This window comes from Scyliorhinus torazame, chromosome 24, assembly GCF_047496885.1.
Source record: "Scyliorhinus torazame isolate Kashiwa2021f chromosome 24, sScyTor2.1, whole genome shotgun sequence".
NCBI classification, from domain to species: domain Eukaryota; kingdom Metazoa; phylum Chordata; class Chondrichthyes; order Carcharhiniformes; family Scyliorhinidae; genus Scyliorhinus; species Scyliorhinus torazame.
The window spans coordinates 38,751,579-38,823,667 of record NC_092730.1 but is presented as its reverse complement, the minus strand read 5'-3'; the positions used below and the strand labels follow the sequence as shown (position 1 = coordinate 38,823,667).

At 45.0% G+C, this 72,089-nt stretch overlaps 5 non-coding genes across 5 annotated transcripts; 1 reads left to right on the top strand and 4 right to left on the bottom strand.

The window, feature by feature from the left end:
• Positions 1 to 21,008: 21,008 nt before the first annotated feature.
• Positions 21,009 to 21,090, bottom strand: trnas-gcu (transfer RNA serine (anticodon GCU)). Its single transcript has one exon. It is a non-coding gene; the product is annotated as a tRNA-Ser (tRNA).
• Positions 21,091 to 29,881: 8,791 nt separating this feature from the next.
• On the bottom strand, positions 29,882 to 29,963 carry trnas-uga (transfer RNA serine (anticodon UGA)). Its single transcript has one exon. It is a non-coding gene; the product is annotated as a tRNA-Ser (tRNA).
• A 698-nt stretch (positions 29,964 to 30,661) lies between these two features.
• Positions 30,662 to 30,734, top strand: trnak-cuu (transfer RNA lysine (anticodon CUU)). The gene has a single exon. It is a non-coding gene; the product is annotated as a tRNA-Lys (tRNA).
• A 27,540-nt stretch (positions 30,735 to 58,274) lies between these two features.
• trnas-uga (transfer RNA serine (anticodon UGA)) lies at positions 58,275 to 58,356 on the bottom strand. Its single transcript has one exon. It is a non-coding gene; the product is annotated as a tRNA-Ser (tRNA).
• Positions 58,357 to 65,799: 7,443 nt separating this feature from the next.
• trnas-uga (transfer RNA serine (anticodon UGA)) lies at positions 65,800 to 65,881 on the bottom strand. Its single transcript has one exon. It is a non-coding gene; the product is annotated as a tRNA-Ser (tRNA).
• Positions 65,882 to 72,089: the final 6,208 nt, after the last annotated feature.

The following is a 72,089-nucleotide window of genomic DNA, read 5'->3' as shown; positions in this document are numbered from 1 at the left end:
GAAAGGGTTGGCCCACTGAAGGATAGGGAAGGGAATCTATGTGTGGAGCCAGAGGAAATGGGCGAGGTACTAAATGAATACTTTGCATCAGTATTCACCAAAGAGAAGAAATTGGTAGGTGTTGAGTCTGGAGAAGGGTGTGTAGATAGCCTGGGTCACATTCAGATTCAAGAAGACGAGGTGTTGGGTGTCTTAAAAAATATTAAGGTAGATAAGTCCCCAGAGCCTGATGGGATCTACCCCAGAATACTGAAGGAGGCTGGAGAGGAAATTGCTGAGGCCTTGACAGAAATCTTTGGATCCTCACTGTCTTCAGGGGATGTCTCGGAGGACTGGAGAATAGCCAATGTTGTTCCTCTGTTTAAGAAGGGTAGCAAGGATAATCCAGGGAACTACAGGCCGGTGAGCCTTACTGCAGTGGTAGGGAAATTACTGGAGAGACTTCTTCGAGACAGGATCTCCTCCTGTTTGGAAGCAAATGGACGTATTAGTGAGAGGCAGCATGGTTTTGTGAAGGGGAGGTCGTGTCTCACTAACTTGATAGAGTTTTTCGAGGAGGTCACTAAGATGATTGATGCAGGTAGGGCAGTGGATGTTGTCTATATGGACTTCAGTAAGGCCTTTGACAAGGTCCCTCATGGTAGACTGGTACAAAAGGTGAAGTCACACGGGATCAGGGGTGAGCTGGCAAGGTGGATACAGAACTGGCTGGGTCATAGCAGGCAGAGAGTAGCAATGGAAGGATGCTTTTCTAATTGGAGGGCTGTGACCAGTGGTGTTCCACAGGGATCAGTGCTGGGACCTTTTGCTCTTTGTAGTATATATAAATGATTTGGAGGAAAATGTAACTGGTCTGATTAGTAAGTTTGCAGACGACACAAAGGTTGGTGGAATTGCGAATAGCGATGAGGACTGTCGGAGGATACAGCAGGATTTAGATTGTTTGGAGACTTGGGCGGAGAGATGGCAGGTGAAGTTTAATCCGGACAAATGTGAGGTAATGCATTTTGGAAGGTCTAATGCAGGTAGGGAATATACAGTGAATGGTAGAACCCTCAAGAGTATTGAAAGTCAAAGAGATCTAGGAGTACAGGCCCACAGGTCATTGAAAGGGGCAACACAGGTGGAGAAGGTACTCAAGAAGGCATACGGCATGCTTGCCTTCATTGGCCGGGGCATTAAGTATAAGTATTGGCAAGTCATGTTGCAGCTGTATAGAACCTTAGTTAGGCCACACTTGGGGTATAGTGTTCAATTCTGGTCGCCGCACTACCAGAAGGATGTGGAGGCTGTAGAGAGGGTGCAGAAGAGATTGACCAGAATGTTGCCTGGTATGGAGGGCATTAGCTATGAGGAGCGGTTGAATAAACTCGGATCGTTCTCACTGGAACGAAGGAGGTTGAGGGGAGACCTGATAGAGGTCTACAAAATTATGAGGGGCATAGACAGAGTGGATAGTCAGAGGCTTTTCCCCAGGGTAGAGGGGTCAATTACTAGGGGGCATAGGTTTAAGGTGAGAGGGGCAAGGTTTAGAGTAGATGTACGAGGCAAGTTTTTTACGCAGAGTGTAGTGGGTGCCTGGAACTCACTACCGGAGGAGGTGGTGGAAGCAGGGACGATAGTGACATTTAAGGGGCATCTTGACACATACATGAATAGGATGGGAATAGAGGGATACGGAACCAGGAATTGTAGAAGATTGTAGTTTGGTCGGGCAGCATGGTCGGCACGGGCTTGGAGGGCCGAAGGGCCTGTTCCTGTGCTGTACAATTCTTTGTTCTTTGTTCACGTGCGCTGTAGTGAGATAATCTCTGAAAGAATTTCTCTGGAGCTCCAAACGCCTCCCAATTTAAGTCAATGTCTCCATCTCGATCGCACAGATTTGTTAAATGGTGCTTTGCGAAGCTTGCCCGGGATTTGAATCCGGGACATCTCGCTCTTTAGATAAATGAAATCTTCGACGCGAGAGTCACACCCCGAGACCAACGATCTACTCGGTGGTTGAATTTCACTCCATGCAAATTATCATTGCCTCCCAAAGGCTGACGCCCATATGTTCCCCACACAATTATAAATCAGAAATGTGAATGAACAATGTGACATTTATCTCTTTGTTCTGGAGCTGATCAGAAGCAGTGATGTCAGTTTGCACAACTCGACAAGTCGGCCTGTGGTTGTGCGTCGGCAATATCGTGTTTATGTAATTCTGCCAGTCAGTGGGTTCAGTTGTCATTTTAGGAGAAATTCGAAGTCATCATGACTTCACCAGTGGCCTCATGGTTAAGGTGTGAGTGATATTAATAATGATGTGATCAAATGAGAGTCTGTTTCAGTCTTTCCGCGGGGAGTTTTCATGCTGAGAAGAAACATGTTGGACATGGTCTGGGAATGTTTCACACCGGTCCATTCCCAACATTCCCTCACCTGATGGGATGGGGTTTTCCTTCCAAACGTTGCGGCTCACCTTATTAATATTGATTAAATATCAGTTATCAATAATTCTTTTAGATATTTAATTTAGTTTATTTAAAAAATGATAATTCTAATACAGGAGAAATGATTTCTTTCATTCCCCAAACAGCCAAATTGGGTGAAAACTATCAATGAGAGGCAAAAGGAGAACCGTGGTCAGTGGTTTGTTTATGGAACCGAGTTCATATTCTGGAACAGAGCCGCTGCGAGGGGGGTTCGAAGCTGCACAGGGAAACCCGGTGCGACCTTGAGTGGAACACCTTACCCACTCGGCCGTCACCGTCTTTGTACCTCCTCCCTTCTCAATATCCAAGGCCCCAAACACTCTTCCCTAGTGAAACAGTAACACACTAGTTCTTTTTCAGTTTAATCCACTGTATTTGCTCCTACATTTTGGTCTCATCTACTTCAGCACACCAAATCGCAGACTGGCTGCCCGCTTGGAGACATCTTAGTTTAGTCCGTCAGCCTGACTCCGAACTTCCTCCCACTTGTCATTTCAAATCTCCATTGCTCCTACTCTGACCTTTCTGTCCTTGATCTGTTACAGTGTTCCAATAGAGATCAACGTAACCTCGAGGAAGGTTACGTCGTCTGTAACTCAGTACGCCAGAGAATTCGGGACACAACATCGAGTTCAATAGTTTATTGAATCATATTGCATTCCTTCCCTTTTCAGTTGGACGGCGGAGAGGTATTTGGAGATGTTTCGAAAATGAATTGAAGATCTATATGCTGAGACAACTTGAATCGTGGCCGCCATTGGCGGAGAAATGAAAGTGTAACTGAGCAAGAGGAGAGGGATGGATTCAGAAAGAGAAAGAGAAATGTCTGGGAATGGAACCGGAACTCCAGTCTGGGAAGTGAGAAATTTCCCCCTGAACTACTGACGTTCACACAGCCGCTCATTCCATGTGTCCAGTCGGAAACCTGTCTGAAGCAACATGCAGTTTAACATAGCGCCTGTGATAAACCTCCACTGTCATGAGCTGCTCATTACAGCTGTGATAAACGTGTTGGTGTGAGCATTGAATGGTGAAGATTCACATCCTTGTTTGCAGCTGTCCATCAGAAACAGTCTGGAAACCTGACTGAACTGATGTGTGTGCCCAGTTTGCAATCTGTCAGGTCATCAGCTTTCAAAGATTTTATTTTGGTCCTGACTCTGCTTGTTCTGTGAAGGTGATGAGTTTTCTTCTGTGACGTCATTCTGATGGGAAAGTGAAAAGTGAATGGCGTCACGGTTGTGGAATGAATTTCGGGCGGCAGTTCCACTTTTCTGCGAACATTGATAAACGTTTTACTAATTGATTCATACTTTACTTAACACCCGACTCTGACGAGATTCGAACCCACAACCTTCGAATGTCTCACCATGACGAGAAGGACAAAGCGCTCTCCGTTGCGCCACAGAGCCACGCCTGCAGCAAAATCCCCATCCCTATTTGGGAATGTCTGAAGTTGTCCAACAGGCAGTTCAAAAGTTCAGTAATTTGGTCAGTGACTGCACCTGAGGAAGGAGCAGTGCTCAGAAAGCTGGTGATTTGAAACAAACCTATTGGACTTTAACCTGGTGTTGTAAAACTTTTTACTGTGCATTGTAAACGTACTTTATTGTCTATAAATGTTTGGGCCGTCCTGTGGTGAAAAGAGCGACAGACTTTCCAGTCGAACCCCTTCTGTAAATGTGGCTCCAGTCACTTTTCACTATCCCATCAGAATGACGTCACAGAAGAAAACTCATCACCTTCGCGGAACACCCATTCAGGACAAAAATAAAATCTTTGAAAGCTGCTGACCAGAGTCAGGCTGCTCACTCCTAAAGCAGATTGCCAACTGGACATATACATCAGCGGGCAACTGTTCAGTCAACGTTCCAGACTGTTTCTGACAGACAGTTCCCCGCATGGGAATGTCTGAAGTTGTCCAACAGGCAGTTCAAAAGTTCAGTAATTTTGACAGTGATTACATTTTAAAAGTACTTTATTGTCTGTAAAAGTTTGGGCCGTATTGCCGTTGTGCAAAGATCGACAGAAATTCCAGTAGAACTCTGAAAGCACGCAGACAGGTTGGTGCAATGGGAGGACACGTGCATCAGGAGCACATCCGGCCTATTGAGTCTGCACCGGCCCTTGGAAAGAGAACCCCACCAAAGCTAACACCGCCGCTGTATACCTGGAACCCAGCAACCCCACCCAACCTGCAGGTATTTGCACTGTGGGAGGCAACCCACGCAGACAGGAGGAGAATGTGCAGACAATGGCCCAAGCACGGAATCGTACCTGGGACTCTGGACCTGTGACGCGACAGTGCTAACTACCGTGCTATCAATGAGATTGAGTGATCTGATGATAACATCTCAACTCCACTTTGCTGCTTTACCCCCTAACCCTTGATTCCCTTCCTGACGGAGCACTACAGCTCGGCCCTATCCATGCCCTACCCCCAAAGCTCGAACTAATGTTTGGAAAATAAGAGTCAATTAAACATGGCCCATCCACCAAACCTGCAGATAGTTGGACTGTGGGAGGAATGCGGTGCAGTACCGAGGTCCCACTGCCTGATCGCTTCCCATTCTATTCATCCTTCAGCCTCTGATTTGAGCAATAAGGTATTTTACTCATTAATTGTCTGCAGGACACACTCCAGGCACAGCTTTTCTGTGGTCTTCTCACAGACAAGTCCACTCTTCACTTTCTGACTCACATCTTGCTGCAGTTTCTTCAAACCAGCCCCTCCAACTGCCCACCAGAGTCTCAGGTAGTTTCAGTATTTCTCTGAAATTCGCAAGAAGAAGATCACAGTGTCTGTGAGGGCATATAAGGGTTTAATCCACACTCACATACAGACTGATAATGAGGGACTGACACACAAACACACACACACATCCCGCCACGGCAGATGGTGAAATATGAAATCAATAAAAACATCTGGAATTAAAAGTCTGATGACCATGAACCGATTGTCCGAAAGCCCAACTGGTTAACTTTAGGCAGAGAAATCTTACCTGGTCTGGCTGTACATGTGCCTCCCGACCCACAGCAATGTGGTTTTCCCTTACCTGCCTCCGGATGACTTACCAAGCCGCTCATTTCACGGCAGTTTGTGATGGGCAGTAATTTCTGGCCAAGCCAGCGGCGCCCACATCCCATGAATGAATTTAAAAGATCGGAAATTCAAAACGAGAGATTGATAAATACAAAATTAATCCCAAACTAATTTACAGTCCGGAATCTGGCAGTCAGAACAAATCGCTTGGACATGCACGGTTTCAACGACACAATTAGCAAGTGATCCAACCTTCACACAGCAGCGGGGAATGCAAAAACAGTCTGAATATTACACAGATATATTGAACCAGAGAATGACTGATACAGAGTGAATCATTTACACTCACACGAAGTATAATCCAGTCGTGCTTTCACTAGAGTTTCACATGGGTGCCACTGCTTCGGCAACAGGTATGTCTTGTCAATGAGAACAGTCTTTGCTGCCTGGCTACCGTAAAGCAGTAACGACAATAGTAACTTGCCCCTGAGCAGAAGAGCGCAGCGGAGCGGACTGATCACATGATCCAAAAGTCAATGGATCGAAACTATCTTCTGCTATGCAACAGATCACCTGGATTTTCCTTGTGGTAAATGTTTCTTAGTCTGCCCTCAATCGACAAGCAATCTCCAGAGTCGTTTTTATTCGCAAATTGACACGAGCAGTAAGTGCTTCAAAAGCACACCCGCCGAGGATTTCGCCTTGCTCTCAGCCCATTTCAGGCCATATTCAGAATTACATGGAACATAGAGTGCCGCAGGAGGCCACTCGGCTGATCGAGTCTGCACCCACCCAATCCCCGGAACCCAATAACCCGTCCTAACCTTTTTGGACACGAAGGGCAATTTATCATGGACAATCTATCTCACCTGCATGTCTTTGGACTGTGGGTGTAAACCGGAGCACCTGGACGAAACCAACGCAGACAGGGGGGGGGGGGACCTGCAGACTCCGCACAGACAGTGACCCAGCGGGGAATCGAACCTGGGACCCTGGCGCTGTGAAGCCACAGTGCAAGACACTTGTGTTACCGTGCACCCTTTTTTCTCAGCCCATTTCAGGCCATGCTGCGAATTACCTTCCCTTGTTCCCTCATACACCTTGATCATCAGAACAGCAAAGAGAAAAAAATCCAATTACCCTCCATAAAAACAAGACAGAGAAGTGCATACATATTACTACAGTCTGTCTGATCTACAGGACACACTGCAGTAATTCTCCATGCTTATTTGGACAGCAGCCCTCCCTTTGTCATGCACTGGAATGCATTGCTTGGGAGTGTGACAGAGGCAGGTTGTAAATGTATCCGGATAAGCACTTGGCACGTCATAACCTTCAAGGCTATTGGCCAAGTGCTGGGAAATTGGATTCGGTCGCCAGGTCACGTGTTTTTCATGCGTCGGTGTAGATTCGATGTGCCAAAGAGCCTCTTCTGCATGTATAATTCTGTGATTCAGTGACATAGAGGAGAAGAGGGTCAGCACAGCGGAAGCAGCATCACTTTAAATACACAGTTAATAAGTATTTGACAGATCTGATCGTTATCTCAATCACTGATTTAAATTTGGAAATAAATCTCCAAGTTCACCATGAGCTGTTCAGGTGAATTTTCGTATCTTGAGGTTTACATGAGAAACATACTGTATTAAATCATTCTGTGAGTGTTTCTGGTTGATGAACTGATGATGCTCGGAGTTCCCAGCGTTTACTCATTGGTCTTTATAACAGTTAATCCAGTTTTAATTTTGACTTGTTCTCGGGCAGAGGATAGTAACACATGTCAGTGAGCATCCACATTTATGGATGATGCCTCAAAACCCTTCACGGCTCACGGAGTGAAGAATATTATCGACATGGAAAATGACCAAGTTTGGCAGCTGGAGCTCTCCCTTGTATTTTCTGCGATCTGGGTGACAGCGGATCATGAAAACTGAAAAAGCGTTGCAGCCGTTGGCCGCACGGCCGAATGGATAAGGCGTCTGACTTCGATGATGTCAGAAGTTTGCAAATTCAAGTCTTGCCGCGGTTGCTTTGTACCGAAATCGAGTCCACCTTGCTGAAGTTTTCCCTCGTCAGCTCAAAGTTCCGCCTTTCCTTCCAAACATTGCAGGGCTTTTCTCAGAATGTATTTCCTTGTTATTTTGTGCATTCAATTCTCTTTACTCGTTGTACTTTGTTTGGCTCCGAACTAATCCACAATATATGTTTCACCCGGATAAAGTATTGATGCTGCCAACTAGAACAAAATGCTTTGTCTCAATCGATGTAATAAAATCCTGTGGAGGGAATTCCTTTCTCCTCAGGAATGAGCTGAATTACCTGTTTATTTGTTCACGGGGGTGAAAGCTTATGTCACCGCTTATCATCGTTGTTGCTTTTTGATTGTTATTTCACATGCAGCTGTTATTTTTTTAATAGTTTTAAATCCTGCTCTCGTGGCAGCGGCCTGTGGAGCAGGTGGCTGTGGCCCCAGCAGAATATTCAATCCCCAACTCATTGGTAAAGGTTTCACATGCACATTTCTCCCTAAAATTTTCGAAATTGCCAAACATGATTGTATTTTTTCATCTGTTCTTTGGTTTGTCAAGTGAAACACGTGTCTGTTGAGTTTTATATTCTTCACCGGAAGGCAAATATTTTCTTGCTTTATTTCAATTACTTCTGGGGTCCACTTCCTCCGCCTCCATTTGAAAAACAAACCACCCAAACTTCTGGCTGCCATCAGAACCCGCTATGTTTAGTAATGTGACAACTTGTATCTTTATTGACTTGTCAGAGACACCACAGTAAATACGCCACTCCTGCACGAACTGCACCCAACTATACCCAATGTGGTGGTCAGACACAAGTGAGTCATGTGGGGAAGTCCTTGTGCCGTACATCCCACTCCTGACACCATGTAGATCAGCTAATTTCACAAAGACTGGCGACCAAGGACTTGTAAGAAACAACAATGCGCGGCAGGAGCACAGTGGTTAGCCCTGTTGCTTCACAGCGCCAGGGTCCCGGATTTGATTCGCCGCTGGGTCACTGTCTGTGCGGAGTCTGCACGTTCTCTCCGTGTTTGCGTGGGTTTCCTCCGGGTGCTCAGGTTCCCTCCCACAAGTCCAGAAAGATGTGCTTTTAGGTGAATTGGACATTCAGAATCGTCCTTTAGTGAACCCGAACAGGCGCCGGAGTGTGGCGGAGTGTTGGACTTTAACCTGGTGTTGTAAGACTTCGTACTAAAGAAGACGGCAGCCCAGTAGCAGTGGGCTAGCTCTATTGCCTCACGGCGTTTGAGATGCCAGGTTCGGTCCCGGCTCTTGGATCCCGTCTGCGTGGAATTTGCACAGTCTCCCCGTCTTTGCGTGGGTTTAGTCCCCACAACCTAAAGTGCTGCAGGGTAGGTGGATTGGACACGCTGAATTGCCCCTTAATATATATATATTTTTAAATTGGGTACTCTAAATTTAAAAAAAGGAAAAGTGGCTGAAAGCGAGTTGTGCGAAAAGGCAACGATGTATTCATTACCCGTTTGAATTGCAGCGAAAAAACATCAACATAATAATCATCTTTATCAGTGTCGTAATCCCGATTACGTGATGATGCTGTGAAAATCCCCTAGTCGTCACACTCCGGCGCCTGTTCGGGATAACTGAGAGGAATTCAGAATGTCCAATTCGCCTAACAAGTACATCTTTTGGGAGGAAACCGAAGCAGCCAGAGGAACCCAACGCAGACACGGGGAGAACGTGCAGACCCGGCACAGTCAGGGGCCCAAGCCAGGAATCGAGCCCAGGTCCCTGGCACTGTGCAGGGACAATGCAAATCAATGTGGTACAGTGACGCCCAACATGGCTTTTAGCGGTTAACGTTATTGTAAAACACCAATTAGTCACTATTAAAGCCCCAGACATCTGCTTTCTGACTGAGCGAACCTGCTCATCCCGATCTATCGGAAAATGTAAGACTCCCATTCCAGCCATATTGTTGCAAAACAATCGAATCTCTGATTTAATCCATTATCCCGGTTCATTGCTTGTGTATTCGTTCGATAAATACAGAGGGGGCAGCACGGTAGCACAGTGGTTAGCACAATTGCTTCACAGCTCCAGGGTCCCTGTTTTGATTCCGGCTTGGGTCACTGTCTGTGCGGCGTCTGCACATTCTCCCCTTGGGTGCGTGGGTTTCCTCGGAGTGCTCCGGTTTCCTCCCACAGTCCAAAGATGTGCAGGTTAGGTGGATTGACCATGCTAAATTGCCCTTAGTGTCCAAAATTGCCCATAGTGTTGGGTGGGGTTTGTGGGTTGTGGGGATAGGGTGGAGGTGTGGACCTTGGGTAGGTTGCTCTTTCCAAGAGCCGGTGCAGACTCGATGGGCCGAATGGCCTCCTTCTGCTCTGTAAATTCTATGAATCTGTGTGACCGAGCCCGGTAAGAGATGGTCGTAGAGTTACATCTGTCTGAACAATTGACACAGATTCAGCTCCTGGCCATCACAGTGGTGAATTATTTAATTAGATATCGCAGGTCAGGACAGAAAATGAGGGGACAGTCCTCAAATAAAATTCACAAAATATTCTCATCATCTAACTTCATCTCTCCCGTTTCAATTTGTTTTCCGTGGAAGGTTTAGGCAACAATACTAAATAGTAAATAGAAACATTGGTAAAAAGGTGGGTTAATCGGGTCAAAAAAACGACACAATCAAAGTTCAATTTACAAACTGTGTTATGGATACTCCTGGGGCCAGATGAATTAGCAACTAAATTATTTACATAATAAACAATCATAAAAAATATATGATTGGTGGCTCGATGGAGCAAGTGATACAGTGTAGGACTTGTATTTCGTGTTCTGCTGAGACGTTCTGACGTTATTGGTTCGAAATCAGCCAGAGTCGCCTTTTTAAAATAAATTTAGAGTACTCAATTCATTTTTTCCAATTAAGGGGCAAATTAGCGTCGACAATCCACCTAGCTTACACATTTATTTTGGGTTGTGGGGGCGAAACACACGCAGTCACGGGGAGAATGTGCAAACTTCACACGGACAGTCACATAGAGCCACGATCGAACCTGGGACCGCGGCGCATGATACCACAGTGCTAACCACTGCGCCAGCGTGCTGCCCAGTGGAGTCGGCTTTTGGGTGGGACCAAGGCACAGTGGTTAGCACTGCTGCATCACAGAGCCAGGGATCCGGGTTCAATTCCAGCATTGGGTGACTGTGTGCGGAGTTTGCACGTTCTCCCCATGTCTGAACAAAGAACAAAAAACAAAGAAATGTACAGCACAGGAACAGGCCCTTCGGCCCTCCAAGCCCGTGCCGACCATGCTGCCCGACTAAACTACAATCTTCTACACTTCCTGGGTTCGTATCCCTCCATTCCCATCCTATTCATGTATTTGTCAAGATGCCCCTTAAATGTCACTATCGTCCCTGCTTCCACCACCTCCTCCGGTAGCGAGTTTCAGGCACCCACTACCCTCTGCGTAAAAAACTTGCCTCGTCCATCTACTCTAAACCTTGCCCCTCTCAACTTAAACCTATGCGCCCTAGTAATTGGCCCCTCTACCCTGGGGAAAAGCCTCTGACTATCCACTCTGTCTGTGCCACTCATAATTTTGTATACCTCTATCAGGTCTCCCCTCAACCTCCTTCGTTCCAGTGAGAACAAACCGAGTTTATTCAACCGCTCCTCGTAGCTAATGCCCTCCATACCAGGCAACATTCTGGTAAATCTCTTCTGCACCCTCTCTAAAGCCTCCACATCCTTCTGGTAGTGTGGCGACCAGAATTGAACACTATACTCCAAGTGTGGCCTAACTAAGGTTCTATACAGCTGCAACATGACTTGCCAATTCTTATACTCAATACCCGGCCAATGAAGGCAAGCATGCCGTATGCCTTCTTGACTACCTTCTCCACCTGTGTTGCCCCTTTCAATGACTTGTGGACCTGTACTCCTAGGTCTCTTTGACTTTCAATACTCTTGAGGGTTCTACCATTCACTGTATATTCCCTACCTGCATTAGACCTTCCAAAATGCATTATCTCACATTTGTCCGGATTAAACTCCACCTGCCATCTCTCCGCCCAAGTCTCCAAACAATCTAAATCCTGCTGTATCCTCTGACAGTCCTAATCTCTATCCGCAATTCCACCAACCTTTGTGTCGTCTGCAAACTTACTAATCAGACCAGTTACATGTTCCTCCAAATCATTTATACATACTACAAGGGCGGCCGACACATAGCGACACCGCGACCTGGAGGCTCTACTCCAGCCACTCACCATCCTGTATTAGAACTATATCTCTGTTACTTCACTGTAGCTGGATTAATTTTATTTCTCTGATGTAATGTATCTGTCTCTGTGTATATCTCTGTCTGTACATGCGTGTTTCTATATATGTGTGTGTATCTGAGAATATGTGTGAATGTTTATGTGCCTGTGTCTGTATACCTGTGTTTGCGGGTGTGTACAACTCTGTGTACTGTGTGAGTACACGTGCATATACCTGTGTGTGTATGTTTGTGTATCTGTGTGTGTGCAACTCTGTGTATAATGTGTGTGGGCCTGTACACTGTGTGTATACGTGTGATTGTATGTCACTATTGTTTCCTCTCTGAGAGTCTTTTAACCATTTCTAAATCTCTCAGAGGTACAATTGTTGAGTCTGATTGCTTTTTGTGATTGCTATTTATGAATGAGTACAGTGTATTTCAGCATCTTACTCTGAACAACCGTTTGAGAATAATCCTGAATCTGTCATGCTCCAGGACTCAGTGGCATGATGGATCCTAGTCTGAACATGTGTTTGAGGATTATCCTGTACCTGTCAGGCTCTGTGACTCAGTGTGAAGATGCGGTTCAGGATGTGACCTTTCAATCTCTGGGACAGTTTATAAGTTTGCCTTCATTCCACGTAATTTTCCAGCACAGAAAGAAACCATTGCTGTGGGAGGCTTGAAGCAAACAATGTGTGATAGTTTTGGACCAGCATTTAATATCAGAACACAATTGTGAAAGATAATGTAACCTTCAACCTGATACTGGATTGCTCTGGAAGTTTAACTCAGGTTGTATAGATTGATTTGATCTGTCACACTCAGTCTGATTCTGAGTCAGAATTTTGACATGAATGTAAAATGGACCACAGTCTGGAATTGCTGCAGAATCTTCCATCCGGAACAGAGTGAGTGAGGATTTTGCAATAGTTTGCAAGTTACAGCTCAGTTCATAGTCAGCGAAATTATATTGCATCTTTTATTTTCATAAATTAGGTGAGTTTTAAACGAGAATCAGTGTTTGTATCTTTGTCGCTTTCAGCATATCTCAATCTGAGAAGGCACCTGATATTTGTGTTTGCAGCTAATGTATTTGTGAGGACACACTCTGAGGATTAGTACAGCCACCCCTGATGTGAGTGGTGTGGCTGGTATTTCACTCGAATCTCAGAGTACATTATTACGGTTAATTGTGTAATTCTAAACCGGAATCCATGTGTCAGTTTTCTCTGATATTGATTATTTCACTAAGCTGCTCCATTGTGGAACTGATACAGTGATGATGAGAATGGGTGAGAATTTGCACTGGGATTTATGGGGCCTCCTGTCAGTGGAACTGAGTTAGGGTGACATGGACACAGCGTCTGTCTCTCCTGCTGTTTGATTGATGGGTTGAAAATGTGTCTCTGGAACTGTTTCTGCTGCCTGAGACTGTGGAACTGATGACCTGTCTGTGTCTCTTTGCTCTGTCAGTGACAATGTACGGATTGTGTGTGGGAAAGAGCTGGCGACACTCTTCCCTGTAACTTGTGTGGAGGAAACATCACCCCTGATCCCGTGTGACTTCACCTTTTGTACTAGTCTACCATGGGGGACCTTGTCAAAGGCCTTACTGAAGTCCATATTGACAACATCCACTGCCCTACCTGCATCAATCATCTTAGTGACCTCCTCGAAAAACTCTATCAAGTTAGTGAGACACGACCTCCCCTTCACAAAACCATGCTGCCTCTCACTAATACGTCCATTTGCTTCCAAATGGGAGTAGATCCTGTCTCGAAGAATTCTCTCCAGTAATTTCCCTACCACTGAAGTAAGGCTCACCGGCCTGTAGTTCCCGGGATTATCCTTGATACCCTTCTTAAACAGAGAAACAACATTGGCTATTCTCCAGTCCTCCGGGACATCCCCTGAAGACAGTGAGGATCCAAAGATTTCTGTCAAGGTCTCAGCAATTTCCTCTCCAGCCTCCTTCAGTATTCTGGGGTAGATCCCATCAGGCCCTGGGGACTTATCTACCTTAATATTTTTTAAGACACCCAACACCTTGTCTTCTTGGATCTGAATGTGACCCAGGCTATCTACACACCCTTCTCCAGACTCAACATCTACCAATTTCTTCTCTTTGGTGAATACTGATGCAAAGTATTCATTTAGTACCTCGCCCATTTCCTATGTCTCCACACATAGATTCCCTTGCCTATCCTTCAGTGGGTCAACCCTTTCCCTGGCTACCCTCTTGCTTTTTATGTACGTGTAAAAGCCTTGGGATTTTCCTTAACCCTATTTGCCAATGACTTTTCGTTGCCCCTTCTAGCCCTCCTGACTCCTTGCTTAAGTTCCTTCCTACTTTCCTTATATTCCACGCAGGCTTTGTCTGTTCCCAGCCTTTTAGCCCTGACAAATGTCTCCTTTTTCTTTTGACGAGGCCGACAATATCTCTCGTTATCCAAGGTTCCAGAAAATTGCCGTATTTATCCTTCTGCCTCACAGGAACATGCCGGTCCTGAATTCCTTTCAACTGCCACTTGAAAGCCTCCCACATGTCAGATGTTTATTTGCCCTCAAACATCCGCCCCCAATTTATGTTCTTCAGTTCCCCCCCTAATATTGTTATAATTAGCCTTCCCCCAATTTAGCGCATTCATCCTCGGACCACTCTTATCCTTGTCCACCAGTACTTTAAAACTTACTGAATTGTGGGCAGTGTTCCCGAAATGCTCCCCTACTGAAACATCTAGCACCTGGCCGGGCTCATTCCACAATACCAGGTCCAGTACCGCCCCTTCCCTAGTTGGACTGTCTACATATTGTTTTAAGAAGCCCTCCTGGATGTTCCTTACAAACTCCGCCCCGTCTAAGCCCCTGGCACTAAGTGAGTCCCAGTCAACATTGGGGAAGTTGAAGTCTCCCATCACCACACCCTGTTGTTTTTACGCTTTTCCAAAATCTGTCTACCTATCTGCTCCTCTATCTCCCGCTGGCTGTTTGGAGGCCTATACTAAACCCCCAACATTGTGACTGCACCCTTCTTATTCCTGATCTCTACCCATATAGCCTCACTGCCCTCTGAGGTGTCCTCCCGCAGTACAGCTGTGATATTCTCCCGAACCAGTAGCGCAACTCCGCCTCCCCTTTTACATCCCCCTCTATCCCGCCTGAAACATCTAAATCCTGGAACATTTAGCTGCCAATCCTGCCCTTCCCTCAACCAGGTCTCTGTAATGGCAGCAGCATCATAGTTCCAAGTACTAATCCAAACTCTAAGTTCATCTGCCTTACCCGTAATACTTCTTGCACTAAAACATATGCACTTCAGGCCACCAGACCCGCTGTGTTCAGCAAATTCTCCCTGTCTGCTCTGCCTCAGAGCCCCACTGTCCCTATTCCCTAGCTTTTCCTCAATGCTCTCAACATCTGACCTATTGCTCCCGTGCCCACCCCCCTGCCATACTAGTTTAAACCCTCCCGTGTGACACTAGCAAACCTCGCGGCCAGGATATTTATGCCTCTCCAGTTTAGATGCAACGCGTCCTTCTTATATAGGTCACACCTGCCCCGGAAGAGCTCCCAGTGGTCCAGATAACGGAAACCCTCCCTCCTACACCAGCTGTTTAGCCACGTGTTTAGCTGCTCTATCTTCCCATTTCTAGCCTCACTGGCACGAGGCACAGGGAGTAATCCCGAGATTACAACCCTAGAGGTCCTGTCTTTTAACTTTCTGCCTAGCTCCCTGAACTCCTGCTGCAGGACCTCATGCCCCTTCCTGCCTATGTCGTTAGCACCAATGTGTACAACGACCTCTGCCTGTTTGCCCTCCCCCTTCAGGATGCCCTCTACCCTTTCGGAGACATCCTGGACCCTGGCACCAGGGAGGCAACATACCATCCTGGAGCCTCTTTCACGTCCACAGAAGCGCCTATCTGTGCCCCTGACTATAGAGTCCCCTATTACTATTACGCTTCTGCGCTTTGACCCTCCCTTCTGAACATCAGAGCCAGCCGTGGTGCCACTGCTCTGGCTGCTGCTGTTTTCCGCTGATAGGCTATCCCCCCGACAGTATCCAAAGGGGTACACCTGTTCGAGAGGGGGACAACCATAAGGGATTCCTGCACTGACTGCCTGCCCTTTCTGGTGGTCACCCATTTCTCTGCCTGCACCTTGGGTGTGACCACATTTACATAACTGCGGTCTATGACGCCGAGCTGTTTCTGTTTATGTGGAGCTAATGCTTCCTCTTTTGCGGCATTCTAAAACGTGAGTTCTTAAGCTTAGAGTAAGATATAGCAAATTTAAAAAACATTTGAGGAAAAACTACTTGTCGCATCGCAGTAATAGTTGTAACGGATGTGTTTGCGCGACATTGTGAGTTTCAAACTGAGGAAGACTGGCCAACAGTTTTTCATTCAGAATTTATGCGCAATTATGTAATTGAGGTGCATAAGATGTACACAGTACTCCAAATGTGGCCTTACCAAAGTTTTGTACAGCTGCATCATCACCTCACGGCTCTTAAATTCAATCCCTCTGCTAATGAATGCTAGCACACCATAGGCATTCTTCACACCTCTATCCACTTGAGTGGCAACTTTCAAAGATGTATGATCATAGACCCCAAGATCTCTCTGCTCCTCCACATTGCCAAGAACTCTACCGTTAACCCTGTATTCCGCATTCATATTTGGCCTTCCAAAATGGACAACCTCACACTTTTCAGGGTTAAACTCCATCTGCCACTTCTCAGCCTAGCTCTGCATCCTATCTATGTCTCTTTGCAGCCGACAACAGCCCTCCTTACTATCCACAACTCCACCAATCTTCGTATCGACTGCAAATTTACTGACCCACCCTTCAACTCCCTCATCCAAGTCATTAATGAAAATCACAAACAGCAGAGGACCCAGAACTGATCCCTCCGGTACGCCACTGGTAACTCGGATCCAGGCTGATTATTTGCCATCCACCACCACTCTCCGACTTCTATCGGTTAGCCAGTACGTTATACAACTGGCCAAATTTCCCACTATCCCATGCCTCCTTACTTTCTGCAGAAGCCTACCATGGGGAACCTTATCAATTCCTTACTAAAATCCATGTACACTACATACACTCTTTACCTTCATCCACATGCTTGGTCACCTCCTCAACGAATTCAATATGACTCGTAAGGCAAGACCTACACCTCACAAATCCGTGCTGACTATCCCGAATCAAGAAGTGTCTTTCCAGATGCTCAGAAATCCTATCCTTCAGTACCCTTTCCATTACTTTGCCTACCACCGAAGTAAGACTAACTGGCCTGTAATTCCCAGGGTTATCCCTAGTCCCTTTTTTGAACAGGGGCACGACATTCGCCACTCTCCAATCCCCTGGTACCACCCCTGTTGACAGTGAGGACGAAAAGATCATTGCCAACGGCTCTGCAATTTCATCTCTTGCTTCCCATAGAATCCTTGGATATATCCCGTCAGGCCCGGGGGACTTGTCTATCCTCACGTTTTTCAAAATGCCCAACACATCTTCCTTCCTAACAAGTATTTCCTCGAGCTTGCCAGTCTGTTTCACACTGTCCTCTCCAACAATATGGCCCCTCTCATTTGTAAATACAGAAGAAAAGTACTCGTTCAAGACCTCTCCTATCTCTTCAGATTCAATACACAATCTCCTGCTACTGTCCTTGATCGGACCTACCCTCGCTCTAGTCATTCTCATATTTCTCACATATGTACAAAAGGCCTTGGGGTTTTCCTTGATCCTACCCGCCAAAGATTGTTCATGCCCTCTCTTTGCTCTCCTAATCCCTTTCTACAGTTCCCTCCTTGCTACCTTGTATCCCTCCAACGCCCTGTCTCAACCTTGTTTCCTCAGCCTTACATAAGTCTCCTTTTTCCTCTTAACAAGATATTCAACCTCTCTTGTCAACCATGGTTCCCTCACTCGACCATCTCTTCCCTGCCTGACAGGACACGTAGTACCTGTTCCTTGAACAAGTTCCACATTTCACTTGTGTCCTTCCCTGACAGCCTATGTTCCCAACTTATGCACTTGAATTCTTGTCTGACAACATCGTATTGACCCTTCCCCCAATTGTAAAACTTGCCCTGTTGCACGCACCTATCCCTCCCCATTACGAAAGTGAAAGTCACAGAATTGTGGTCACAATCTCCAAAATGCTCCCCCACTAACAAATCTATCACTTGCCCTGGTTCATTACCAAGTACTAAATCCAATATTGCCCCTCCTCTGGTCGGACAATCTACATATTGTGTTAGAAAAGCTTCCTGGACACACTGCACAAGCACCACCCCATTCAAACTATTTTGATCTAAAGAGTTTCCACATAATGTTTGGGAAGTTGAAGTCACCCACGACTACTACCCTGTGACTTCTGCACCTTTCCAAAATCTGTTTCCCAATCTGTTCCTCCACATCTCTGCTACTATTGGGGGGCCTATAGAAAACTCCTAACAAGGTGACTGCTCCTTTCCTATTTCTGAATTCAACCCATGCTACCTCAGTAGGCTGATACTCCTCGAACTGCCTTTCTGCAGCTGTTATACTATCTCTAATTAACAATGCCACCCCCAACCCCACCTCTTTTACAACCCTCCATAATCTTATTGAAACATCTACAACCAGGGACCTCCAACAACCATTTACGCCCCTCTTCTATCCAAGTTTCCGTTATGGCCACCACATCGTAGTCCCTAGTACCGATCCATGCCATAAGTTCACCCACCTTATTCCTGATGCTTCTTGCGTTGAAGTATACACACTTCAACCCATCTCCGTGCCTTCAAGTACTCTCCTTTGTCAGTGTTCCCTTCCCCACTGCCTCATTACACGCTTTGGCGTCCTGAATATCGGCTACCTTAGTTGCTGGACTACAAATCCGGTTGTCATTACCCTGCTAAATTAGTTTAAACCCTCCCGAAGAGTACTAGAAAATCTCCCTCCCAGGATATTAGTGCCCCTCTGGTTCAGATGCAACCCGTCCTGCTTGTACAGGTCCCACCTTCCCCAGAATGCGCTCCAATTATCCAAATACCTGAAGCCCTCCCTCCTACACCATTCCTGCAGCCACGTGTTCAGCTGCACCCTCTCCCTGTTCCTAGCCTCGCTATCACGTGGCACCGGCAACAAACCAGAGATGACAACTCTGTCTGTCCTGGCTTTTAACTTCCACCCTAACTCCCTAAACTCATTTATTGCCTCCACACCCCTTTTCCTACCTATGTCGTTGGTACCAATGTGCACCACGACTTCTGGCTGCTCCCCCTCCCCCTTAAGGATCCTGAAGACACGATCCGAGACATCCCTGGCCCTGGTACCCGGGAGGCAACATACTGTCTGCGAGTCTCGCTCGCGACCACAGAATCTCCTATCTATTCCCCTAACCATTGAATCTCCTACAACTATTGCTTTTCTATTCTTCCCCCTTCCCTTCTGAGCCCCAGAGCCAGACTCAGTGCCAGAGACCTGGCCGCTAGGGCCTTCCCCCGGTTGGTCATCCCCGCCAACAGCGTCCAAAACGGTATACTTGTTTTGAAGGGGAACGGCCACGAGGAATCCCTGCACTGTCTGCTTTTTTTTTCTTTCCCCTGACTCTAACCCAGCTATTCTTGTCCTGTACATTGGGTGTGGTTACCTCCATGTAACTCTTCTCTATCACCCCCTCTGCCTCCCGGATGATCCGAAGTTCATCCAGCTTCAGCTCCAATTCCCCAACACGGTCTTTGAGGAGCTGGTGTTGGGTGCACTTCCCGCAGGTATAGTCAGCGGGGACACCGGTGGTATCGCTCACCACCCACATCCTACAGGAGGAGCATGCAACTGGCCTAGCCTCCATCCCCTCTTACCTTACAGAATATAGCTGCCCTGTGGACCAACTGGATCTCCGCCCTCCGACTCCCAGTCAGCTGCACTCTCTGTAAACTCCTGGCTCTCTTCCAACTCTTTGTGGAAATGTAGGAAAGAAAATGAAAGGAGCACCTTACTTCCTCCTCACCTAACTCCCTCAGTCACCAAACTCTCACTCTAGCACTCAAATGCACCAAATTCAGCTCTCACTCAGTCACCAAACTCTCACTATAGCACTCAAATGCACCAAATTCAGCACTCAGTGCAAACAAAGTCTGCACTGTAGGGGATCACTTTTATACTGTGAATCTAGCCTCCAAAGGCTTGTGATTCTGTGGAATTCGCTACCCCAGAGTGCGGTGGATGCAGGTACAGTGAATAAATTTAAGGAGGAGGTCGAGAGATTTTTGTTGGTATTGAGTGGAAGGGTTATGGAGAACGGGTGGAGTTGCGGCCAGTATGGGATTAGCCAAGATCTCATGGAAGGTGTTAGGCTCAGGAGGCTAAATTGCCTTCTCCCGCTCCTAGGTGATGTGTTATAGTGAGGACGTATTCTAACTGAGATCAATCGCCCTCTTCATCTGTAACACTGTAGGTAACAGATGAGAAACACATCAACCGTGATAGAATGGCGGGGCAGACTCGATGGGTCTAATGGCTTAATTCTGCTCCTATATTTTATGAACTTATATTTTGTGCGACTTCGTGAGTTTCAAACTGAGGGGAAGGAACATTTTCCACTCCGAATTTATGCGCAATTAGGGCAGGGAGTGAAAAGTAACTTTCTCAGCTTTTTATTATTTGGCTTCACCATGGACAGTGTTCGACTATTCACCGCCCACCAAGCCCTTAAACAAAAGCTAAAACTCACAGCCTTTTTTCTATATCCTCATGAAGTGGACGAAACAGAGATCCAACAGACACGTTACAGACAAGAATGGGATTTGAATCCACGTGTGCAGAGTACAATGGATTATTGTGCATCACCTTAACCACGTGGTACAACCCCTTTAGTTCATGTAACTTTAATATCTGACCTTGTCACAGACAAGTAGCCGAAGCACCCCACCAATGTACAATCAGGAGGACGTTCATCCACGAGAGGTGGCAGAAGGTAATAATGGGAGAAGTGAATACGGTAACCTCGACTGCACAGTGGGTAGCCGAAGAAGAATTGGTGGCAATGTGGGGTTAAGCCCCAAACACGTCTGCCTCCGTTCGTACTTCCGTTCGTCCCTCCTCTAACCCAACTCGATGCAAGTGGCCTGACAACTTGGAATAGTTTGTCACATCAGTGATTGCAGATCCATCGTGTAAAATGAATCCCGCTTCCGAGAAACAACGGGCGAAAAATCGACGAGGATGGGATTCGAACCCACGTGTGCAGAGCACAATGGATTAGCAGTCCATCGCCTTAACCACTCGGCCACCTCGTCGCACAAATTTTTGCGACAATACGTCTTAATTCGTTTTGCACCCATGAACTGATGGAAATTATTTGCCTCTTTCTATTCAACCAGGTGTTCAACAGGGGGAATTGCAGTGGACGTGGTATAGTGGTGAGCATCACTTCTTTTGAAACCGTTGACTCCGTTTCGATTCCCGGCCATCGCAGTAATAGTTGAATCGGATATTTTTGCGCGACATCCTGAGTTTCAAACTGAGGAAGACTGGTCAACTGTTTCTCATTCAGAATTTATGCGGATTATCTAAGTGAGGTGTTTAAGATGCGAAAAGGTGTAGATATTGTAGACGTGGAGTTGATGTTACCTGTTGTGGGGTAGTCTAAAACGAGAGGTCATCATCTTAGAATATGAGGCTGCAAATTTACAAAAGATTTAAAGAAAAACTACTTCTCCCAAAGGGTTGTAATTCTGTGGAATTCACTTCCTCAGAGTGTGGTGGATGCAGGGACAGTGAGAAAGTTAAGGAGGACTTAGAGAGACTTTTATTGGTAATGAGTTGAAGGGTTCTGGAGAACGGGCAGGACGGTGGTGTTGAGGCCATTATGTTTGATCAGGCAAGATCACATGGAAGGTTTTACGCCCAAGAGGCTGAATTGCACATCCCAGCTCCAATGTTATGTGTTCTCGGGAGCGAGGTGTTCTGGCTGATATCTCAATCGATCTCTTGTTCCGTAACATTTCAGGTAGCAGATGATGAACATTTCAGTCATGATCAAATGGCGGGCAGACTCGATGGGTCGAATGGCGTAACACTGCTCACATATCTGAAGAATCTATCGTTTGCGCGGCTTCATGACTTTCTAACTGAGGGAAAGAAATAGTTTCCAACTCAGAATTTGTGCGCAATTATGGGGGGAAGTGAATTAAGTAACTTTCTCGTCATTTTCTAAAGTGGTTTCAATATGGAAAGTGTTCGATTATTCACAACCCCAAGTCCCAAACACTAAAAATCACAGCATTTTTCCGTCACCCTCATGAAGTGGATCAAACAGAGACACGACAGATACGTTACAGACGAGGATTGGATTCGAACTCAAGTGCGCAGAGCACAAAGGTTTCTTGTGCATCCCCTTAACCACGTGGTACAACTCCTTACTTCATGGAACTTTAATGTCTGACCTTCTCACAGACAAGTGACCGAAGCAACCCTCCAGTGCACAAACAGGAGGATGTTCATCCAGGAGAGGTGGCAGAAGGTAATTATGGGAGAAGTCAACCCGGTATCCTCGACTGTACTGTGTATAGCCGAAGAAGAACTGGTGTCAAATAGCGGTTAAGCCCCAAACCCGTCTGCCTTCGTTCCTCCGTCCTCTAACCCAACTCGCTGCAATCTGGCCTGACAACTTGGAATAGATTGTCACATCAGTGATTGTAGATCCATCCAGGAAAAATAAGGCCCACGTCCGAGAAAAGTGGATTTAAAATCAACGAGAATGGAATTCGAACACACGTATGTAGAGTACAATGGATTAGTAGTCCATCGCCTTAACCACTCGGCCACCTCGTCCCACAACTGCACATGTCAACAGGTTTTAATTCGTTTTGCATCCATGAACTGATGGAATGTATCTGCTTCCTTCTATTCACCTGGTGTTCAAAATTGGAAATGCAGCGATGGTGGGAGAGTGGTGAGCAAAGTTTTCTTCCAAGCAGTTGTTCCAGTTCGATTCCCGGTCATCGATCTAATAGTTGAATCGCATGTTATTGTGCGACATCGTGAGTTTTAAACTGAGGAAGACTTGTCCACAGTTTCTCACTCAGAATGTATGCGTAATTATCTAATTGAGATGTTCAAGGTACCAAAAGGTATGTAAAAAGTTGACGTGGGGCTGTTGCTTCCTCTTGTGGGGCATTCTAAAACGAGAGGTCATGCTCTTAGAATAACAGATTGCAATTTTAAAAAAGAATTGAGGAAAAACTACTCATCCCAAAGGGTTTATGATTCCGTGGAATTCGGTACCCCAGATTGCGTTGGATGGAGGGAGAGTGAGTAAGTTTAAGGAGGAGGTAGAGAGATTTTATTGGTAAGGAGTTCAAGGGATACGGAGAACGGGAAGACGGTGGAGTTGAGGCCAGGATGGGATCAGCCAACATCACATGGAAGGTGTTAGGCTCAGGAGGCTAAATTGCCTACCCCCGCTTCGAGGTCATGCGTTCTGGGGTGAAAGTGTTCCTGCTGATAACCCAATCGACCTCTTCGTCTGTAACATTGTAGGTCGCAGATGGGGAATATATCAGCCATAATAGAATGGCTGGGCAGACTCGACGGGTCTAATTGCTGAAGACTGCTTCTTTATTTTATGAACTTACTTTTTGCGCGACTTTGTGAGTTTCAAACTGAGAGGACGGAACTGTTTCTAACTCAGAATGTATACGCAATTAGGTCAGGGAGTGAAATAAGTAGCTTTCTAACCTTTTTATAATGTGGTTTCAACATAGACTGTGTTCGTCGAATTCACCACCCGCCAAGCCCGCGAACCAAAGCAAAAAATCACAGCATTTGTACTTCATGCTCATGAAGTGGACCAAACAGAAACACAACAGACACATTACAGACGAGTATGGGATTTGAATCCACGTGTGCAGAGTACAATGGATTATTGTGCGTCTCCTTAACCACATGATACAACTCATTTACTTCAATGGAATTTTAATATGCGATCTTATTACAGGCAAGTAGCCAAAGAACCCCTCCAGTCTACAAACAGGAGGAGGTTCATCCTGGAGAGGTGGGTGAGGAGAATTATGGGAGACGTCATCCCGGTAACCTCAACTGTACTGTGGGTAGCCGAAGAACTCGTGTCACGGTGCGGTTCCATTGACAACGTATCCAGAGGCACATATAGTGACGAAGACTGACAGGTTCAGAATGTCTCTTACACTCTCACACATTACCTGAGAGTGACAGGAATCCCCCATTTACAAACGGGACCAGAGAAGGGCAGAGAGAATGCACGTCACTCCCACATACAACATGTTGACGGATTCAACACAACCAAAATATAAGAAAAGATCATCACCACATATTATCTTCTTCGAAATCCCGCCGTCCCAACTTTAATATAATAAAAACAATTTTTATCAGTTGTGTCTCACTCTAATCTGTGAACTTCGCTCTACCGCAGTGTGTTGACAGCTACTGGCCACGACACAGAACCGCAACAGAGCGGGGGAGATTCACATGAACTGTCGGTGATAGAATGTGATCGGGTGGACGGAGAGGTGTTCGGAGTATGTAAAATTTAAACAATCTATATTCATGCATTTCCCAATGGAATTGGTGGAATTTGGGAGTGTTTATCTTGAGGATCAATTGAGCAGAGACTTTAAAGCATTTATCTGTGGTTCCCTCTGTGTGAGCTATGCAACATTGTACTGTGTCATGCTGTCTCCTTCATTCCTGGGACGAGACTGCAAGAAGGATTCTGAAAGGTATTTGCTGCAAAGCAAACAGGAACGTGCGTGATGTTTACTTTTGCTGTGAGGTAGAATGTAAATAGCAGAGAATAGCCTCGATTCCTCGACCTCGGGCTAATGGCCCAGCACGCTTCCGCTGCGGCACTCTGCTCCTTAAACCAGGAGCTACAACATTACTGCCTGGCTGTAGCCACACATCTATTCACTTCCACATTTGTTCTTTCAACAAGAATACACGTTTGAGCACACTGATTCTGGTCAGCATAGTTCAGATAATTTACTTTCGTGCTGAACGGTTGTTCTGTGAAGGGGATGTGATTTATTCTGTGACGTTGTTCTGATGAGAAAGTGGGGAATGACTGGAATCATCTTCATAGAAGGAAGTTCGGGGCGGCAGTTTCACCTCTCTGGGAACATTGATCACGCTCTTACTGATTTCTTCAAGCTTTGCTTCAAGTGCGACCCCAGAGAAGACAACTACGAGCAAAGTGGCGCAGCGGACGTGTGCTGGACCCCTAACCCAGAGGTCGATGGATCTAAACCAGCCTCTGCTATTTATATTCTCACTCACACGAAACGGAAACAAGTTGCTATATGTCAGCAGCACATCTGCCTTTTTCTTTATTAGTATCAAAGTTTTGCTTTCAGTCTGATCCGCTCTTTGGCACCGGTTCTTCAGCTACCCACAGTACAGTCGAGGAGACTAAGTTGAGTTCTCCCAGAACATTCTTCTGGCTCCTCTAGTGGATGAACGTTCACCTGATTGGACACTGGAGGGGTTCTTCGGCTACTTGTCCGTGAAAGCAGTACCGGAAGCAGCTGTGGAGAGAGATTGCAGTCGCCAGAATGCAACTCTCCATTTGTACACTTCACGTCGCTCAGATCTTAGACTCTCAATAGCTTCGTGTGAGGAAGAGGTAGAGCGGGAATTCGGTTCTTGTTGATTGGAGCAAACTGTTCTATGCAGCAATGAGAAGCTCCTTCACCCCCAGCGGGTTGGATAAGGATGGCACTCATATAAGGGCTCTGGCTAGGGATTAAAAGTAGGGAAAGCATCTATTGTTTGAAATGAAATGACGATGAAGATAGAATTTATGTCGATTTGCGAGTGGATCCTAGTTTGGACGACAGCCGAGTGGTCTAAGTTGCTGCGTTTAGATCGAAGTCTCGACTCGAGGCGTGGGTTCGACTCCCACAACTGATATTGCCTTTTTTCTCCATGAGGTTAAATTTCTCCAGCAAGATTTTGAACATCAGGAAGATCCAATACCTCCCTTTCAGTGGAAAAGCGTTGGTCTCAGGACATGAGATTCTTGTTTAAATACGCACAGCAAGACCACACAGGCAAAAGCGCAGTTAATGCCTCGATAATCTGCTTCAGTGACTCTGGTTGAGGAATTAATATTGAGCACAGGACTCCGGATAAAATTCGTCTTATCTTCTTGTAAATAGTCTGGCTGGTTGGAGTGATTACATCCGTCTGAGAGGGGAAGTTGGAAACTCGGTTTCTATTGTGATTTACTGCTGGATAAAACTTTATTTCCTTATTGGCCCCCTGTGAGGTATTACTGGATATCGTTATTTCTCTATATTGCCCCTCTGTTGGGTACTATTGGATAACGTTTCCAGTCCAGCTTTGACAAATGGTCACCTGGACTCGAAACGTTTGCTCTTTCCTCTCCCTACAGATGCTGTCAGATCTGCTGAGACTTTAAGGCATTTTCTCTGTGGTTCCCGATGTGTGAGCTTTACAATGTTGTACTGCGTCATGCTTGTCCTTCATTCTTGGGACTAATGTCGGGATGAGACTGCAAGAATGTTTCTGATAGGTATTTGCTGCAAAGCAAACAGGAACGTGTGTTATGTTTTCTTTTTGTGTCAGGGAGAATGTAAATAGCAGAGAACTACCTCGATTCCTCGACCTCGGGCTAATGGCCCAGCACGCTTCCGCTGCGGCACTCTGCTCCTTAAACCAGGAGCTACGATTTTACTGCCCTGCGGTAGCCACACAGGTATTCACTTCCTCATTTTTTTTCTTTCAACTAGAACACACGTTTGAGCACAATAATTCTGGTCAGCATATTTCAGATAATTTACTTGCGTTCTGAATGTTGTTCTGTGAAGGTGATGTGATTTCTTGTGTGACGTTGTTCTGATGATAAAGTGGGGAGTGACTGGAATCACCTTCATAGAATGAAGTTCGGGGCGGCAGTTTCACCTCTCTGGGAACATTGATCACGCTGTTATTGATTTCTTCAAACATTGCCTCAAGTCCGACCCCGGACAGAGTCAACCACGAGCAGCGTGGAGCAGCGGCCCATAACCCAGTGGTCGATGGATCGAAACCACTCTCTGCTATATATATTCTCAATCACACCAAACGAAAACAAGTCGCTATTTGTCAGCAGCACATCTACCTTTTTCTTTATTAGTATCAACGTTTTGCTTACAGTCTGATCCGCTCTTTGACACCTGTTCTTCAGCTACCCACAGTATAGTCGAGGTGACAAAGTTGACTTCTCCCAGAACACTCTTCTGGCGCCTCTCCTGGATGAACGTTCTCCTGTTTGGAAAAAGGAGGGATTCTTCGGCTACTTGTCTGTGAAAGCAGCACCGGGAGCAGCTGTGGAGAGAGATTGCAGTCGTCAGGATGCAACTCTCCAATTGGATACTTCACGTCGCTCAGATCTTAGGCTTTCAATATCTTCGAGTGAGGAACAGGTAGAGCGGGAATTCGTTCCTGGTTAATTGGAGCAAACTGATCAACGCAGCAATGAGGAGCTCCTTAACCCTCAGCGGCCTGGACAAGGATGACACTCAGATACAGGACTCTGGCTGGTGTTCAAAAGTAGGATAAGCATATCTTGTTTGAAATGGAATGACGATGAAGATAGAATTTGAGATGATGTGTGCACGGATCTTAGTTTCGCCGACAACGCATCAGGGTGACCGAGCGGTCAAAGGTTCAGGTCGCAGTCTCTTCTGGAAGCGTGGGTGCGAATCCTACTCCTGATATTGACCTTTCCCCCACGAGGTTAATTTTCTCCGGCGAGATTTTCAACCTCACGAGTGTCCAATACCTTCCTTTCAATGGAAAAGCGTTGGTCTCAGGACATGAGATTCCCGCTTAAATACGCACAGCAAGACCACACAGGCAAAAGCGCAGTTAATGACTCGATAATTTGCTTCAGTGACTTTGGTTGAGGAATTAATATTGATCCCAGGACTCCGGGTAAAATTCGTCTTCTCTTGGAAATAGTCAGGCAGGTTCGATTGTTCACATCCGCCCGAGAGGGGAATATGGGAACTTAGTTTCTATTGTGATTTGTTGCTCGATAAAGCTTTATTTCCTTATATGCCCCATGTGAGTTATTAATGGATATCGTTATATATCTATATTGCCCCTTTGTGGGGTACTACTGGATATCGTATCCGGTCCAGCTTTGACAAAGTGTCACCTGGACTCGAAACGTTAACTCTTTTCTCTCCCTACAGATCTGGTCAGTCTTGCTGAGACTTTAAAGCATTTTCTCTGTGGTTCCCTCTGTGTGAGCTTTACAATGTTGTAATGTGTCATGCTGTCTGCTTTATCCTGGGTTTAATGTCGGGATGAGACTGCAAGAAAGTTTCTGATAGGTATTTGCTGCAAAGCAAACAGGAACGTGCGTTATTTTTACTTTTCGTGTCAGGGAGGATGTAAATAGCAGAGAATAGCCTCGATTCCTCGACCTCGGGCTAATGACCCAACACGCATCCGCTGCGGCACTCTGCTCCTTAAACCAGGACCTACAACATTTCTGCCCTGCGGTAGCCACACAGCTATGCACTTCCTCATTTTTTCTTTCAACAAGAACACACGTTTGAGCACACTGATTCTGGTCAGCATAGTTCAGATCATTTACTTTCGTGCTGAATGGTTATTCTGTGAAGGGGATGTGATTTCTTCTGTGACGTTGTTCTGATGGGAAAGTGGGGAGTGACTGGAATCACCTTCATAAAATGAAGTTCGGGGCGGCAGTTTCATCTCTCCGGGAACATTGATTACTCTGTTACTGATTTCTTCAAGCTTTGCCTGTATTTGTAGAACGAATACACAAACAATGAAGCGGGAGAATGTATTAAATCAGAGATTGGATATTCTTGTAACCAATACGGCTGTAATGGGAATCCTTCATTTTCCGATAAATCGGGATGAACAGATCGCTCAGTCAGAAATCAGATATCTGGGGATTTAAATGTGATTACTACAGTGATAATATTAACCATGTTAATGTTATTTTGCTCCAATTGAAACGTATCACGAATACCTCGTTAACTTGTTGCACAACTTGCTTTCAGCCAGGAGATGGCAGCAGTGCGCAATAGTTTGGGTCTCCTGATTGTGTCCACAGATCTCGATAGGAATGGAGCTGCTGCTTCCCGGGGAGCTGCCAAGCAAGAGGCACAGATACTGACCAACTGCACCCGCTCCAAATAGATTCCCCAAATTACTGAACAAAACAAAAACAAGCACAAATCATATTTTAAGAAACTATGACAGTGACTCTGAAAACAATACACCATCACCTCTGAAAGAATCGATTTGCTGTAACTAATTAAAGATGAACCGTTTCAATATCAGCCGTAATTCCTTACCAGTTCTCAGACAGGCACCGACTCGTTAGAAGTTTGCTTCACTTTTCAAGGTCTGGCTCAATAAAATCAATCACAGGCCCATGATCTGCTTTCCTCCTGTCCTCAGACACATCCACTTTGTACAAGGGCGCACGAACTGGTTTTCAGAGTAAGAGTCAGACTGCAGTCACTGCCTTCTCCCTCGATCCCTTTATCCCTGAACCACCTCACAACCAGGAATGGAACTTCTCACAGAGCCAAGAATGGAATAGTTTGTCGATTCTTCCACTGATTCAGGACCGCCCATCGCCAGGATGTATTCGTCCAAAAGAGTTGGGATGAAATAGGGCTGAGTTTCACTGTATCCAATCAGTCCCCGGAGAAGCACAAAGACAGTGAGTGAGGGAGAGAGAAAGAAACAAAGAAACAGATAGAGAGATAAAATATGTTCCATTTCTAACACGATCTTTTTACCCAAAAAAACTTTCAGCTGAATGAAACCGAACCACGTTTCCATTCGCTGCCGTTGCTGCTTCTCCTTCCAAACGTTGCAGGAAACGTTATTATTGATTGATTGTTGTTTTGAGTGCGAGCTTCTTTATATTTCGTTCAGTTTCCAAAACAAATGCTGAACATCTGACTGACTCAAACCGTTCATTTACAAACATTCCAATTCATTCTCGAGTCAGTGGCTTGCGCGGGGAGTTCAGCAAACACTTCGAAACACAGTCGCTGCGAGCAGAGTTCGAACCAGCGTGGGGAAGCCCCACGGGATTTCAAGTCTAACGCCTTAACCACTCAGCCATCGCAGCTGTGTCTAGTGTGCCATTCACTAGTAATTTGGTCGATAGAATACATTCTAAAACCATCCTGGAATCACTCCAGGAAGTTATTGCATTCAAACGATCAACGGGGCCCCGGTGTTTATGTGAGGAGGGGTTGAATCTTCGTGGAAAATGACCATTGGATTTGGAGAGAGGCCTTGAGAGACTCGAAAACCTCAGCTCCCTAAACGCACAATTCCACCGATTAAATAGATTGTGGAACAACATCAGTTACATTGGAAATATATTAGAAATTCAAATGGAACAGGACCACACTTTACAGTCTGGAAGAAAATTTAAATGATGAAATCTAGAAATTACAGCACAGAAGGAGACTTCTGCAGGCCGAACGGTCACCTGATGACGCAACTAAAATGGTCACGTGTCGGGATTTCGGCAGTTCCCCGGATCGCGGTCAGAGCACACGCCAGGAGGTGCTGCTCAATTATTAAGTCAGTTATTTTTTATTACATGTCATTGGTCGTCAGTCATTGAGAGACCAGCATTCCTACATGGTATCAGGAGTGGGCAGAACGTCTTCACCGCATCAACATGCTTGTATCACAGAATCGTAGAATATCCAGCTCAGAAGTAGGCCATTCGGCCCAACAAGTCAGCACTGACCTTCCGAATGAGCACCGCAGCAACTATCTTCAAGAAGAGGTTTAATAGACAATGCACCAGCAGCCCGGCTAGCTCAGTCGGTAGAGCATGGGACTCTTAATCCCAGGGTCGTGTGTTCGAGCCTCACGTTGGGCGCTTTCTTGTTATTATCTGAACATGTTGATGCTGAATGAACTGTCTTCATAACAGGAACACAAGGTTATGTCCCTTGACTGGGAATCCAGAGGTCCAAAGGAACCTCGTGACAAAATTTAATAAATATGTAATTAAAATTTCGTCTCAGTAACGGCGCAGAAAGGGTCTGCTTCCGACGGATCTTACTTCCACAACTGGGAACACATTACACAACAGATAATGATTTGACACAACGACAGTGAAGATCTGTAACCGGCAGTGTCACGGTTCCATGGCAGAGAGCACGGCTACACAGCAGAGAGCTCAGTTACACAGCAAGATCTAATTTTACAAACAGGGTCTCTCTGTGTGCAGCAGAAAACACATTTTCCTAAAAAAAACAGTTTCTCCATCTCGGCACCTTTTCTGTGTGTCATTGTATGTGTGTCCTGATAGTCTCTTCGTGATTTTTTGTGTATCTTTCTCTGTCTGTTACAGCAGTGCTGCTGTTATGTATTAATCTCACTTTTCCCAAACAGTAATTGTGATTGATAGATACAGAAACATTTCCAAACTGACATTCAGTACCAATGTCTGATAGAGACTGAAACCCACCCTCACATACAGTCCCAGACATTGACTCATAATGAAGGAATCCTGCTCTCACAAACTATTGAGACTGAGGTGCAGAGTGTTCCCTCCACTCGCGAATACTACCTGTGATTTACAGAGACAGAACACATCTCAGTCAGGTGAGTAGCAGAGTGTGATGGGTACAACATGTATTCCACAATCACCTTCTCTGCGCCAGATAATCAGATGCAGACGACATGCGGCGTCTGTGTTGGTTTAACAAGGGTTTTACCCAAGAACAGGAACAGATTTACACAATATCAGGGTATAAGGCGTAGGAGCAGAAGTAGGCCATTCAGCCCATCGAATATGCTCCGCATTTCAATGAGATCATGCTTGATCTGATATATGACGTGTTATGGCCTTATACGGTGGCATATTATCACAGTGGTTACCTCACAGAGCCAGCGATCCGGGTTCAATTCCAGCTTTTGGTCACTGACTGTGTGGAGTTTGCACTTTCTCTCCGTGTCTGTGTGGGTTTCCTCCGGGTGCTCCGATTTCCTCGCACAGTCCAAATGTGTGCGGGGTTAGGTGGACTGTCCATGCTAAATTGACCCTTAGTGTTCAGAAAGTTGGGTGGTGTTACAGGGATGTGATGGGGACACAGAGGCTCTTTCAGAATATCGTTGCCGAGCCCATTGGAAGAATGGCCTCCTTTTACATTTTAATGATCTCATGATAATACTCATGTCCACTTTCCCGGCATTTTATCTCTAGATTTCACGATGAACCTTTAAAACCAGCAATCCCACCAAGCCTCAGGTAGCGGTAACTCCTCAATGGTCGTTAATTTCCCGGCTGTCAGTCATTTGGCCAGTCTTGAGTGAAGTCACATCCTGGAAATGACATACATTGATCCAGTTCTAAAGTAAATTAAGTCGCTCTAGTCCCTGATGACCGTAGGCCCTTTGAGTCTAAGATCTGACTGGTGGTGATTTAACCTGAGGATCACCATACTTCAGGCGAGGATCAATAATAATAATACTAATAATCTCTTATTGTCACAAGTAGGCTTCAATCAAGTTACTGTGAAAAGCCCGGAGTCGCCACATTCCGGCGCCGGTTCGGGGAGGCTGGAACGGGAATTGTGAGATGGCGGGGTTTCCATGTTTCAAGTCGAGTATAACCGTGTGATCTCTATCTAATTAATTTGGTTTTGCTTCTGCTAATCTTGTCTCACAGTGAGGCAAACCTCACTGATTTGATAGACGAGTGATCGTTCTTCAGTCTTGTCATTGTCGGACCCGCTGAATATGGAGGCATATCCTGTGTGGCAGGATTTAGCTCCAACTCAAGCTATAAGTTTGTGGATGATACCACTGCGGTAGGTCGTATCGCAAACAATGACGAATCAGATGCAGGAGGTAGATAAATCACATGGTTGCATAGTGCACTGTCATGTGAGTGTACATTTAAGACATGTAAGTTTAAGCAATGCACATTTAAGAAAACAGTGATGTCAGAGAGTGGGTGGAGCTGGGCTTTAGGTCAGCCATTTTGCAGATTTTTACTTTCCGTTTAAAAAGCAGTTTGTGTGTGTCTGTGTGTTTCCAGAGAGCTGCAAGTTTGAAAAGAGATTGGGAGTGTCTTCGTTTGCAGGGTGCTGGATCTCTCACATAAAAGACCATCTCTGGATCATTTGGGTGATTTAAACTGATAATTGTAAAGCCTTCAACCTGATGTGATTCTGTTTAAAGGTGTTAAGTCTCTTGGAAGTTTGAAGGAACATTTTAAGGAATTGTTTCTGTTGCGATATTTTCTGAGTTATCTTTGAAGTAAGGGGCGTTAAGAGATCCAATGTTTATTTAAGATGTTAAGTTGAGTTCATGGAATAAACAGTGCTTTGTGTTTAAAAGCCCACGAGTCCATAATTGTATAATAATAATACACCAAGGGAAAAAGCCGTGTGCCAGGAAAAGCAACAAATCCATTAAAGGGAGAGGTTGGTTGAACTCCATGATACATTTTGGGGTTCTGAAAACGCCTCAACCATAGAAATTGGGGGCTCGTCCGGGATAAAAGTCTATCTATTGGATTGGCTTGTGTGAACTTAAAGACAGTGAAGGATTGTTCCTTTTCCGGTGTGGTATTTTAGTTTACGTGGGGAGAGTGTTGTGAACAATGGTTCTTTCAGAGGCTCAGAAGTTTTTGTGGGTGGAGAATGTCACACGAAGTACTTTACGGGCAGAAACGAACAGCAGACTGTTAGATTTGGCAAGAACATTGCAGTTAACCTTACCTGACAAAATGCGAAAAGATGAAGTAATCATGGCGGTGGTTAAGCATTTAAATTTGCATGCGATAGAGTTTGACTCATTGGAAATGGCTAAAATTCAGTTGCAAATTAAACAAATGGAACATGAGAAAGAATGAAAGCGGCTTAGAACATAGAACATAGAACAATACAGCGCAGTACAGGCCCTTCGTCCCACGATGTTGCACCGAAACAAAAGCCATCCAACCTACACTATGCCATTATCATCCATATTTTTATCCAATAAACTTTTAAATGCCCTCAATGTTGGCGAGTTCACTACTGTAGCAGGTAGGGCATTCCACGGCCTCACTACTCTTTGCGTAAAGAACCTACCTCTGACCTCTGTCCTATATCTATTACCCCTCAGTTTAAAGTTATGTCCCCTCGTGCCAGCCATATCCATCCGCGGGAGAAGGCTCTCACTGTCCACCCTATCCAACCCCCTGATCATTTTGTATGCCTCTATTAAGTCTCCTCTTAACCTTCTTCTCTCCAACGAAAACAACCTCAAGTCCAGCAGCCTTTCCTCGTAAGATTTTCCTTCCATACCAGGCAACATCCTGGTAAATCTCCTCTGCACCCGCTCCAAAGCCTCCACGTCCTTCCTATAATGCGGTGACCAGAACTGTACGCAATACTCCAAATGCGGCCGTACCAGAGTTCTGTACAGCTGCAACATGACCTCCCGACTCCGGAACTCAATCCCTCTACCAATAAAGGCCAACACTCCATAGGCCTTCTTCACAACCCTATCAACCTGGGTGGCAACTTTCAGGGATCTATGTACATGGACACCTAGATCCCTCTGCTCATCCACACTTTCAAGAACTTTACCATTAGCCAAATATTCCGCATTCCTGTTATTCCTTCCAAAGTGAATCACCTCACACTTCTCTACATTAAACTCCATTTGCCACCTCTCGGCCCAGCCCTGCAGCTTATCTATATCCCTCTGTAATCTGCTACATCCTTCCACACTATCGACAACACCACCGACGTTAGTATCGTCTGCAAATTTACTCACCCACCCTTCTGCGCCTTCCTCTAGGTCATTGATAAAAATGACAAACAGCAACGGCACCAGAACAGATCCTTGTGGTACTCCACTTGTGACTGTACTCCATTCTGAACATTTCCCATCAACCACCACCCTCTGTCTTCTTTCAGCTAGCCAATTTCTGATCCACATCTCTAAATCACCCTCAATCCCCAGCCTCCGTATTTTTTGCAATAGCCTACCGTGGGGAACCTTATCAAACGCTTTGCTGAAATCCATATACACCACATCAACTGCTCTACCCTCGTCTACCTGTTCAGTCACCTTCTCAAAGAACTCAATAAGGTTTGTGAGGCATGACCTACCCTTCACAAAGCCATGCTGACTATCCCTGATCATATTATTCCTATCTAGATGATTATAAATCTTGTCTCTTATAATCCCCTCCAAGACTTTACCCACTACAGACGTGAGGCTCACCGGCCTATAGCTGCCGGGGTTGTCTCTGCTCCCCTTTTTGAACAAAGGGACCACATTTGCTGTCCTCCAGTCCTCTGGCACTATTCCTGTAGCCAATGATGACATAAAAATCAAAGCCAAAGGTCCAGCAATCTCTTCCCTGGCCTCCCATAGAATCCTAGGATAAATCCCATCAGGTCCCGGGGACTTATCTATTTTCAGCCTGTCCAGAATTGCCAACACCTCTTCCCTACGTACCTCAATGCCATCTATTCTATTAGCCTGGGGCTCAGCATTCTCATCCACAACATTATCTTTTTCCTGAGTGAATACTGACGAAAAATATTCATTTAGTATCTCGCCTATCTCTTCAGACTCCACACACAATTTCCCATCCCTGTCCTTGACTGGTCCTACTCTTTCCCTAGTCATTCGCTTATTCCTGACATACCTATAGAAAGCTTTTGGGTTTTCCTTGATCCTTCCTGCCAAATACTTCTCATGTCCCCTCCTTGCTCGTCTTAGCTCTCTCTTTAGATCCTTCCTCGCTACCTTGTAACTATCCATCTCCCCAACCGAAACTTCACACTTCATCTTCACATAGGCCTCCTTCTTCCTCCTAACAAGAGATTCCACTTCCTTGGTAAACCACGGTTCCCTCGCTCGACGCCTTCCTCCCTGTCTGACCGGTACATACTTATCAAGAACACGCAGTAGCTGATCCTTGAACAAGCCCCACTTATCCAGTGTGCCCAACACTTGCAGCCTACTTCTCCACCTTATCCCCCCAAGTCACGTCTAATGGCATCATAATTGCCCTTCCCCCAGCTATAACTCTTGCCCTGCGGTGTATACTTATCCCTTTCCATCATTAACGTAAACGTCACCGAATTGTGGTCACTGTCCCCAAAGTGCTCTCCTACCTCCAAATCCAACACCTGGCCTGGTTCATTACCCAAAACCAAATCCAACGTGGCCTCGCCTCTTGTTGGCCTGTCAACATATTGTTTCAGGAAACCCTCCTGCACACACTGTACAAAAAACGACCCATCTATTGGACTCGAACTATATCTTTTCCAGTCAATATTTGGAAAGTTAAAGTCTCCCATAATAACTACCCTGTTACTTTCGCTCATATCCAGAATCATCTTCGCCATCCTTTCCACTACATCCCTAGAACTATTAGGAAGCCTATAAAAAACTCCCAACAGGGTGACCTCTCCTTTCCTGTTTCTAACTTCAGCCCATACTACCTCGGAAGAAGAGTCCCCATCTCGCATCCTCTCCGCCACCGTAATATTGCTCTTGACTAGCAGCGCCACACCTCCCCCTCTTTTGCCACCTTCTCTGAGCTTACTAAATCACCTAAACCCCGGAACCTGCAACATCCATTCCTGTCCCTGCTCTATCCATGTCTCCGAAATGGCCACAACATCGAAGTCCCAGGTACCAACCCACGCTGCCAGTTCCCCTACCTTGTTTCGTATACTCCTGGCATTGAAGTAGACACACTTCAAACCACCTACCTGAACACTGGCCCCCTCCTGCGATGTCAAATATGTGCTCCTGACCTCTATACTCTCATTCTCCCTTACCCTAAAACTACAATCCAGGTTCCCATGCCCCTGCTTGAATATGAGAGGGAGAGAGAGGAAAAAGAAAGAGAAAGAGAGAGAGAGAGGAAAAAGAAAAGGAGAGAGCAGAAAGGCAAAAAGAAAGAATAGTCCTAGCAGAACAAAAAGAAAAAGAAATGGAAATACAGAGGAGGGAAAAAGATAAAGAGAGCGAATTTGAACTTCAGAAAATGGCCATGAAACATGACAATCAGTTAACATTGGCAGACGTAAAGGGAAACGTACAGCTGGATGATAGTGATGAGGATAGTGTGAAAGCACGTCACAGTCGAAGGCTTGGTGGGAAACTATTTAAATATGTCCAAGCACTGCCACGGGTTGACGAGAAGGAAGTGGAAGCCTTTTTCATTTCATTTCAGAAGGTAGCTAAACAAATGAAATGGCCACAGGACATGTGGGCGTTACTGATTCAAACAAAGCTGGTAGGTAGAGCTAGTGAAGTGTTTGCATCACGACCGGAGGTGGAATCTGGAACGTATGAGCAGGTGAAGAAACCCATCTTAAGTGCATCTGAGCGAGTGCCTGAAGCTTACAGACTAAGGTTTAGAAATTTAAGGAAAGAATTTGGTCAAACATACATGGAGTTTGAAAGGCTGAAACAGAGTAATTTTGATAGGTGGATAAAGGCTTTGAAAATAGACCAAATGTATTAAGTTCTCTGAAAATTATACTTTTGGAGGAGTTTAAAAATTCAATTCCTGATGTAGTGAGAACTCATGTGGAAGAACAGAAGGTTAGAGCTGCGAAATTAGTATCAGAAATGGCAGATGATTATGAATACGTTCATAAATCAAAGATTGTTTTCCGACATCAGTTTCAGCCGATGAGGGATAGAAACTGGGGACATGAGAAATACTCAAGTGGTAAAGGTAAAGGTGATATGATGGGAGACAATAAAGGGAGTGTACCTCTGATTAAAAAAGAAATCCAGGAGGGTGGAAAAGAAATGAAAAGTTTCAAATGTTTTCACTGTAATAAACTAGGCCATTAAAGTCACAGTGTTGGTGGTTGAAGACAAGCACTGAGAAGGGTGATGTGGTAAAACAGGATATGACGGTGGGGTTTGTAAGAGTGGTAAAGGAAATCCCAAGGGACGCGAAGGAGGTGCAAACAATTGTACAGCCTGTTCAAGAAGTAATTGTTAAGAAGGTGCCAGATGTATTTAAAGAATTTACTTGTGTGGGTAGAATTTACTTATGTGTATCAAGAGGAGCAGGTGAAGAAGTCACAATGTTTTGAGATACAGTGGCTAGTCAATCTTTAATGGTAAAAATGAGGAATTATGTAGTTTGGGAAGAATGTTGCCAGAAAAGGTGGTGATATGTGGAATTCAGGGTGAGAGGAGTCGCGTTCCATTGTATAAGGTGAGGTTGGAAAGTCCAGTGAAGAATGGTGAAGAGGTAGTAGGAGTAATAGATAAACTATCTTGTCCAGGAATACAGTTTATCTTGGGTAATGATATACCTGCATCGCAGGTGGGAGTGATGCCTACTGTGGTTGATAAGCCAGTGGAAAATCAGTCAACTGAAGTGTTGAAGGACGAATATCCTGGGATTTTTCCGGTTTGTGTAGGAACAAGGTCGCAAAGTTACAGGTTAAGACAAGAGGAGAAATCAAAGAGTAAAGGTGAAGTTGAAGTGCAATTATCAGCAACAATTTTTGATCAGATGGTTGAAAAAGAACAAGAACAGGTGGAGGATGAGGCGGATATTTTTAATTCAGGAATATTTGCGGAGTAATAACAGAAAGATGTGGAAATAAAACGGATATATCAGAAAGCATATACGGAAGAGGAATCTGAGAGTATACCAGTGTGTTATTACCGTAAACATGATGGTCTGATGAGAAAATGGAGACCTGTACATATGCAGGCGGATGAAAAATGGGCAGAAGATCATCAAGTAGAATTGCCGGTAGGGTATAGAAAGGAGGTGTTGCGAGTTGCACATGAGGTACCAGTGGGAGGTCATTTGGGAATAAGGAAAACACAAGCTAAAATCCAGAATTGTTTTACTCGCCTGGACTACATAAAGATGTAGTTAAATTTTATAAATCATGTCGCACATGTCAAGTGATAGGGAAACCTCAAGCAATGATAAAACCAGCGCCCTTAATACCCATTCCAGCATTTAAGGAACCTTTTACAAGGGTTCTAATCGATTGTGTAGGACCGCTTTCTAAAACAAAAAGTGGGAATCAATATCTTTTGACTGTAATGGATGTGTCTACTAGGTTTCCAGAGGCCATTCCAGAACGTAATATTACAGCTAAAAGGATTGTGGAGGAGTTACTTCATTTCTTTACTAGATATGGACTACCACCCGAAATTCAATCCGATCAAGGAACTAATTTTACTTCAAAGTTATTCAAAGAAGTTATGGATAGCTTAGGAATAAAACAATTTAAATCAACTGCGTCCCATCCAGAATCGCAGGGAGCGTCAGAAAGTTTGCATCAGACATTAAAGCCAATGTTGAGGCCGTATTGTCAAGATTAACCAGAGGATTGGGATAAATAAATCCCATTCGTATTGTTTACAATTAGGGATGCACCTAATGAGTCTACCAAATTTAGTCCTTTAGTCCGTCTAAATTGATTAAGGAAAAATTGGTAGGTGCGAAATAAGAAATTACACTATTGGATTACATGCCAAATTTTAGGAAACGATTAAATAAAGCAGGTGAATTGCCTAGACAACATTTGAAAGTTGTACAAAATGGAATGAAATGGGTAGCGGACAAGAAATCCAAAGTTCGTAGTTTTGCCAGTGGGGATAAAGTTGTTACCAGTGGCAGGGGGGCCTTTAAAAGCTAGGTTTTGTGGACAGTATCAGATTGAAAGGAAATTAAATGAGGTGAATTAAGTGGTAAAAACACCAAATAGAAGGAAGACTCACCGAGTGTGTCATGTGAATATGCTTAAAAGGTACTTTGAAAGGGAAGGAGGGAAAAAGGAGGTTTTAATGATTCTAATTCAAAGTGACGAACCAAATCCAGATGACTGTGAATTTGACATCCTCAAATTAAATTGGATAATGAGGATGTTCTTAAAATTTGGTATGAATTGTTAAGTTACCTTCCAGAGGAAAAACGAACTGACCAGAAAGAGTTATTGAAATCACATGGGCAAGTTTGTAGTGATAAATTGGGTAGTATTAAAATGGCTATACATGATGTAGCTGTAGGAAATGCTGTTCCTATCAAACAACATTCATATAGACTTAATCCTTTAAAATTGGCACAGGTTAACAAAGAGATTGAGAGTATGCTTAAAATGGCATAAATGAAGTGGGTAGCAGCCAATGGAGCTCACCCATAGTGATGGTACCTAAACCAGACGGTACCCAACGGTTGTATGTGGACTATAGAAAGGTGAATGCAGTTACAAGAACTGACTCTTACCCTATCCCACGTTTGAATGATTGCATTGAGAAAGTAGGACAATCTGCTTTTATTTCCAACTTCCAGGTATGGAAAGAACATTTAAAGCATCGTATGGAGTTCTTCGACCGACTTCAGGTGGCAGGGTTGGTAATGAAACTAGCCGAAAGTGAATTTGCAGGAGCCCGAATCACTTTCCTTGAGGAGTTTCTGATACCCTCAAGAGGAAGGGAAATAATGCGATTTCTTAGAATGAGTGGATTTAATCGAACTTTAGTGCAAACGTTTTGTGGCGTGATTACTCCACTGATGGAATTGCTGAAGAAACGTAAAAATATTCAATGGACAGCGTACTTTCAACAGGCATTTGGCTGCCTGAAAGCTGTGATCACCAATGTTCCTGTATTGGAGAATTGCAAGGGACTATGTGGTCAGATTGAACTAAAGTGTCTGATTCTAAAGAGAAATGCAGAGTAGTAGAGGAATTGATGGATCATTATCATAGAGTTTACAGAGCAGAAGGAGGCCATTCAGCCCATCGAGTCTGCACCGGTTCTTGGAAAGAGCACCCTACCCAAGGTCAACACCGCCACCCTATCCCCATAACCCAGTAACCCCACGGGCAATTTTGGACACTAAGGGCAATTTATCATGGCCAATCCACCTAACCCGCACATCTTTGGACTGTGGGAGGAAACCGGAGCACCCGGAGGAAACCCACGCACACACGGGGAGGATGTGCAGACTCCGCACAGACAGTGACTCAAGCCAGAATCGAACCTTGGACCCTGGAGCTGTGAAGCAATTGTGCTATCCACAAGGCTACCGTGCTGCCCCCGTGCAGAGATCTCGTGCAGAGATTTTGTTCAAAGAGGCTGTCAATCGAGAAGGGTTTCGGTTGGAGGAAGAAGAACAAAGAAAAAATGGACTATATTATTATACCTGTTTGCATGTGTTGTTTTGTTTTAAGCGAAAGTGTATATTTACTGTGTATATTTCTGAGTGAATGGTGCAAAAGTGAAAAATGAAACCATCTTGAAATTGAAGTTTTTTTTTCTTGGGTGGAGGTGTCATGTAAGAGTACCTTTAAGACATGGATGTTTGAGCAATGTACCTTTAAGAAAACAGTGATGCCAGAGAGTGGGTGGGGCTGGGCTTTAGGTCAGCCATTTTTCAGGTTTTTACTTTCAGTTTAAAAAGCAGCTTGCGTTTGTCTGTGTGTTTCCAGGGAGCTGCAAGTTTGAAAAGAGCTTGGGAGTGTCTGTGTTAGCAGGGAGCTGGGTCTCTGACATAAAAGACCATCTTTGGATCATTTGGGTGATTTAAACTGATGATTGTAAAGCCTTTAACCTGATGTGATTCTGTTTCAAGGTGTTAAGTCTCTTGGAAGTTTGAAGGAACAGTTTAAGGAATTATTTACTGTTGCAATATTTTCTGAGTTATCTTTGAAGTAAGCTGTGGTAAGAGATCCAATGTTTATTTAAGATGTTCAGTTGAGTTCATGGAATAAACAATGTTTTGTGTTTAAAAACCCACGTGTCCATAATTGTAATCCCACACCTAGGGAAAAAGCCATGTGCTAGGAAAAGCAACAAATCCATTAAAGGGAGAGATCGGTAGAACTCTCTGATACATTTTGGGGTTCGGAAAACGCCTCGCCCATAACAGTACCTAAAACAGCCTGTCTCTAAATATCGGAAAGACCAAGGAACTGATCATCGACGCCATGAAGCGTTGCACAACACACACACCCGTCTGCATCAATGGGTGCTAAGTGGAGATGGTCGATAGCTTTACATCTCTGGTGGTCGCCATCACCAACAGTCTGTCCTGGTCCACTCACGTTGATGCAACAATCTAGAAAGCCCAACATCGTTTCTACCTCCGAAGGAAGGACAAGAAATTCGTCATGTCTGCTTCGACTCTCACAAACTTGTACAGATGCGCCATAGAGAGCATCCTATCGGGCTGCATCATAGCTTGGTATGGCAACTGCCCGGTCCAACTTCGCAAGAAACTGCAATGTGGTGAACTCAGCCCAACCCATCACACAAGCATGCCACACGCACAGTGATTCTGCCTACAACTCCCGCTGCCGCAGGACAGCAGACAACATTATCAGAAACCCTCCCACCCAGGTTTTGACTTTTTACAGACTATTTCATCAGGCAGAAGGTACAGAAGTCTGAAGACCCGCACATCCAGACATAGGAACAGCTTCTTCCCCACAGCTACTAGACTCCTCAACAACTCTCCCTCGGACTGATCTGTTCCCTGTAAGAACACTATTCAGGACGCCCTATGCTGCTCTTGCTCATGGGTTTACTTTGTTTGTCCACTTGTTCCGCAGTGTAACCAATCACTGTTTGTCGATGTACCATTTGGCAATGCACTGTGTCGATTATTCTTTTTTTGCCCACTCTGTATGTAATGTGTATGTGCCTTGGTAGCAGAAAAATACTTTTCACTGTACTTCAGTACATGTGACAGTAAGTCAAATCAAAGTGGTTCCTCTCTCCCTACCCGATCAATTCATCTCAATCAGAACAAGACTGAATTTTGAATTCTCGCTTTTCCAACACAGCTCGATGCAATCCGGCCTCACAACCTGGAATGGATTTGCACGTCAGTGATTGCAGATCCATCATCGAAAAATGAGTCCCACTTCCGAGAAAACAGCGTATGAAAAATCGACTAGGATGGGATTCGAACGCCGTTACAGAGCGCAAAGGACTAGCAGTACATCGCCTTCACCACTCGGCCACCTCAACCAACAAGTGCATGCGTCGAAACGTCTTAATTCGTTTTGCATCCATGAACTGATGGAAAATATCCGCCCAGAGTCCAAAGATGTGCAGGTTAGGTGGATTGGCCATGATAAATTGCTCTTAGTGTCCAAAAGTGCCCTTAGTGGTGGGTGGAGTTAGTGGGTTATGAGGATAGGGTGGGGGTGTTGACGTTAGGTAGGATGCTCTTTCCAAGAGCCGGTGCAGACTCGAAGGGCCGAATGGCCTCCTTCTGCACTGTAAATTCTATGATCTTTGACTCCAGCCCCGTGTTCAATGTTGGAAATGCAGTGTTTTTCAATAAAATGAATTACCATCACATTCAGGGACTTTTATGAATGGACTGATGGGAAACACTTCAATATCATGTCCAAGATGTTTCCACACAGTGTGAAAGGCCCCCGCTGAAAGACTGGAATCAACCAGCATTTGACAGCAAAAACAAACGCTCCCGGCTTCACAGAGGAATCCGTCGATCATCGGAACACACATTTCACGATGGACATTTTCTGATCATTCAGTTACAGGTTTCTACTCCTGCCTGGCTTTATTCCCCAGGAAATAGGGATTATATTCTTTCAGCGAGTCGTGAAAGTATACTTGGAGCAGATGAATGATAAATTATTGTGGTACGATGAGACTATTGCTGGTTGAAAGGTAAACCTTCCAGAAAGTGCCTTCATATTGTGGTTGATCGCAAATCGGCACCACATTTTAAAAAAACACAGCTTAACTCGTAAACTTAAATTAAACTAATTAATTAATTAGTGATGGCTGGTCAGGTGATGTGCTTGAGCTGCTTGATGTGGGAGCTGGCAGACCGCATTGCGAGCTGCAGCGACCACATCTGCAGTAAGTGTTGGCTGCTCGAAGAGCTCCGGCTCAGAGTTGATGAGCTGGAGTCTGAGCTTCAAACAATGAAGCACATCCGGGAGGGGGAGACTCACCTGGACACTGTGTTTCAGGAGGCAGTCACACCTGTCAGAGTAACTAGTTTAAATCCTGCCAGTGGCCAGGGACAGCAGGGTGTGACTGCAGGTCAGGCAGTTAAAGGGAACCAGCAGCCAGGAACTCAGGAGCCTCAGCCCTTGACCCCGTCCAACAGGTATGAGGCACTTGCTCCCTGTGTGGATGGCGAACAGGGCTGCAGGAAGGATGAGTCAGCTGACCAAGGCACCATGGTTCAGCAGGCCATTCAAGGGGAGGGAGTAAATAGGCAAGTTGTAGTTGTAGGGGATTATATTATCAGGGGGATAGATAGTATCCTTTGTGAGGAGGATAAAGAGTCCCACATGGTACGTTGCCTGGTATATCTGACCGGCTTGAAAGGATACTGAGAGGGAGGGGGAGGATCCAGTTGTTGTGGCCCATGTCGGTACCAACAACATAGACACGTCTAGGAAAGAGGACCTGTTTCGAGATTATAAAGAGCTAGGATTCAAATTAAAAAACAGGTCCTCAAGGGTCATAATCTCCGGATTACTGCCCGAGCCACGTGCAAATTGGCATAGGGAGGCAAGAAAAAGGGAAGTTAACACGTGGCTGAAAGAGTGGTGTGGGAAAGAGGGGTTCCTTTTCATGGGACACGGGCATCAGCTTTGGGACAGGGGTGACCTATACCGTTGGGATGGTCTCCACCTGAACCGAGCTGGGACCAGTGTTCTGGCGAAAAGAGTAAATAGAGTGGTCAATAGGACTTTAAACTAAAGATTGGGGGGGAAGGGAAAGTCAGGGAACCAAGAGGTGAAGTAATCAGTGGGAAGCATATCTGCTTAGGAATACAAAAAAGCACGAAAAGACAAAACTCAGGAGAGGTTACGATAGTCCCCATCCCACAAAATATGACACAGTGTATGGAAAGGCTCAGTAAACCAAGGTACACCACACTCAGAAAACAAAAAGGGACGGTCAATAGAGAATTAAAGGTGCTATATTTAAATGCGCGCAGTGTACGGAACAAGGTAGATGAGCTTGTGGCCCAGATTATGACTGGCAGGTATGACGTGGTAGGCATCACAGAGACATGGTTGCAGGGGGTTCAGGACTGGCATTTAAACATCCAGGGATTCACAACCTATCGAAAAGACAGAGAGGTGGGCAGAGGGGGCGGGGTTGCCTTGTTAATTAGGAATGAAATTAAATCAACAGCACTAAACGACATAGGGTCAGATGATGTGGAGTCTCTGTGGGTAGAGTTGAGGAACCACAAAGGCATAAAAAACATAATGGGAGTTACGTACAGGTCTCCAAACAGAGGTCAGGACCGCGGGCACAAAATGCACCACGAAATAGAAAGTGCATGTCAGAAAGGCAAGGTCACAGTGATCATGGGGGACTTCAATATGCAGGTGGACTGGATAAATAATGCTGTCAGTGGACCCAAGGAAAGGGAATTCATTGAATGTTTACAGGAGGGCTTTTTGGAACAGCTTGTGATGGAGCCCACGAGGGAACAGGCCATACTGGACTTAGTGTTATGTAATGAGCCAGACTTGATTAAAGATCTTAAAGTAAGGGAGCACTTAGGAGTTAGGATTAGTGATCATAATATGGTAGAATTCAATCTCCAATTTGAAAGAAAGAAGGTAGAATCAGATGTAAAGGTGTTACAGTTAAATAAAGGTAACTACAGGGGCATGAGGGAGGAACTGTGTGAGAGAGAGAGGGGTGAGAGAGAGAGGGGGGTGAGAGAGAGAGGGGGGGTGAGAGAGAGAGGGGTGAGAGAGGCGGTGGGTGAGAGAGAGGGGGTGGGTGAGAGAGGGGGTGGGTGAGAGAGAGAGGGGGTGGGTGACGAAAATCGACTTGGAGCAGAGCCTAGTGGGAATGACAGTAGAACAGCAATGGCAGGAGTTTCTGGGTGCAATTGAGGACACAGTACAGAGGTTCATCCCAAAGAAAAGAAAGATTATCAGAGGGGGGATTCGGCAGCCATGACTGACAAAGGAAGTTAGGGAATGCATCAAAGCAATAGAGAAAGCCTATAAATGTGGCAAAGAGTAGTGGGAAGTCAGAAGATTGGGAAGGCTACAAAAACAAACAGAGGATAACAAAGAGAGAAATAAGGAAAGAGAGGATCAAATATGAAGGTAGGCTAGCCAGTAACATTAGGAATGATAGTAAAAGTTTCTTTAAATACATTAAAAACAAACGGGAGGCAAAAGTTGACATTGGTCCGCTCCAAAATGACACTGGTAATCTAGTGATGGGAGACAAGGAAATAGCTGAGGAACTAAATAAGTACTTTGCGTCAGTCTTCACTGTAGAAGACATGAGTAAAAGCCCAACAATTCCGGAGAGTCAGGGGGCAGAGTTGAATATGGTAGCCATCACAAAGGAGAAAGTGCGAGAGAAATTAAGAGGTCTAAAAATTGAGAAATCTCCGGGCCCAGATGGGCTACATCCCAGAGTTCTAAAGGAGATTGCTGAAGAAATAGTGGAGGCGTTAGTTATGATCTTTCAAAAGTCACTGGAGTCAGGGAAAGTCCCAGAGGATTGGAAAATCGCTGTTGTAACCCCCTGTTCAAGAAGGGAACAAGGATAAAGAGGGAGAACTATAGGCCAATTAGCCTAACCTCGGTTGTTGGCAAGATTCGAGAATCCATTGTTAAGGATGAGATTTCTAAATTCTTGGAAGTGCAGGGTCGGATTAGGACAAGTCAGCATGGATTTAGTAAGTGGAGGTCGTGCCTGACAAACATGTTAGAGTTCTTTGAAGAGATAATAAATAGGTTAGACCAAGGAGAGCCAATGGATTTTATCTATCTCGACTTCCAAAAGGCCTTTGATAAGGTGCCTCACGGGAGACTGCTGAGTAAAATAAGGGCCCATGGTATTCGAGGCAAGGTACTAACATGGATTGAAGATTGGCTGTCAGGCAGAAGGCAGAGAGTTGGGATTAAAGGTTCTTTTTCGGAATTGCAACCGGTGACGAGTGGTCTCCCGCAGGGTTCAGTGTTGGGGCCACAGCTGTTCTCTTTATATATTAACGATCTAGATGACGAGACTGGGGGCATTCTGGCTAAGTTTGCCGGTGATACAAAGATAGGTGGAGGGACAGGTAGAATGGAGGAGGTGGGGAGGCTCCAGAAAGATTTAGACAGTTTAGGAGAGTGGTCCAAGAAATGGCTGATGAAATTCAACGTGGGCAAGCGCGAGGTCTTGAACTTTGGAAAAAAGAATAGAGGCATGGACTATATTCTAAACGGTGACAAAATTCAAAATGCTGAAGTGCAAAGGGACTTGTGGGTCCTAGTCCAGGATTCTCGAAAGGTAAACTTGCAGGTTGAGTCCGGAATTAAGAAAGCAAATGCAATGTTGTCATTCATCTCAAGAGGCTTGGAATATAAAAGCAGGGATGTACTTCCGAAGCTTTATAAAGCATTAGTTAGGCCCCATTTAGAATACTGTGAGCAATTTTGGGCACCACGCCTCAGGAAGGACATACTGGCACTGGAGCGGGTCCAGCGGAGATTCACACGGATGATCCCAGGAATGGTAGGCCTAACATACGATGAACGTCTGAGGATCCTGGGATTATATTCATTGGAGTTTAGGAGGTTGAGGGGAGATCTAATAGAAACTTACAAGATAATGAATGGCTTAGATAGGGTGGATGTAGGGAAGTTGTTTCCATTAGCAGGGGAGACTAGGACAGGGGGGCACAGCCGTAGAATAAAAGGGAGTCACGTTAGAACAGAGATGAGGAGAAATTTCTTCTGCCAGAGAGTGGTGGGTCTGTGGAATTCATTGCCACAGAGGGCGGTGGAGGCCGGGACGTTGAGTGTCTTTAAGACAGAAGTTGATAAATTCTTGATTTCTCGAGGAATTAAGGGCTGTGGAGAGAGAGAGCGGGTAAATGGAGTTGAAATCAGCCATGATTGAATGGCGGAGTGGACTCGATGGGCCGAATGGCCTTACTTCCGCTCCTATTTCTTATGGTCTTATGGTCTTATATTTAGCGGATTCGTCCATGACAAGACTGAAGAACGATCACTCGTCTATCCAATCGGTGAGGTCTGCCTCAGCGTGAGACAATATTAACAGAGTGAGAACCAGGTTAATTAGATTCAGATCACACGGTTACAATAGAACTGAATCAGGAAAACCCCGCCTTCGCAGCCTTGCCATTCGCCTGAGGTATCGTGATCCTCAGGTTAAATCACCATCAGTCAGATCTCACCGTCAACGGGGAAAGCAGCCTATGGTTATCAGGGACTGAAGCGACTTAATTTACTTTGGAACTGGATCAATTTATGATGTTTCCAGGATTCGACTTCCCTCAGACTGATCAAATGATTGGCAGCCGGAAAATTAGCGCCCATTGAGGAGTTACTGGTACCTGAGGCTTAGTTGGAGTATTGGTTTTAAAGGTTAATCATGAAATCTAGAGATGAAAAGTCGGGAAAGTGGGCATGAGGATCATCATGAAATCATTAAAATGTAAAAGGTGGCCATTCGGCCCATCGACTCTGCACCGACCCTCTGAAAGTGTCTCTATGCCCCAACCACATCCCTGTAACGCACTACCCAACTTTATAAACACAAAGGGGCAATTTAGCATGGGCATTCCACCTAACCCACACACATTTGGACGTGCGAGGAAATCGCAGCACCCGGAGGAAACCCATAGACAAAGAAAAAAAGTGCAAACTCCATACAGTCAGTGACCAAAGGCTGGAATTGAACCCGGATCGCGGGCGCTGTGAGGTAGCCACTGTGACAGCGTGCCACCGTATGAGGTCATAACACAGCATATATCAGATCAAGCATTATCTCATTGAAATACAGAGCACATTCGATAGGCTGAATGGTCTACTTCTGCTCCTCCGTCTTATACCCTGATATTGTGTAAATGTGTTCCGGTTCTTGTGTAAAACTCTTGTTAAAACAACACAGACACCGTATGTCGACTGCGTCGAATTATCTGGCGCAGAGAAGGCGATTGTGGAATACATGTCGTACCCATCAAACTCTGCTACTCACCTGACTGAGATTTGTTCTGTATCTGTAAATCACAGGTAGTGTTCGCGAGTGGAGGGAACAGTCTGCACCTCAGTCTCTGGAACAGGTTGTGAGAGCAGGATGCCTTTATTATGAGTCAATGTCTGGTACGTTTTGTGAGAGTGGAATTCAGTCTCTATCAGACATTGGTACTGAATGTCAGTGTGGAAATATTTCTGTATCTGTCAATCACAATTACTCTTTGGGAAAAGTGAGATGAATCCGTAACATCATCACGGCTGTGACAGACAGAGAAAGACACAGAGAAATGCAGGAAGAGACTATCAGGACACACACACAATGACACACAGAAAAGGTGCCGATATGAAGAGACTGTTTTTTTCGGAAAATGTGTTTTCTGCTGCACACAGAGAGGCTCTGTTTGAAAATGTATATCCTGCTGTGTAACCGTGCTCTCTGCTGTGTAACTGTGCTCTCTCTGTCGGAACCGTCACTCTGCTGGTGACAGATCTTCACTGTGGTTGTGTCAAATCGTTCCCTGTTGTGTAAATGTGTTCCCAGTTGTGGAAATTGATCCGCCTGAAGCAGAACCTTTCTGCGCCATTACTGAGACGAAATTTCAATTCCAGATTTGTTAAATCTTGTCACCAAGGGTTAGTTCAGACCTCTGGATTCTCAGTCCAGCGACATAACCTTGACGTCTTGATTGATTCAGCATCAATCTTTACCGATAATAGTAAGGAAGCGCCCAACATGGGGCTCGAACCCACGACTCTGGGATTATAGAGTTCCATGCTTTACCGACTGAGCTAGCCGAGCTGCTGCATTGCCCATTAAACCTCTTCTTGTGGAGAGTGGCTGCGGTGCTCATTCGGAGGGTAAGTAATGACTTGTTGGGCCGAATGGCTTTCTGCGCTGGAGAATCTACGATTCTATGAAGCAAGGAGGTTGATGCGTTCAAATGCTTCTGCTATAATGTCCACTCCTGACACCATGTAGAAATGGTCGTCTTTGAATCACTGGAAACCAAGGAGTTGTAATAAAAAAATAATTGATTTAATAATTGAGCTGCTCCTCCTGGCTTGTGCTCTGACCGCGATCCGGGGAGAATTGCAGGAATCCAGACACGTGATCATTTTAGTTGCGTCATCACGTGACCATTCGGTCTCCACTGGTCTCCCTCTGTGCTCTAATTTCTAGATTCATAATTTTAATTTTCATCCAGACTGGGAAGTTTAGTGCTGCTGCATTTGAAAAGGAACATGAATTTCTTATATTTTTCCAATGTAACTGATGTTGTTCCACAAACTATTTAATCAGTGGAATTGTGCGTTTAGGGAACTCAGATTTTCGAATATCTGAAGGCATCTCTCCAAATCGAATGGTTATTTTCCACAAGATTCAACCCCTCCTCACATAAACCCCGGGGACGCTTTGATCGCTTGAATGCAATGACTTCCTGGAGTGATTCCAGGCCGGCTTTAGAATGTATTCTATCGACCAAATTACTGTTGATTGATGCAGCTGTGATGGCCGAGTGGTCAAGTCGTTGGACCTCAAATCCAATAGCGTTTCCCCCCCCGCAGATACGAGTGTGATTCGAAATGTTTGTTCAACTCCCCGGAAAAGCTGCCGGCTCGACAATGAATCGGAATTTCGGTTGGTTGTCTGTCAACGGTACTAACATTTATCGAATTCAGTTTTTTAGAAAAACGTTCTTTTTGGAAACTAAACGAAACATAAAGATAAATAAGGAGTTCACACTCAAAGCAACAATCAATAAATAATAAAGTTTCCTGCAACGTTCGGAAGGAGAAGCAGCAACGGCAGCGAATGGAAACGTGGTTCGGTTTCATTCAGGTGAATGTATTTCTGGGTAAAAAGATCGTGGCAGAAATGGAACATTTAAAAAAAATATTTTCTTGTTCTCTTTCTGTTGTCTCTCTATATGTTTCTTTCTCTCTCCCTCACTCACTGTTTTTGTGCTTCTCCGGAGGCTGATTGGATACACAGTGAAACTCAGCCCCATCTCATCCCAACTCTTTTGGACGAATTCGTCCTGGTGATGGACGGTCGTGAATCAGTAGAAGAATCGACAAACTATTCCATTCTTGCTCTGTAAGAAGTTCCATTCCTGGTTGTGAGGTGGCTCTGGGATAAAGGGATCGAGAGCTAACGAGTCTGACTCTTACTCTGCAAATCATTTCGTGCGCACTTGTAGAAAGTGGATGTGTCTGAGAACAGGAGAAAAGCAGATCATGGGGGTGTGATTGATTTTACTGAACCGGACCTAGAAAAGTGACGGAAACTTCGAAACAGTCAGCTTCTGACTGAGAGCTGGTAAGGAATTACGGCTGACATTGAGGCAGTTCATAGTGAATTCTTACAGCAAATCGAATCTTGAAGCGGTGTTGGCATATTGTTTTCGAAGAGACTGACATAGTTTCTGAAAAGATCAGTTGTGCTTGTTTTTGTTTTGTCCAGTAGTTTGGGGAATCTATTTGGAGCGGGTGCAGTTGGCCAATATCTGTGTCTCTTGCTTGCCCAGCTCACCGGGCAGCAGCAGCTCCATTCCTCGCCAAATGTGTGGACACAAACGGCAAACCCACATTATTGTATCCCCGTGGAAGTTCGAACCCCGCTCGCAGCGGCTCTGCTCTGGAATATTTACTCAGCTCCATAAACAAACCACTGACCACACAAATGATCGGGGCTCCCTTTGCATCTCAGTGATGGTTTTCACCCAATTTGGCTGTTTCGGGAATGAAAGTAAAAATTTATCGCGTCTGATAATTAGTATTTTTAAATAAACTGCACTAAACGTATGAAACAATACTTAATAAATGATAATTAACGAATATTAATCAATATTTAAAAAGTGTTCTGCAACGATTGGAAGGAAAAGCCCATCCCATCAGATCAGGATATGTTGGGAATGGATCGGAGTGAAACATTCCCAGACCATGTCCAACATGTTTCTCCTCAGCATGAAAACTCCCCGCGGAAAGACTGAAACAGACACACATTTGATCACATCACGATTAACATCACTCACACCTTAACCATGAGGCCACTGATGAAGTCATGATGACTTCGAATTTCTCCTAAAATGCCAACTGAACCCACTGACTGGCAGAAATACATTACCGACGTGATTGGCGAGGCGCATCCACAGACCGACTTGGCGAGTGGTGCAAACTGACATCACTGCTTCTGATCAGCTCCAGAACAGAGAGATAAATGTCACATTGTCCATTCATATTTCTGATTTATAATTGTGTGGGGAAACTGATGGGCTTTGGACGCAATTAAAAGTTGCTTCAAGTGAGATCAAATCAGCGGCTGGCTCGTTGGTCTGGGGAGACCTGTGCCACACAAAGCAACAGAGTCTGCAGATAGAGAATGAATCGAATATTTACATGTCACACCAGAGAACACGTTGGAGAACACTTCAGCAGTCAAGGGCATTGCGCCTCTGATCTCCGGGTAAGCGTTCTGCAAGGCGGCCTTCAGGACGCGCGACAAGGAAAATCGCCGAACAGAAACTTCTAGCCAAGTTCCGCATTCATGTGTACGGCCTCAACCGGGACCTTGGATTCATGTCGCATTTCATTTATCCCCCACCATCTGGCCTGGGCTTGCGAAATCCTACCAACTGTCCTGGTGTGAGCCAATTCACACCCCTTTAACGGGGAGGGGGGGTTACTCCTATCTGGTTTAGCACAGGGCTAAATCGCTGACTTTCAAAGCCGACCAAGTCAGATCAGAAGCACGGTTCAATTCTCGAACCAGCCTCCCCTAACAGGCGACGGAATGTGGCTTTTCACGGTAACTTAATTTGAAACCTACTTGTGACAATAAGCGATTTTCATTTTCATTTTCATTTCATCTCTGGACCTGTAAAGACTTAATTACCTGCAAATGCTGGCATTCAAAGCATTGTCTTGCATTTTTGACTTTGCCTATATATATATGTTTCCGGAACATACCTCTTCATTCACCTGAGGAACGAGCAGTGCTCCGAAAGCTAGCGTTTGAAACACACCTGTTGGACTTTAACCTGGTGTTGTAAGACTTGTTACTGGGCACAGCAGGGACTGACAGATAAAGACTCATTCACCACCCAAATGTCTATATGCACCTCCCCCAACACACGCGCATGCCCACTGCCACTGAAAGTCTTGTCATGATTCTGATATGCAGACGTTTTAACGGAAACTAGCAAACAACATAATGATTTTGTCCACTCAATAACAATATCAGAGATTGATCATTACAGATTTAGTTCAACCTTAACACAGAGTTTCAGAGAATGAAAGATATTGAATGAATGACAGACTCTCATACAGTCCCAGAGACTCTCGCAAAGCGATTTAACTGAATACAAAGACAGATTGTTGCAGAAGATATGTAACAATCCGAAGAATGATTGGTATATTACAAATATGGAATGAATCTGACTCTGCCATATAGTGTCAGGGACTGAAATATGCAGCAATTGTATTTCAAAATTGATCGCACTTAGCAGGGTGGTAGTGTCAAATAACCGGATGGTGCGAATCCTCAATGTGCAAATGGGACCTTGTCGCCACAAGGACTGTGTAATGGTCACTCTGAACGTCAAGACTATGGGAGACAGAGCGCCACAGACTGACTCCTACTTTCCACAGACCACCACTGACTGAATCATGGTGAATACCAAGAGCTGAATTATGTTGTCAACACTCACATAGAAATGGCACACAGAATAAAATGGCGGGATCGTGGAAAATGCGGACCGTTTTCCATGACCGGAAGCCACCACTGGAAAAAGGCAGATCCAGCAGATAGGATTCGCCCTCACCTCCAATGTGTCAGCTCAGCCTTCAGCAGATTGAGAAAGAGAATACTTGAAGAGCAGCTTCATGACAGAATCGTTCGGAGTGACCATTGCACAGTGCTTACTCAGCAACGGCAAAGACTGGTCCCGTATGTGTTTTATTCTGTTTTCAGTGGAGGCCAACAAACCAAAAATACTCCAATTTACTCAATGATCCCAGTACGAAAAGCAAGGGACAAAAAATGTTTCTTTTGATTTTATTTCAACAACGAAACCAAATTGAAAAGGAATTAAAAAGCGCATTGAGCTGATACAATAGGCTTCGAGAAGCAATGGTTTGAGTGACGGCCACTTGTCGGTTGGCTCGTTGGTCTAGGGGTATGATTCTCGCTTAGGGACTTCCGTTAACGGTAAAATGCGAGAGGTCCCTGGTTCAAATCCCGGACGAGCCCTGTTCATGTTTAATCAGTACGATCCATGTGGTGTCATTGACTGAATTCGGGAGCAGGTTTGAGCTCCAGAGAATGTGTCAGTACAGAACACGTGAAGAAACGAACGCGACATTTAAAGACCGTTTCACCATGGTGGAGGACTCTGAATTTATCCTCAGATATCAAGTAAAACAAACGAACGCTTGTGCATCCAGGTAGTTGGCTGAATGCAATATTTGTATGTAACCCCGATAAACCTTTGATTTATTTGCTGAATCTCCGCCTTTAAAATAATCAATGTCCCGCTTCCGCCGCCTTCTGAGGCAGAGTTCCAAAGTCGCACAACTCTCTGGGAGTGAGAAATTTCCACATCTCCATCCGAAAAGGGCGACATCCTTGTTTTTAACTGCCCAGTAGTTCTGGTCTCACCCACAAGCAGCGACATCCTTTCCACGTCCACCTTGCCAAGACCATTCAAAATCTGATGTACTTCAATCAAATCAACTGTCACTCTTCACATCTCCATTGGAAACAAGTGCAGTCTGTCTAACCTTTCCTCATTAGAAAACCCGCTCATTCCTGGACCAATCGAGGAAACTTCCTCTGAACCGTATTTACCTAAATAAGGAAACCAAAACTGCACAGAATTAGCGAAATGTTACAGCTCCTGGAATAAAAGGGACAGCAGCAATATGGATATAAATGTGGTTGAATAATCAGAAACAGAATATAATGGCCAGTAGAGAATTTTCGGACTGGAAGAAGGTTTGTAGTGTTCGACATGGGTTCCTACTGGAATATTTGCTTTCCCTGGTATATAGCAATGTGCTAGAACATGGTGTAGAGGGAACAGTTTCAAAGTTTGATGGTGGTACAAACTTGGACATTTTCTGAACTGATACGTGGACAGTCTAGAACTTCAAACGACGAAAGATGATTTTCAGTCTGGAGACGTGTGAGATGAATGGTTTAGACTAAAAACCAGACAGGAGCTGGTTTAGCACCCTGGGGTAAATCGCTGGCTTTTAAAGCAGACAAAAGCAGGCCAGCAGCACGGTTCAATTCCCGTACCAGCCTCCACGAACAGGCGCCGGAATGTGGCGACTATGGGCTTTTCACAGTAACTTCATTTGAAGCCTACTTGTGACAATAAGCGGTTTTAATTCATTATGCATTTTTTAAGGGAATATAGAATCATAGAATTTACAGTGCAGAGGTGGCCATTCGTACCATGGAATCTGCACCGGCTCTTCAAATAGCACCCCACTGAAGCCCACGCGTCCACCCTTTCCCCGTATCCCAGCAACCCCATCTAACCGAAGGGTAATTTAGCATGGCCAATCCACCTATACTGCACATCTTTGGAGTGTGGTAGGTAAACCGGAAACCCGGAGGAAACCCACGCAGACACAGGGAGAACACAGGCAGTGATCCAAGTGGGAATCGAACCTGAGACCCGGCGCTGTGAAGCCATAGTGCTAACCACTATTCTACCGTGCTGTCCCTGAATCATGCTGAATACCAAGAGCTGAATTATGTTGTCAACACTCACATAGAAATGGCACACAGAATAAAATGGCGAGGTCGTGGAAAATGTGGACCGTTTTCCATGACCGGAAGCCACCACTGGAAAAAGGCAGATCCAGCAGATAGGATTCGCCCTCACCTCCAATGTGTCAGCTCAGCCTGCGGCAGATTGAGAAAGAGAATACTTGAAAAGCAGCTTCATGACTGAATCGTTCGGAGTGACCATTGCACAGTGCTTACTCAGCACTCAGCAACGGCAAAGACTGGTCCCGTATGTGTTTTATTCTGTTCGCAGTGGAGGCCAACAAACCAAAAATAACCCAATTTACCCATGATCCCAGTACGAAAAGCAAGGGACAAAAATTGTTTATTTTGATTTCATTTCAACAACGAAACTGCGAGGGCAGCATAGCGGCACAGTGGTCAGCACGACTGCCTCACGGCGCCGAGGTCCCAGATTCGAACCCGGCTCTGGGTCACTGACCGTGTGAAGTTTGCACATTCTCCCGTGTTTGCGTGGGTTTCGCCCCCAGAATCCAAAGATGTGCATGCTAGGTGGATTGGCCACGCTAAATTGTCCCTTAATTGGGAAAAATTAATTGGGTACTCTAAATTATTTTAAAACAAGGTGAAGACTGCGGATCCCGCTCCTGCTGTTTAATACAGATCACTCTAACTGGCACAGTGAGCAGAAAGAAATTCGTGTAGTTTGTGTGCATTTCACTCCAATTTAAAATGCTCCTGAATGAAAGTGTCCGTGTCACACGGCTCCCGTTCAGCCAGGAGATTGCACCAGTCCACAATAAATGTATTTATGCAATATGTTTCTGATGTTCTGTGTGTCATCACATTGGACTCTTACTCTGGTCTGAGACATTACCTTGTCCTTGTGCCCTGGATGCTGCCCTTTTCATCCTGTTTCATTAATAACTTTTTACTGGTAACAATTATGTAACTTACTTAGTGATTAATTTATTCAGCCACTAGGAGTGTTTTAAGCTCGTTTTGTAAACGGAACTTTGCGTGGCTCGTATTTTTGTCCCGTTTAACCCACCTACTTACTATTGTTTCAGACTGAGAACTTAGTTATTAATGTTGAAGATTGTCGTTTATTTAAACTAAGTTTCCACTCAAAACATATTGATGCTGGTTATTACATAAGGAACCCATGGGTGATGAAAACAATTGGTGAATTTTATTTGAGGAGTGTCCACTCCTTTTCTGCCCTGACCTGCGGTATCTAATTAAATAATTCACCACTGTGATGGGCAGGAACTGAATCTGGGTCAAATGCTGGGACAGTCACCACTATACCACCACCTGTCCCTGGGCAATGTTGCCCCCTCTGTATTTATAGAACGAATACACAAACAATGAAGCGGGTGAATGTATTAAATCAGGGATTCGATATTCTTGTAACCATTATGGCTGCAATGGGAATCTTTCATATTCCGATAGATCGGCTAGAGCTGGGTAGCTCAGTCAGAAATCAGATATCTGGGTATTTCAAGATGATTACTACAATGATAATATTTAACCATGTTAATGTTCTTTTGCTCCAATTGAAATGTGTTACGAATACAGAGTTACCGTGTTGTACAACTCGCGTTCAACCAGGGGATGGCAGCAGTGCGCAATAGTTTGGAAATCATGTTTGTGTCCACAGATCTCGATAGGAATGGAGCTGCTGCTTCCCGGGGAGCTGCCAAGCAAGAGGCAAAGATATTAACCAACTGCACCCGCTCCAAATAGATTCCCCAAAATATTGAACAAAACAAAAACAAGCACAAATCATATTTTAAGAAAGTATGACAGTGTCTCTGAAAACAATATACCAACACCTCATAAAGAATCGGTTTGCCTCAACTAATTCAATATCAACCGTTTCAATATCAGCCTTAATTCCTTACCAGTTCTCAGACAGACACCGACTGGTTAAAAGTCTCCTTAACTTTTCAAGGTCCGGCTCAATAAAATCAATCACAGGCCCATGATCTGCTTTCCTCCTGTTCTCAGACACACCCACTTTCTACAAGGGCGCACTAACTGGTTTTCAGAGTAATAGTCAGACTGCAGGCACCTCGTTCTCTCTCGATCCCTTTACCTCAGAGCCACCTCACAACCAGGAATGGAACTTCTCACAGAGCCAAGAATGGAATAGTTTGTCGATTCTTCCACTGATTCAGGACCGTCCATCACCAGGACGTGTTGGTCCAAAAGAGTTGGGATGAGATGGGGCTGAGTTTCACTGTGTATCCAATCAGTCCCCGGAGAAGCACAAAAACAATGAGTGAGGGAGAGAGAAAGAAACAAAGAAACAGATAGAGAGACAAAGGAGAAACAAGAAAATATTTTTAAAAAATGTTCCATTTCTGCCACGATCTTTTTACCCAGAAATACATTCAGCTGAATGAAACCAAACCACGTTTCCATTCGCTGCCGTTGCTGCTTCTCCTTCCGAACGTTGCAGGAAATGTTATTATTTACTGATTGCTGTTTTGGGTGTGAGTTCCTTATTCATCTGAATATTTCGTTCAGTCCCCCCCAAAAATGTTAAGTATCTGACTGAACTTGATTAACGTTCAAACCGCTTATTTACAAACAATCGGAAAAAGCATTAATTTTCGAGTCAGCGGCTTGTGCAGGGAGTTGAAGAAACAATTCGAATCACAGTCGCTGCGAGCAGGATTCGAACCTGCGCGGGGAAACCCCATTGGATTTCAAGTCCAACGCCTTAACCACTCGGCCATCGCAGCTGCGTTCAATTCGTCATTCATTAGTAATTTGGTCGATGGAATACATTCTAAAACCAGCCTGGAATCACTCCAGGAAGTTATTCCATTCAAGCGACCAATAGTCGGCCGGTGCAGACACGGTGGGCCGAATGGCCTCCTTCTGCACTGTAAATTCAATGATAATCTATGATTAATAGACAAAGGTTCAGCACGACATCGTGGGCCGAAGGGCCTGTTCTGTGCTGAATTTTCTATGTTTTAATCGTGTTTATGTGAGGAGGGGTTGAATCTTCGTGGAAAATGGCCATTGCATTTGGAGAGAAGCCTTGAGAGACTCGAAAATCTCAACTCCCGAAACGCACAATTCCACTGATTAAATAGTTTGTGTAACAATATTTACTCAGCTCCATAAACAAACCACTGACCACACAAATGATCGGGGCTCCCTTTGCATCTCATTGATGGTTTTCACCCAATTTGGCTGATTCGGGAATGAAAGTAAAAATTTATCGCGTCTGGTAATTAGTATTTTTATATAAACTACACTAAACATATGAAACAATACTTAATAAATGATAATTAACGAATATTAATCAATATTTAAAAGTGTTCTGCAACAATTGGAAGTAAAAACCCATCCCATCAGGGCAGGATATGTTGGGAATGGACCGGAGTGAAACATTCCCAGACCATGTCCAACATGTTTCTCCTCAGTATGAAAACTCCCTGCGGAAAGACTGAAACAGACACTCATTTGATCACATCATGATTGACATCACACACACCTTAACCATGAGGCCACTGATGAAGTCATGATGATTTCGAATTTCTCCTAAAATGCCAACTGAACCCACTGACTGGCAGAGTTACATTACCCACGTGATTGGCAAGGCGCATCCACAGACCGACTTGGCGAGTGGTGCAAACTGACATCACTGCTTCTGATCAGCTCCAGGACAGAGAGATAAATGTCACATTGTCCATTCATATTTCTGATTTATAATTGTGTGGGGAAACTGATGGGCTTTGGACGCAATTAAAAGTTGCTTCAAGTGAGATCAAATCAGCGGCTGGCTCGTTGGTCTGGGGAGACTTGTGCCACACAAAGCAACAGAGTCTGCAGATAGAGAATGAATCGAATATTTACATGACACACCAGAGAACACATAGGAGAACACTTCAGCAGTCAAGGGCATTGAGCCTCTGATCTCCGGGTAAGCGTTCTGCAAGGCGTCCTTCAGGACGCGCGACAATAAAAATCGCCGAACAGAAACTTCTAGCCGAGTTCCGCATACATGTGTACGGCCTCAACCGGGACCTTGGATTCATGTCGCATTTCATTTATCCCCCACCATCTGGCCTGGGCTTGCGAAATCCTACCAACTGTCCTGGTGTGAGCCAATTCACACCCCTTTAACGTGGGGTTACCCCTATCTGGTTTAGCACAGGGCTAAATCGCTGGCTTTAAAAGCCGACCAAGTCAGATCAGAAGCACGGTTCAATTCTCGTACCAGCCTCCCCTAACAGGCGACGGAATGTGGCTTTTCACGGTAACTTAATTTGAAACCGACTTGTGACAATAAGCGATTTTCATTTCATCTCTGGACCTGTAAAGACTTAATTACCTGCAAATGCTGGTATTCAAAGCATTGTCTTGCATTTTTGACTTTGCCTATATATATATATGTTTCCGGAACATACCTCTTCATTCACCTGAGGAACGAGCAGTGCTCCGAAAGCTAGCGTTTGAAACACACCAGTTGGACTTTAACCTGGTGTTGTAAGACTTGTTACTGGGCACAGCAGGGACTGACCGATAAAGATTCATTCACCACCCAAATGTCTATATGCACCTCCCCCAACACACGCGCATGCCCACTGCCACTGAAAGTCTTGTCATGATTCTGATATGCAGACGTTTTAACGGAAACTAGCAAACAACATAATGATTTTATCCACTCAATAACGATATTAGAGATTGATCATTACAGATTTAGTTCAAACTTCACACAGGTTTTCAGAGTATGAAAGATACTGAATGACAGACTCTCATACAGTCCCAGAGACTCTCGCAAAGCGACTTAACTGAATCCCAAAGACAGATTGTTGCAGAAGATATGTAACAATCCGAAGAATGATTGGTATATTACAAATATGGAATGAATCTGACTCTGCCATATAGTGTCAGGGACTGAAATGTGCAGCAATTGTATTTCAAAATTGATCGCACTTAGCAGGGTGGTAGTGTCAAATAACCGGATGGTGCGAATCCTCAATGTGCAAATGGGACCTTGTCGCCACAATGACTGTGTAACGGTCACTCTGAACGTCAAGACTATGGGAGACAGAGCTCCACAGACTGACTCCTACTTTCCTCAGACCACCACTGACTGAATCATGGTGAATACCAAGAGCTGAATTGTGTTGTCAACACTCACATAGTAATGGCACACAGAATAAAATGGCGAGATCGTGGAAAATGTGGACCGTTTTCCATGACCGGAAGCCACCACTGGAAAAAGGCAGATCCATCCGATAGGATTCGCCCTCACCTCCAATGTGTCAGCTGAGCCTTCAGCAGATTGAGAAGGAGAATACTTGAAAGCAGCTTCATGACAGAATCGTTCGGAGTGACTATTGCACAGTGTTTACTCAGCAACGGCAAAGACTGGTCCCGTATGTGTTTTATTCTCTTCGCAGTGGAGGCCAACAAACCAAAAATAACCCAAGTTACCCATGGTCCCAGTACGAAAAGCAAGGGACAAAAATTGTTTATTTTGATTTCATTTCAACAACGAAACTGCGAGGGCAGCATAGCGGCACAGTGGTCAGCTGGACTGCCTCACGGCGCCGAGGTACCAGATTCGATCCCGGCTCTGGGTCACTGTCCGTGTGAAGTTTGCACATTCTCCCGTGTTTGCGTGAGTTTCGCCCCCAGAATCCAAAGATGTGCAAGCTAGGTGGATTGGCCACGCTAAATTGCCCCTTAATTGGGAAAAATTAATTAGGTACTCTAAATTATTTTAAAACAAGGCGAAGACTGCGGATCCCGCTCCTGCTGTTTAATACAGATCACTATAACTGGCACAGTGAGCAGAAATAAATTCGTGTTGTTTGTGTGCATTTCACTCCAATTTAAAACGCTCCTGAATGAAAGTGTCTGTGTCACACGGCTCCCGATCAGCCAGGAGATGGCACCAGTCCACAATAAATGTATTTATGCAATATGTTTCTGATGTTCTGTGTGTCATTACATTGGACTCTAACACTGGTCTGAGACATTACCTTGTCCTTGTGCCCTGATGCTGCCCTTTTCATCCTGTTTCAGTAATAACTTTTTACTGGTAACAATTATGTAACTTACTTAGTGATTAAGTTATTCAGCCACTAGGATTGTTTTAAGCTCATTTTGTAAACGGAAATTTGCGTGGCTCGTATTTTTGTCCCGTTTAACCCACCTATTTACTATTGTTGCAGACTGAGAACTTAGTTATTAATGTTGAAGATTGTCGTTTATTTAAACTAAGTTTCCACTCAAAACATATTGATGCTGGTTATTACATAAGGAACCCATGGGTGATGAAAACAATTGGTGAATTTTATTTGAGGAGTGTCCACTCCTTTTCTGCCCTGACCTGCGGTATCTAATTAAATAATTCACCACTGTGATGGGCAGGAACTGAATCTGGGTCAAATGCTGGGACAGTCACCACTATACCACCACCTGTCCCTGGGCAACGTTGCCCCCTCTGTATTTATAGAACGAATACACAAACAATGAAGCGGGTGAATGTATTAAATCAGGGATTCGATATTCTTGTAACCAATATGGCTGCAATGGGAATCTTTCATATTCCGATAGATCGGGTAGAGCTGGGTAGCTCAGTCAGAAATCAGATACCTGGGGATTTCAAGATGATTACTACAATGATAATATTTAATCATGTTAAGATATAGTTCGAGTACAATAGATGGGTCGTTTTTTGTACAGTGTGTGCAGGAGGGTTTCCTGAAACAATATGTTGACAGGCCAACAAGAGGCGAGGCCACGTTCGATTTGGTTTTGGGTAATGAACCAGGCCAGGTGTTGGATTTGGAGGTAGGAGAGCACTTTGGGGACAGTGACCACAATTCGGTGACGTTTACGTTAATGATGGAAAGGGATAAGTATACACCGCAGGGCAAGAGTTATTGCTGGGGGAAGGGCAATTATGATGCCATTAGACGTGACTTCGGGGGGATAAGGTGGAGAAGTAGGCTGCAAGTGTTGGGCACACTGGATAAGTGGGGCTTGTTCAAGGATCAGCTACTGCGTGTTCTTGATAAGTATGTACCGGTCAGACAGGGAGGAAGGCGTCGAGCGAGGGAACCGTGGTTTACCAAGGAAGTGGAATCTCTTGTTAAGAGGAAGAAGGAGGCCTATGTGAAGATGAAGTGTGAAGTTTCGGTTGGGGCGATGGATAGTTACAAGGTAGCGAGGAAGGATCTAAAGAGAGAGCTAAGACGCGCAAGGAGGGGACATGAGAAGTATTTGGCAGGAAGGATCAAGGAAAACCCAAAAGCTTTCTATAGGTATGTTAGGAATAAGCGAATGACAAGGGAAAGAGTAGGACCAGTCAAGGACAGCGATGGGAAATTGTGTGTGGAGTCTGAAGAGATAGGCGAGATACTAAATGAATATTTTTCGTCAGTATTCACTCAGGAAAAAGATAATGTTGTGGAGGACAATGCTGAGCCCCAGGCTAATAGAATAGATGGCATTGAGGTACGTAGGGAAGAGGTGTTGGCAATTCTGGACAGGCTGAAAATAGATAAGTCCCCGGGACCTGATGGGATTTATCCTAGGATTCTCTGGGAGGCCAGGGAAGAGATTGCTGGACCTTTGGCTTTGATTTTTATGTCATCATTGGCTACAGGAATAGTGCCAGAGGACTGGAGGACAGCAAATGTGGTCCCTTTGTTCAAAAAGGGGAGCAGAGACAACCCCGGCAACTATAGACCGGTGAGCCTCACGTCTGTAGTGGGTAAAGTCTTGGAGGGGATTATAAGAGACAAGATTTATAATCATCTAGATAGGAATAATGTGATCAGGGATAGTCAGCATGGCTTTGTGAAGGGTAGGTCATGCCTCACAAACCTTATTGAGTTCTTTGAGAAGGTGACTGAACAGGTAGACGAGGGTAGAGCAGTTGATGTGGTGTATATGGATTTCAGCAAAGCGTTTGATAAGGTTCCCCACGGTAGGCTATTGCAAAAAATACGGAGGCTGGGGATTGAGGGTGATTTAGAGATGTGGATCAGAAATTGGCTAGCTGAAAGAAGACAGAGGGTGGTGGTTGATGGGAAATGTTCAGAATGGAGTACAGTCACAAGTGGAGTACCACAAGGATCTGTTCTGGTGCCGTTGCTGTTTGTCATTTTTATCAATGACCTAGAGGAAGGCGCAGAAGGGTGGGTGAGTAAATTTGCAGACGATACTAAAGTCGGTGGTGTTGTCGATAGTGTGGAAGGATGTAGCAGGTTAAAGAGGGATATATATAAGCTGCAGAGCTGGGCTGAGAGGTGGCAAATGGAGTTTAATGTAGAGAAGTGTGAGGTGATTCACTTTGGAAGGAATAACAGGAATGCGGAATATTTGGCTAATGGTAAAGTTCTTGAAAGTGTGGATGAGCAGAGGGATCTAGGTGTCCATGTACATAGATCCCTGAAAGTTGCCACCCAGGTTGATAGGGTTGTGAAGAAGGCCTATGGAGTGTTGGCCTTTATTGGTAGAGGGATTGAGTTCCGGAGTCGGGAGGTCATGTTGCAGCTGTACAGAACTCTGGTACGGGCGCATTTGGAGTATTGCGTACAGTTCTGGTCACCGCATTATAGGAAGGACGTGGAGGCTTTGGAGCGGGTGCAGAGGAGATTTACCAGGATGTTGCCTGGTATGGAGGGAAAATCTTATGAGGAAAGGCTGATGGACTTGAGGTTGTTTTCGTTGTAGAGAAGAAGGTTAAGAGGAGACGTAATAGAGGCATACAAAATGATCAGGGGGTTGGATAGGGTGGACAGTGAGAGCCTTCTCCCGCGGGTGTATATGGCTGGCACGAGGGGACATAACTTTAAACTGAGGGGTAATAGATATAGCACAGAGGTCAGCGGTAGGTTCTTTACGCAAAGAGTAGTGAGGCCGTGGAATGCCCAACCTGCTACAGTAGTGAACTCGCCAACATTGAGGGCATTTAAAAGTTTATTGGATAAACATATGGATGATAATGGCATAGTGTAGGTTAGATGGCTTTTGTTTCGGTGCAACATCGTGGGCCGAAGGGCCTGTACTGCGCTGTATTGTTCCATGTTCTATGTTCTATGTTCTAATGTTCTTTTGCTCCAATTGAAATGTGTTACGAATACAGAGTTACCGTGTTGTACAACTCGCGTTCAACCAGGAGATGGCAGCAGTGCGCAATTGTTTGGATATCCTGTTTGTGTCCACAGATCTCGACCGGAATGGAGCTGCTGCTTACCGGGGAGCTGCCAAGCAAGAGGCACAGATATTAATCAACTGCACCCGCTCCAAATAGATTCCCCAAATTATTGAACAAAACAAAAACAAGGACAAATCATATTTTAAGAAAGTATGACAGTGTCTCTGAAAACAATATACCAACACCTCATAAAGAATCGATTTGCCTAAACTAATTCAAGGTCAACCGTTTCAATATCAGCCTTAATTCCTTGCCAGTTCTCAGACAGGCGCTGACTGGTTCGAAGTTTGCTTCACCTTTCAAGGTCCTGCTCAATAAAACCAATCACAGGCCCATGATCTGCTTTTCTCCTGTTCTCATACACATCCACTTTCTACAAGGGCGCACGAACTGGTTTTCAGAGTAAGAGTCAGACTGCAGTCACCTCGTTCTCTCTCGATCCCTTTATCTCAGAGCCACCTCACAACCAGGAATGGAACTTCTCACAGAGCCAAGAATGGAATAGGTTGTCGATTCTTCCACTGATTCAAGACCGTCCATCACCAGGACGTGTTGGTCCAAAAGAGTTGGAATGAGATGGGGCTGAGTTTCACTGTATCCAATCAGTCCCCGGAGATGCACAAAATCAATGAGTGAGGGAGAGAGAAAGAAACAAAGAAACAGATAGAGAGATAAAATATTTTCCATTTCTACCACGATCTTTTTACCCAGAAATCCATTAAGCTGAATGAAACCAAACCACGTTTCCATTCGCTGCCGTTGCTGCGTCTCCTTCCGAACGTTGCAGGAAATGTTATTATTTACTGATTGTTGTTTTGGGTGTGAATTCCTTATTCATCTGAATATTTCGTTCAGTCCCCCCCCAAAATGTTAAGTATCTGACTGAACTTGATTAACGTTCAAACCGCTTATTTACAAACAATCGGAAAAAGCATTAATTTTAGAGTCAGCGGCTTGTGCGGGGAGGTGAAGAAACAATTCGAATCACAGTCGCTGCGAGCAGGATTCGAACCTGCGCGGGGAAACCCCATTGGATTTCAAGTCCAACGCCTTAACCACTCGGCCATCGCAGTTGCGTTCAAGGTGTCATTCATTAGTAATTTGATCGATGGAATACATTCTAAAACCAGCCTGGAATCACTCCAGGAAGTTATTCCATTCAAGCGACCAATAGTCGGCCGGTGCAGACACGGTGGGCCGAATGGCCTCCTTCTGCACTGTAAATTCAATGATAATCTATGATTAATCTAGGACAAAGGTTCGGCACAACATTGTGGGCCGAAGGGCCTGTTCTGTGCCGTATTTTTCTATGTTGTAATAGTGTTTATGTGAGGAGGGGTTGAATCTTCGTGGAAAATGGCCATTGGATTTGGAGAGAAGCCTTGAGAGACTCGAAAATCTCAACTCCCTAAACGCACAATTCCACTGATTGAATTGTTTGTGTAACAACATCAGTTACATTGGAAATATATTAGAAATTCAAATGGAACAAGACCACACTTCCAGTCTGGAAGAAAATTAAAATGGTGGAATCTAGAAATTACGGCACAGAAGGAGACCTGTGCAGACCGAAAGGTCACGTGATGACCTGATGACGGAACTAACATCATCAGGTGTCTGGATTCGAGCAGTTCTCCCCGGATCGCGGTCAGAGCACAAGCCAGGAGGGGCTGCTCAATTATTAATTTAATTATTTTTTATTACAAGACCTTGGTCGCCAGTCATTGAGAGAGCAGCATTTCTACATGGTGTCAGGAGTGGGCGGTATGGCAGAAGGACTCCACCGCATCAACCTTTTATGAAGAATCTGCATTATGAAGAATGTGCTCGACGCTCCTATTTATAAAGACTGGTCCCGTGTGTCTATTGTTCTGTTCGCAGTGGAGGGCAACAAACCAGATAGAACCAAATTGACCCAATGATCCCGATATGCAAGGGACAAAAAATAGTTTATTTGGATTTTACTTTAACAACCAAACCAAATTCAACAGGAATTAAGAAGCCCATTGAGTTAATAAACTAAGCTTCGGTTGGGAAGTAATGGTAAGATTGTTTCAGCTGGACGTTGATCACCAGGTGTTTGGCTAAGGGCATGATTCTCGCTTTGGCGATTCTCACGTAGGCAATTCTGCTGCGATAATATGCCGGAGGTCCCGGGTTCCAATCCCGGACGAGCCCTGCAAAGCACTTTTTAACACCTGTGCGATCAATATGGTGCCATTGCCTGAACGCTGGAGCAGTTTGGAGGAAAAGTAGGGAGGGACGTGTCTGGCGCTTAACCGCTCCTTGACACCTGTTCTTCGGCTGCCCACAGTACAGTCGAGGTGACTCAGTTGACCTCTTCCAGAATGCTACTCTGCCGCCTCCACTGAATGAAGTTCCTCCTGTTTGTCCACTGGAGGCGTTCTTCATTGAGTTCTGAATTTGGTGCATTTGCGTGCTATAGTGAGAGTTTCGTGACTGAGGGTGGAAAGGGTTAATTTTGATCTAAAGTCTAGTCTTTCTTTAATTTAGTTAATTAACTTAAAAGTTCCTGTTTGGTTGAGAAGGTGAATTTTCAACAAGCTTTAAACAAAGGTTCGACTTGTAGGTACTTGCAGCTGGAGCTTATTAATTAGCTAATTGGATTAGGCCAGTCTCCAGAGGCTAGATTCACAGTATAAAAGTGATTCAGCTACAGTGCACACTTTGTTTGCTCTAGTGGTGAATTTGGTGCATTTGACTGCTACAGTGAGTGTTTGGTGACTGAGAGAGTTAGGTGAGGAGGGAGTAAGGTGCTCCTTTAATTTCATTTCAGCAAAGAGCGAGAACGGAACCAGGAGTTTATAGAGTCTGCAGCTGGCTGGGAGCAGAGTCAGAGGCCGGAAGTCCAGTTGACCCACAGGGCAGCTATATTCTGTAAGGTAAGAAGGGTTGGAGGCTAGGGCAGTTACATGCTCATCCTGTAGGATGTGGGTGGTGAGGGATACCACCGGTGTCCACGTTGACTGTACTTGAGGGAAGTGCACCCAACTCCAGCTACTCAGAGACCGTGTCAGGGAACTGGAGCTGGAGCTGGATGAACTTCGGATCATCCGCGAGGCAGAGGGGACTATAGAGAATAGTTACAGGGAGGTAAGCACACCCAAGGTACAGGAAAAGAGTAGCTGGATTACAGTCAGAAGAAAGAAAACAAACAGGCAGACAGTGCAGGGATCCCTCGTGGCCGTTCCTCTTCAAAACAAGTGTACCGTTTTGGATGCTGTTGCGGGGGGGGGGGGGGGAGGGGGGGGGGAATGACCTACCGGGGGAAGGCCTTATCGGCCAGATCTCTGGCACTGAGTCTGGGTCTGGAGCTCAGAAGGGAAGGGGGAGAAGAGAAAAGCAATTGTAATAGGAGATTCAATGGTTAAGGGAATAGATAGGAGATTCTGTGGTCGCGAGCGAGACTCCCAGAAGGTATGTTGCCTTCCGGGTGCCTGTGCCAGGGATGTCTCGTGTCGTGTCTTCAGGATCCTTAAGGGGGAGAGTGAACAGCCAGAAGTCGTGGTGCACATTGCTATCAACGACGTAGGTAGGAAAAAGGGTGTGGAGGTAATAAACGGAGTAAGGCTGGAAGTTAAAAGCCAGAACAGACAGAGTTGTCATCTCTGGTTTGTTGCCGGTCCCACGTGATCGCGAAGCTAGGAATAGGGAGAGAGTGCAGTTAAACACTTGGCTGCAGGAATGGTGTAGGAGGGAGGGCTTCAGGTATTTGGATAATTCGAGTGCATTCTGGGGAGGTGGGACCTGTACAAGCAGGATGGGTTGCATCTGAACCAAAGGGGCACCAATATCCTGGGAGGGAGGTTTTCTAGTAATCTTCGGGAGGGTATAAACTAATTTGGCAGGGGAATGGGAACCGGATTTGTAGTCCAGCAACTAAGGTAGCCGATATTCAGGACGCCAAAGCGTGTAGTGTGGCAGTGGGGAAGGGAACACTGACAAAGGAGAGTACTTGCAGGCACGGAGATGGGTTGAAGTGTGTATACCTCAACGCAAGAAGCATCAGGAATAAGGTGGGTGAACTTAAGGCATGGATCGGTACTTGGGACTACGATGTGGTGGCCATCACAGAAACTTGGATAGAAGAGGGGCAGAAATGGTTGTTGGAGGTCCCTGGTTATAGATGTTTCCATACGATTAAGGAGGGTGGTAAAAGAGGTGAGGGGTGGCATTGCTAATTAGAGATAGTATAACAGCTGCAGAAAGGCAGTTCGAGGAGGATCTGCCTACTGAGGTAGTATGGGTTGAAGTCAGAAATAGGAAAGGAGGGGTCACCTTGTTGGGAGTTTTCTGTAGGCCCCAAATAGTAGCAGAGATGTGGAGGAACAGATTGGGAAACAGATTTTGGAAAGGTGCAGAAATCACAGGGTAGTAGTCATGGGTGACTTCAACTTCCCAAACATTGAGTGGAAACTCTTTCCAAAGAACAAAGAACAAAGAAAATTACAGCACAGGAACAAGCATTCGGCCCTCCCAGCCTGCGCCGATCCAGATCCTTCATCAAAACCTGTCGCCTATTTTCCAAGGATCTACTTCCCTCTGTTCCCCGCCCGTTCATATATCTGTCTAGATGCATCTTAAATGACGCTATCGTGCCCGCCTCTACCAGCTCCGCTGGCAAAGAGTCCCAGGCACCCACCACCCTCTGCGTAAAATACTTTCCACGCACACCTCCCTTAAACTTTCCTCCTCTCACCTTGAAATCGTGTCCCCTTGTAATTGACACCCCCACTCTTGGAAAAAGCTTGTTGCTATCCACCCTGTATATACCTCTCATAATTTTGTAGATCTCAATCAAGTCCCCCTTCAACCTCCGTCTTTCCAACGACAACAATCCTAATCTACTCAACCTTTCTTCATAGCTAGCACCCTCCATACCAGGCAACATCCCGGTGAACCTCCTCTGCACCCTCTCTAAATCATCCACATCCTTCTGGTAATGTGGCGACCACAACTGCACGCAGTATTCCAACTGTGGCCTAACCAATGTTCTAGACAACTGTAACATGACCTGCCGACTCTTGTACTCAATACCCCGTCCGATGAAGGCAAGCATGCTGTATGCTTTTTTGACCACTCTATCGACCTGCGTTGCCACCTTCAGGGTACAGTGGACCTGAACTCCCAGATCTGCCTGTACATCAATTTTCCCCAGGACTCTTCCATTAACCGTATAGTCCGCTCTTGAATTAGATCTTCCAAAATGCATCACCTCGCATTTGCCTGGATTGAACTCCATCTGCCATTTCTCTGCCCAACTCTCCAATCTATTTATATTTTCCTGTATTCTCTGACAGTCCTCCACGCTATCTGCAACTCCACCAATCTTAATATCATCTGCAAACTTGCTAATCAAACCACCTATTACTTCGTCCAGATCATTTATGTATATCACAAACAACAGTGTTCCGAGCACGGATCCCTGTGGAACACCACTAGTCACCTTTCTCCGTTTTGAGACACTCCCTTCCACCACTACTCTCTGTCTCCTGTTGCCCAGCCAGTTTTTTATCCATCTAGCTAGTACACCCTGAACCCCATACGACTTTTTCCATCAACCTGCCATGGGAAACTTTATCAAACGCCTTACTGAAGTCCATGTATATGACATCTACAGCCCTTCCCTCATCAATTAACGTTGTCACTTCCTCAAAGAATTCTATTAGGTTTGTAAGTTATGACCTTCCCTGCACAAAACCATGCTGCCTATCACAGATCAGACTATTTTCTTCCAAATGTGAATAGATCCTATCACGCAGTATCTTCTCCAACAGTTTGCCTACCACTGACGTCAAGCTCACAAGTCTGTAATTCCCTCGATTATCTCTGCTACCCTGCTTAACCAAAAGGACAACATTAGCAATTCTCCAGTCCTCCGGGACCTCACCAGTGCTCAAGGATGCTGCAAAGATATCTGTTAAGGCCCCAGCTATTTCTTCCCTCGCTTCCCTCAGTAACCTGGGATAGATCCCATCCGGACCTGGGGACTTGTCCACCTTAATGCCTTTTAGAATACCCAAACTTCCCCCTTCCTTATGCCGACTTGACCTAGAGTATTTAAACATCCATCCTTAGCCTCAACATCCTTCATGTCCCTCTCCTTGGTGAATACCGATGCAAAGTACTCATTAGGAATCTCACCCATTTCCTCTGACTCCACGCATAAATTCCTTATTTTGTTTTTGAGTGGGCCAATCCTTTCTCTAGTTACCCTGTTGCTCCTTTCTACGAATAAAAGGCTTTGGGATTTTCCTTAACCCTGTTAGCCAAAGATATGTCATGACCACTTTTAGAACTCTTTATTGCGCGTTTGAGATGTGTCCTACTTTCCCGATATTCCTCCAAAGCTTCATCAGATTTAAGTCGCCTAGATGAAAAAGGTATGCTTCCTTTTTCATCTCAGCAAGTCTCACAATTCCACCCGTCATCCATGGTTCCCTAATCTTGCCATTTCTATCCCTCAATTTCACAGGGACATGTCTGTCCTGCACTCGAATCAACCTTTCCTTAAAAGACTCCCACATTTCAAATGTGGATTTACACTTAAAGAGCTGCTCCCAATCCACATTCCCTAGCTCCTTCCGAATTTTGTTATACTTGGCCTTTCCCCTATTTAGCACTCTTTCTTTAGGACCACTCTCGTCTTTGTCCATGAGTAAACAAATAGTTTGGATGGGGTGGTATTTGTGCAGTGTGTCCAGGAAGCTTTTCTAACACAGTATGTAGATCGTCCGACCAGTGGGGAGGCCATATTGGATTTGGTACTTGGTAATGAACCAGGGCAAGTGATAGATTTGTCAGTGGGGGAGCATTTTGGAGATAGTGACCACAATTCTGTGACTTTCACTTCAGTAATATAGAGGAACAGGTGCGTGCAACAGGGCAAGGTTTACAATTGGGGGAAGGGTAAATACGATGTTGTCAGGCAAGCGTTGAAGTGCGTAAGTTGGGAACATAGGCTGTCAGGAAAGGACAGTGAAATGTGGAACTTGTTCAAGGAACAGGTACTACGTGTCCTTGATATGTATGTCCCTGTCAGGCAGGCAAGAGATGGTCGAGTGAGGATACCATGGTTGACAAGAGAGGTTGAATGTCTTGTTAAGAGGAAGAACGAGACTTATGTAAGGCTGAGGAAACAGGTTTCAGACAGGGCGCTGGAGGGATACAAGATAACCAGGAGGGAACTGAAGAAAGGGATTAGGAGAGCTAAGAGAGGGCATGGAAAATCTTTGGCGGGTAAAATCAAGGAAAGCCCCA